At 41.6% G+C, this 72,089-nt stretch overlaps 1 protein-coding gene across 1 annotated transcript; it reads left to right on the top strand.

Moving 5' to 3' along the window:
- Window positions 1-41,226: 41,226 nt before the first annotated feature.
- SIAH2 (siah E3 ubiquitin protein ligase 2) lies at window positions 41,227-61,497 on the top strand. The gene is made up of 2 exons (XM_077160778.1): window positions 41,227-42,042; window positions 60,672-61,497. Exons 1-2 carry the CDS (start codon window positions 41,623-41,625, stop codon window positions 61,227-61,229), a joined length of 978 nt encoding a protein of 325 aa, XP_077016893.1. The 5' UTR covers window positions 41,227-41,622; the 3' UTR covers window positions 61,230-61,497.
- Window positions 61,498-72,089: the final 10,592 nt, after the last annotated feature.

Here is a 72,089-nt window from a genome sequence, read left to right as displayed (position 1 = left end):
GGAGGACAAGCGAAGCAGAGAATGGGGAAATGGGAGGAGGGGAGGGGTTGCTGACCTAAGTAACTTTGGAAATGAGTACAGTCTGTAAAAATAAAGGCAAAAGAAATCTATGCATAAGCACTGTGCTCTAGCTGATAATGTTATTTTTTCACAAGGGTATGAGTTAACAATTCTCATACTGTTGTAAACGTACTTTAGAAATGAACAAGTCAGTGAATGGACGGTGGCTGGTGGGAACGAAGTTCCTAACGATTGGAATGGGAGTACAGTTACGCAAAGGAAGAGGCTAGAATTACCTATATGGTAATGGATTAGAGTTGGAGATGTCAGTGTGAATTCATGTTTAGCTTAATGGAGTTGGAGATGGATACATATAAATATTTACACCTATGTGTATAAAGAAGGGTGGGTATACACACATATATTTCCTTGCTGTCAGCTGAGAGGACCTAGAAGCAACGAGGTCCAATAGCAGGAAACAAAATTAGCACCTAGATCTTGGTTTTGAATATTATTTCCCAATAAAAAGAACCACGGCTCCTTGGAGAAATGGCTAATTCTAGGACTGGGGCAGCAAAAATACACGATAAGCCTGGAACATCTTGTACTGCAAAAAAAGTAAGCAAGTACTCAAAGCAACCGCAGGGGGTTGATGAAAGGACACAGGAGCCAACACAAAGAGCTTCCAGTGACCAAATAGGGATTGATTTGAGCAACAAAATAAAGTAGTATTGAAAATCAAAGTATAAAATAAATATCCCTACATCCATACTGACAAAAATAAATGTTTCAATAAATAGACAACTCTCCCGTAAGAAGAATTCCAGATAATTTTTACAGCTACTCCGCTCTTAAGGAAGTAGAGCACAAAACCCCACTCCTTAAGTGTGGACTACACATAGTGACCTTCTTCCAGAAAGTACAGGATGGAAAGAGAAGGCAAAAAAAGTAACTGCACGGTAGAGAAACTGACAAACACTACCTCAAGCCATAGGATCAAGATTAACATAAAAAAAGATGTCGCACTGATAGTATAATCATGTGAAGTGATAAGAATGTCACTTTATGTCTGTGGTCTTCCTCCGCCAACCCATAAACCGCAGTTTAATCACGAGAAAAACATTCCAGCTGAAGGGCATTCCACACCGAAACCGGACTAGTGCTCCTCGAAAATGTCAAGGTCGTCAAAAACTAGGAAAGTCTGAAAAACTGTCACAACCCATAGGCACCTAACCAGACATGAATTGTAATGTGATAACCTGGATAGGATTCTGGAACAGAAAAAGAATGTTAGCTAAAAACTAAAGAAATGTGAATAAAATGAGGACTTTAATCAATCAGAATGCATCAGTGTTGGTTCATTAACTGTGACATATTTAATTACCATACTAATGTGAGATGTTAATAGGGGAAACTAGGTGTGAGGTATATGGGAACTCGATGTTCTATCTTGACAATTTTTTGGTAAATCTAAAAACATTCCACAATTAAAAGTTTATGTTTTGTTTTATTTTTTTAAGTAGGATGACCAACTCATTCTGGTTTGCCTGGGACATTCCTAGCTTTAGCACTGAAAGGACTGCATCCCCAGAAACCTTTCAGTTCTGGGTGAAATAGAACAGTTCCCAGACGACACTCAAGCCTCCCCCACCTACAGATTGCTGTGAGGTGCTAAGAATGTATGCATAGACTATCTTAGCTTTCCTGTCCTGAGGTTATTTGTTATGCAATTTTTTAGGCTAGATCACTTTCCACTTCCCATAACTAACCTAAAAAAAACCCAAACAAACAGCAAGGCACAAACAGTGGGGATTTTCCTTCAGTGGAAACATCCATGGTGAGAAAAGAAAACTTTCTCTGACATGAATAATTCAAAGTAGCACGTCAACATTTCCCATGCTCGACCCATCATGAGTAATTCATAGAAATATGGTGAGGCTAGCGCTGATGTCTTATAGCACGAGACATTATATGGGTTCCACAATGAATCACCTTCACATAGAAACCAAGTCAGGTCTATTATTTAACACCTAGGGGAGGCTCAGGCACAGTAGAGACAGCTAAACAGAGGGTGGTTCAGCTGAACAACTGTGATCTTTACTGCTGAAATACCAGAGAGATACCAAAATGTCTCTGGGAATGTAACAAGAGAGAAATAAATGGAAACTTCCAGAACTCCGGTTAGGGTGGTCACTGTACATGGTTGGAAGGAATGCAGATGCTACTTACCTCTAAACCTTTCCTTAAGGAGAAAACATTTTCCTAGACAAGGCTAGGCATCAGAGGAAAATCATCTCAACTGGTGGCATGGTGGTGGCTTTTCTAATGAATGGCTAGTTGGATTTAAACAAAAATGGATTAAGGAACAACCTTCAAACCTAAACCGTTTGTAAATAAAGAAGCAACTGCAATTTGATAAGCCACCAGGTTGGAAGGATGTGGAAACTCCCAGAGCCCCACAGAAGTATCCAATTCCAGAGGCGTTCCTATGAACTGCGTTCTCAGAAGGGGTAGGTTCAGTTAGCTTGAGGGCTTTAGTTGTGCTGAGATGATTATGCAGCTTTGGGAATACTTCTTTTCTGCCGCTCCCTACCACAGAACTCCTCTAAACAAATCCCGAGTAAATTTCAGTAGCATCCAGGTTTGAAGGATACATGAATTATTAGCCTGCCCGAAGCTTCTGTAGTTTGAGCAGGAAAGGGAGAGCCCTGTGTTGAGAGAAGAGGGTCAAGGCATTAAAGATTCTGACTTTAAATACTGCCTGGGGCACCAACAAGTTTAATAATTTTAGGCAGAATCTTGACTCTTGGAGCCCCAGGTTTCTCATCTGTAAAATAAGGACAATTTTAACCATCAGATTACCTGCAATAGTGTTTGTAAAACACTGGTAGAGTTCACTTATAATGAGGTCTGTATTCCTTCCGTAGCTTGCATTACTCAAGGAATGTCTCCTACATGCCCAAACTGTGACAGGACATCTTCCCTGACCACCAACACTGCCCTCACTCTCTGCAGATCACCCCTCCTCATTCTCAGAAAGGAAGTGGCCTGAAGGCAGCACCCCTCAGCCTCGTGCTACCACATGGGCAAGACTTCTGGTACCTATCCCAGGGCTTCCTTCCCTCCTCCTGGGCAAGGCCCATGGCTACATCAGTGCTCTGGGACCCTCTGCTCTGACCTTCTCGGGGTCTGGGCTCTACTGACTAGCCCTTCTCAATTGACTATAATCCTGCCCACTTCCCATTGGCTTTTAGATTTGTTCAGGTGTCTCATGTTTTAAAAAACAAAACAAAAAACCTTCTTTGGCCCTTCTCTAGAGCTTTCCTTTCCTGCTCAGAACAGCAACCTTCCCGCCAAGCTAAACTTCTCAAAAGCCACGTCTACCCACTCTATCTAGTCCCCCCCCACTCCTTCCCCCCTGCAGACCCCTTTCCTTCCCCACCACTTCCCTGAAACTGCTCTCCCTGCCCCAGCCTCTCAGCCTCTGACACCTCTGACCAGGCGTCCGTGGAGTTGTAGTCTCCTAGGCTGCTTAAAGCAAATACCATGAAATGGTTTGGCTTGAACCATGGGAATTTATTAGCTTACCGTTTGGAGGCTGGAAACAAGGCATCATCAGGGCAATGTTTTCTTCCAAAGGCTGGCTGTCAGCTATCCTTAGCTCCTCTGCCACACCTCAAGGCACAAGGCAGAGTCTGCTGGTCTCCTTATTTTCCAGGTTTTGTAGATTCCAGGGTCTTTCTTCCATGTCTTTCTCTTTTTGTCTGAATTTCATTCTCTTATAAAGACTCCAGTAAGAGGATTAAGATGCATTTTGACTGAGGTGGGTCACACCTTAACTGAAGTAGCCTCATCACAAGGTCCTACCTGTAATGAGTTCATACCCACAGAAATGGATTAGATTTACGAACATGTTTTCCTGGGGTACATTCAGCTTCAAACCACCACACATGGCAAGGGGTTTTCCCTCTACCTCTCTGCCCCTGAAATGCTTTCTCGGGATTCAGTCCTAAGTCCTCCTCTCTGGCACTGTGGGTGACCCCATTCTCTCATAGTTTCAATTACCTCCATATACAAAGGATTTCAAAGCTCTAGCCTCAGGCAGTCTCTGTAGATCCCTATATCCAATTGCTTATGGATATCTCCAATTAAAGAGAATTAATTAGAAGGGGAGACAAACTATTAATCCTTCTGAGGCATCTACGTGGCACAACAACTTCAGGTGTCTGTATAAGTGGCAAGGACACTTCAGCATCTACCTGTCCATCACCTCCCTTAGACCTGGTCCTCTGCCTGCAGGCCCTTCCCAGTAATCAGCGTCCCTTTGGCTCACCCCGTCGTGGTTAATCCATAAGAGGTCCTGAGAAGTTATACCTCTGAAATCATCTCACTTCTCTCCACTGCCTCTGCAACAAACTTGGTCTAAACCCCCAACACCTCGCATCTGAATTGTCACGAGGGTGTTCTCATTGGCCTCCTTCTCCCAGTCTTGCCTTCCTCTGCCCCATTCTCCACTTGGCAGTCAGAGTGAGACTCCTCAAACACAATTCTGATCCTGTTAAAATCCTGTCTAAACCCACCAGAAGCTCTCCACTTCCCTCAGAATGAAGTCTACACTTTTCAGTATGGCTTACAGGACCCGTCTGAGCCAGGCCCTGCTTACCGCTCCCACTCTAAGGAGCTCTGAATTTCTTTCAGTTCTTCAAAGACATCATTCTCTTCTGTCTGGGGCCTTTGCCTGTGTTGTTTACATTTCCCTGGACACTCTGCACGTTTCCTCTAGCCAACTCTTACTTGTTCTTAGTGCTCAGCTTAGATATCACTTCCTACAGGAAGTCTTCCCTGATCTCCCCACAGCAGCTCATGGTTTCCTGATTCTAAGCTCATCTCACTGTACTACACTCCATGTTTCGTTAGGTGTCCCCTCCATTAGACTCAAAGATCATGAGAACAGGAATCAAGTCTGTCTTTCTTATCTCCGGATGCCTAGCACTATGCCTGGAATATAATAGACACTCAGTAAATACTGAATGAGGGATGAGTGAATACAAGCATAAAATATAGCAAAAGTAATGCACTCAGTGAGAGAAGACCTGGGTCCTGGTCACAACTCTGCCACTAAATGGCTATACCACAGCATCTGTAGGCCAAAATGAATATAAGGTTGGACTAAAATCTCATCTCTCAAGGTCTCTCTTGATTCTAAACAACTATAATTTTTCATCTCTCATTCCAGGTACAATATACTGTGCCTGCATATCCAAGAAAGAGTCCTATGCCTGCTATTGATTCAGACAGAATGCCAATAGCGTGATGGAAATAAAAGGTGCAGGAAAAGGCCAGTGGAACACAGAAGTAATAGAAAAGATTGCTTGCTGACACTAAAAGTCTTCTCAATCAAGATGATTAAATAAATCATTCTTGGCAACCCAAAAACAGAGACACTGAATGAAATGACTTTTACCCTCCCCCCCCACCCCATCTTGTTTTGCTCTCTCCTCATCTGTTACTCTACTTACCGAAACTCAGAGACTTCAGTCTTAATAAATTGTGGGGGGGGGGGGGGGTAAGGGTGGGGTTCTCTTACATTAAGATGATTATGGATCAATTCCCCAAACTTCCTGTTAGCTTGAGGAGATTGTTGTCTATTTCCAGCAAGCAAAAGAAAGGCTGTTTTAAGCAATAGAAGCTCTTTCCTGGTAAAAGGGAGAAGCTGGCAATAAAGTTTAATGAAGAAGGCACGTCTAGAAAATTTTTAGTCAACCATGGAAATCAATGGGTCCATGTGCTATAAACCTGAAGAAAATCTGGCAGCCTGCCGTTCTCTTGCTTTTTTTTTTTTTACCTCTTCTTCTTCCATTAGATTTCTAAGATGCAACTCATTCTATTGTAGGCGTATAACCTGTAATATCAAAAACTAAATATGACTACAGGAGGAATGAATGTTCAAAAATGAAGAAAACTTCAGCTATCTGTTTATACATTTTCCTGATAGGAAAAGCTTAAGGTTTAGCTACAGATTTGTAAAAGTTATGTAGAAATAAAATGAAGCAGTTAAGCTCAACGCATATATATATATATGTGCATGTCTATGTATTTGCCAGGCATGCATTAAAAGGCTGTGGATACAAAGATGAATGAGATAGAGCCTTGTCCTTGAGGACCTTGACTGCTTAGCAGAAGCACTTCAATCCTGTATAGATTATTGTAATGCTTGGATATATCCTAGAGTATATTAAGCAGATAAACAAAAAGTATGGACAAAGTCCCCTGAGGGATGGGAGAAAAATATGGAACTATTAAACCTTACCATCAGGGAATCCCCTGATACTGTGTCAAACTTTAGGGACACCCAAATCAATAGGCCATGCCCTCAATCATGAGGCTTACTTTTGTGAAGCTTATGTAGGTAGTGGAGAAGCTTAGATTACCTATCGGTATGCCTAAGAGTTACTTCTGGAGGACCTCTGCTGTTGCTCAGATGTGGCCTCAGTCTCTCTAAGCCCAACTCTGCAAGGGAAATTATTGCCCTTCCCCCATGTGGGACATGACATCCAGGGGTGAACGTCTCCCTGTCCACGTGGGAGAGGACTCCCAGGGATGAATCCAGACATGGAACCATGGGATCAACAGCTCCATCCTGACCAAAAGGGGGGAAAGAAGTGTAATTAATAAAGTATCAGTCACAGAGAGAATTCAAATAAAGTCGAGACATTACTCTGGAGGTTGCCCTTACACAAGCTTCAGGTAGACCCTGCTACCTATCATAACCTACCTACCCCCAACCAGGACCATTCCAGCCAATCCTAAAGAACACCTAGGGCAATATGTAAGATTTCACAAGAGTTCCATGCACTAGAGTAACTTTCCAGAAACCTGCAAACTCCAGATGGATTCCTGGTCCAGATAAAACCTGCAACCTTGCCCAGTCTCTCCAGAACATCAGATAGCTTCATCTCCCTACCCCAAATTAGTGACAGACCCTTCCAATATGAAAAATTTAGAATTGCCATAGCCCAAACACCCCTAAAATGAGGTATGGAAAGATCAAAGGTGATAATGGAGTTATACAGAGAAGATATGATTTAACAAATGAATATGAATGCTGAATCATTTAATTGGTATCTCTTTTAGTCTCCAGTATTTTAGAGCATCTAGAAGTAAAAACCTAAAATTGTGAAATTGTAACCCATGTCAAGTTCTGAAATCCGTTCTGTAACTAATTGTGGTGCTGTGCTTTGAAATGTATAGCATATATGTTATTTTTCAAAAAAAAAGTCGATTGTGATGATTAAAAAATATTTAAGCCCTCTAGCTTCCTATATTCTGTAGCAGCTACAAGGAAAAATCTGGTAGCCCATGACAAACTCTGGGATCTGTCCTGTAACCACTTGTTGAAGAGTACTTTGGAAACTATTGCTTTTTTATTTCTTTGCTTTGTATATATATGTTATACTATACAATAAAAAAAAGCTTAAAAAGAAAAACAAACAAACCATTGGTCTGGGGGACGGCCTAGGAATGGGGATTTTTCAAACCTCCTAAGAGATTCTAATGTGCAGAGTAGTTGAGAATCACTGCCGTAGGCTGTAAAAACCATTAGTCTACAGAGAAAGAACTAAACTTGGAGTTACAACAACTGGGTTCTTCATCATGTAAACCTATGTATTTGCTTTAAAGTTGGCCACACCTCAGTTTACCTCTTTCTGTATAACTACACATGGCATCCTGCCCCGAGGTGGGGGTGGAGATGTAAAGATTAAGGTAGTCTACTACATGAAAGCATTTTATACTTTAATAATCACAAAGCAGGCATAATTAGGTGAAAGAAAATAGCAAGCATGAACAGAGATGATTTGCTTTCCTCACTGCCTTCATTATCTAGGTGCTTTTATTCAATTCCCAAGATGAAACGAATCCCTCCCTCCCAGAAAAGTTCTGTAGAACTTTGATAGCACCTTTATGGTAGCACTAACCCTGTATCAAAGTGCTCTATGTGTATGTTTGTACCTCACAGACCTTGGCTCCCGAAAGGCAGGCCATGCTTGATTCATCAACATAGGCCCGACTGTGCCTTGCACACAGTGGGCATTCAATAAACATTTGCTAAATTGGGTCGAATTGCACTATTTAACAGCATGTAAGCCTGATGCAATCAGGGGGGCTCAAACAATATTCTCCTGTCACCCACAGCCACATGACTCCGAAACTATTTATTCATTTCCATAAATAATAAGATGTATGTGCACAGAGAAAGAATGGTGGCCTAAACAACAGAGAGATGTTACAATACATAAATGGGATCACAGTCCAAAGGTCCTGCTTCTCCTGACACCCAAGCCACTCAACCATACTCCGAGTCTTTAGAAAATACTAAAGCAATGAGTTGGGCCAACCATCTCCAACACAGAAGAACTTTCACTGCTGAAATGCAAGGAGGGGCAAAAGGCACTGCTCCTTCTTATCATGTAGTGTCCTCTTAATCAAGATATTGGCTCAAAATATAAGCAGCTCAGAAAGAGCTGTCCTTCTAGACATATAAAAATACAGGGATTGTGTAACCTCATTTGGCCTTTCATAAACTCCAACCAGAAAGATTAATTTGGGAAGAGATGAGGGGAAAAGGAATTACCGCTTTTGAGGGCCTACTATGTGCTCTGCTCTGTGATAGATCCTTTATTATCTCATTACATAATCACAACAACTCTATCAATAAGAACGTATTCAGTTGCAAATAACGGAAACACTGACTTAAACTAACTTTAGTGAATAGAATTTCTTTTCTCACTTCTAAAAGTCTGGAGGTGGAGCTGCTGGCATTGGCTCTGGGACTCTTTGGGCCTGTTCTTTATGTCTATTGCCTCTTGGTCACAAGTAAGAGTTCTAGCTCCAGACATCACAGTCATGTTCAAGATAGGAGAACAGGGAAGGGTCATGCCTTCTGCATATGTTCCCTCTCCCTTTTTTTGTTGGTTTCTTTAAATTTTATTTTTTTAAACAATTTTTTTAATGATGAGATATAACATATACAGAGAAGGGATATATTTCACAGTACAGTTTAACAAGTAGTTATAAAGCAAATTTCAAAGTGTGTGAAAGTATTTACAGTTCAACAACTTCAGGTGTTTCCTTCTGGCTGTTCTAATACACTAAAAACTAAAAAGAAATAGCTAGATAATAATTTAGTAGTCATAATCATTTGTTAAATCTTAACATCTCAGTTACAGTTCCTCCATCTCATTTAATCATTCTCTCAATCTTCAGGAATATCTGGACAAAGACCCTTTTAACTTCTTCAAGAGGGTGTCAACAATACGGGTAGAGAAATGCAACCGATTTATGTTCTTGGAGAGACTGGTACCTCTAGGTTTCAGGGTTTATCTGGTATGGGAATAACAGGAGGTTTTAAGTTTCTGAAAGAATAAACTTAATAAGCAAAACTTTTATAGAGTCTTAGATAGAGCCCTGGGTATTCTTTAGGGTTTCTAGGAATACTATTGGTTGGGGCTTGGCATACTGTGGCGGTTTGCAATATCTGGTGAAGCTTGCATTAAAGGAACCTCCAGATATCAGTGGCAGAGAGAGTTGAAATAGAATTGAGAGGCTACTCTGGAGGTTGCTCTTATCCAAGCTTCAGTTAGACCTTGCTACCTAACATGACTTGCCAAACCCCAACTAGCACCATTCCAGCCAATCCTGAAGAATACCTAGGGCGATATGTAAGATTCCACAAGGATTCCATACATGGAGTAACTTTCCAGAAACCAACAACGTGCAGATGGTTGCCCAGACCAGATAAATGCTGAAACCTAGCCCAGCCTCTCCAGAACATCAGGTAGTTCCATCTCCCTACCCCAACTGATGACAGCTCCTTTCAATATGAAAAATTTAGAATTGCCATAGCCCAACACCCCTAAAGAGAGGGATAGAAAGATTAAAGGTGATGGTGGAATTATATGGAGAAGATAGGATTTAACAAATGAATATGAATACTGAATCATTAAATTGATATCTCTTTTAGTCTCCAGTATCTTTGAGCAGCTAGAAGTGAAAACTTAAAATCGTGGAATTGTAACCCATGCCAAACTCTAAAATATGTTCTACAACTAATTGTGGTGCTGTGCTTTGAAATTTATTGTTTTGTACATATGTTATTTTTGCACACAGACACAAAATGTCAATTGTGATAATTAAAAGAATTCCTATTAGTCTCCTATATTAATGAGCAACTAGAAGGAAAAATCTGAGAGGATAGTATGGTAGCCCATGATAAACTTGGATCTGTCCTGTATCTACTTGTTGAAGAGTGCTTTGAAAACTATTGCGTTTTTCTTTCTTTGCTTTGTATATATAATTAAAAAGTTTAAAAACAAAAAATTAACCTCCAGAATAAACCCTTTACTCTATTTGAAATTTCTTAGCCACTGAAGACCTATTTTGTTTCATTTTTCGCCCCTTTTGGCCAAGAAGGCATGGTCAACTCCTCAATGCCAGGGCTTGGCTCATTCCTGTGCTTCTCTCATTTTTTAATCAGGAGAGAAAATATTTCCTCAAAAAGGCACTCCTGAAGACTTCTGATTTTATCTTAGGTTGGGTTTTCTAGAGGCTGAAATGGGGATTTTTGTCCAAGTGATATATTGAGGGAGGAAGTATTTTCAGTGAAACCTGTAAGGGAGTGAAGAAAGCAGTATAAGACAAGTAAAAGTTACTAGCTCAGAAAAGATGTGGGTTCAGCCAAAATCTCATCTCAGTCTAATTCCACCAGAGTCATCCTGTATTGAAACAAGAGGTTCTGATTTTTGAATCTGTATGTCAAGCAGTCATTGGCTGCAGGCTGCAGAGATGTGTGGTATATCTAGACAAAGAGACACCCTTTGGCTAAAAGCAATTCACAGCACCGGGGGATAGGTACGTTAACCTAATAAGGGAAAGTCAGACAGGTCAACAACAGCACCTATTATCATGGTCCAAAAGTAGGTCATGTGGCTGCCTCTGGCTATAACAGATGTTGGGAACGTGGATGTTTGACTTTTCAGCCTCTACATTGGGATGCAAATGACTCTTGGGTGATCAAGCAATAGTGTCTTCCAAAACAATTCTTGAGCTAGGCTTCTTATTTGTTAAGAGAGAAATCCTTTTTCCCTACCCCCCCCCCCCCTTTTTTAAGGTGCATGGTCCGGGAATCAAACCCAGGTCTCCTGCATGAAAGGTGAGCATTCTACCACTGAACCACCCATGTATCCCCTTTATCACTACTCTCATTTCCTTCTATCTGAAAAGAGTTCCACCAGACTAGCAGTTCTCAAACATCTTTTGTGGGCAGAACCCTTTAAACTCTTAAAAATTGAGGAATCCTATATATAAGCACTGACATACATACCCTAACAATGTCAAACATTTTTTTAAATGGTCTAAACGTGAAAGCCAATATTTGGGAATCAAAATTTCCACTTCCCTCGTAATAAAATATGCCAAAAGAGCTGGTCACTAGCTAACTCAGGGGGAATTTGTTCTTTTTTTAAAATATGAATTACAGGGCGGGCCACGGTGGCTCAGCAGGTAAGAGTGCTTGCCTGCCATGCCCAAGGACCCGGGTTCGATTCCTGGTGCCTGCCCATGTTAAAAAATATATATATATGAATTATAATATATTGAAGTACGGATTTACAAATTTTCATTTCTGATTTTTTTTACTTTTTTTTTAACCTTTCTTTATTGTGTAGTATAACATATATACAAAGCAAAGTATAAGAATTGTTGGTGTCCAAGAAGGAGAAGAGAGGAGTAAAGGGCTAGGAAGAGTAGTTGAGGATATAATGGGAGAAAACTTCCCAACCCTCATAAAGGACATAAATATACAAGTCAAAGAAGCCCTATGAATTCCAAACAGAATAAATCCAAATAGGCCTTCCCCAAGACACATACTAATCAGACTGTCAAATAGTGATGAGAAGCAGAAAATCCTGAAAGTGGCAAGAGAAAAACAATCTACTACATTCAAGAGAAACAAAATAAGACTGAGTTCAGACTACCTAACTAGCACCCCGGAGTCAAGAAGGCATTGGTGAAAGGCTTCCAGCCAAGAATTCTGTACCTGGACAAATTGTCCTTCAAACTGAGGGAGAAATTAAAGTTTTCACAGACAAAGAAGCCCTGAAAGAATGTGTCAACAAGAGACCAGCCCTACAAGAAATACAAAAAGGAGTTTTGCTAGCTGAAAAAAAAGACAGGAGAGGGAAGTCTGGAAGAGGGCAGAGAATTGAAGAGTACCACTAAGGGTAATTTAAAGAATACAAAGAGAAAGAGGGAAAAGAATATATAGATCTGACAAATAAAATAAAATGATAAGATGGTGGATTCAAGAAATGCCTTTTCAGTAATAACTTTGAATGTTAACGGACTAAACTTACCAATTAAAAGATACAGATTGGCAGAATTTATTAAGAAACATAATCCAGCTATATGCTGTTTACAAGAGGTTCATCTTAGACACAAGGGTAAAAATAGATTGAAAGTGAAAGGATGGAAAAAGATTTTCCATGCAAGTTGTAACGAAAAGAAAGCAGGAGTAGCTGTACTAATATCAGACAAAATAGACTTTAAAAATAAAGACATCATAAGAGACAAAAAAGAACACTATATACCAGTTAAAAGGTCAATTCACCAAGAAAATATAACAATCATAAATGTTTATGCTCTCAATCAAGGAGCTCCAAAGTACATGAGATAGACATTGGCAAAACTGAAGGGAGCAATAGACGTTTCAACAATAATAGTAGGAGACATCAATACACCACTCTCCTCTATAGATAGAACAACCAGACAGAAGATCAACAAGGAAATAGAGAAGTTAAATAACTTGATAAATGAATTAGACCTAACAGATATATATAGGTCATTGCACCCCAAAGCACAAGGATATGCATTCCTCTCTAGTGCTCCTGGAACATTCTCCAGGATAGATCATATTCTGGGACACAAAATAGGTCTTTATAAATTTTAAAACATTGAAATTATTCAGAACATTTTCTCTGATCACAATGGGGTGAAGCAGGATCTCAATAACCACCAAAGAACAAGAACATTCACAAATATATGGAGATTAAATAGCACACTCTTAAACATCCAGAGGTCAAAGAAGAAATTGCTAGAGAAATCAGTAGCTATCTGGAGATTAATGAAAATGAGAATACAACTTATCAGAATTTATGGAATGTGATAAAGGCAGTGCTAAGAAGAAAATTTATTGTCCTAAATGCCCACATTAAAAAAAAAGAAAGAGCAAAAATCGAGGATTTAACTCACACCTGAAGCAACTTGAGAAAAAGAACAGCAAACTAACCCCAAAGCAAATAGAAGAAGAGAAACAACAAAGATTAAAACAGAGAAAAATGAATGGGAGAACAAAAGAACAATAGTAAGAATCAATAAAACCAAAAGTTGGTTCTTTGAGAAAATCATTAAAATAGATGGGCCACTAGCAAGACTGACAAAGAAAAAAAGAGAGAAGAGGCAAATAAACAGAATCAGAAATGAGAAGGGTGCATTACCACAGACCCTAAAGAAATAAAAGAAATCATAAGAAGATACTATGAACAAGTACACACCAACAAACTAGACAACTTAGGTGAAATGGACAAATTCTTGGAGACACACAAACAAGCTACACTGACTAAGGAAGAAATAGAAGATCACAACAAACCAATCACAAGTAAAGATATTCAAAACGTCATCAAAAATCTTCCTACAAAGAAAAGCCCAGGACCAGAAGGCTTCACTGGAGAATTTTATCAAACATTCCAAGGAGAACTAAAACCAATCCTGCTCAAACTTTTCTAAAAAATTTAGGTAAAAGGAACTCTACCTAATTTTATGAAGTTAATGACATTTTAATACCAAAACTGGGTAAAGATGCCATAAGAAAGGAAAACTACAGGCCAATATCCCTAAGGAACATAGATGCAAAAATTCTCAATAAAATATTAGCAAATCAAATCCAACAACACGTTAAAAGAATTATACACCATGACCTAGTGGGGTTTATAGGAATGCAAGGATGGTTCACCTCAAGAAAATCAATTAATGTAATACAGCACATTAACAAACTGAAAGGGAAAGACTGTATGATTATCTTGATCGATGCTGAAAAGTATTCAACAAAATTCAGCATCCTTTTCTGGTAAAAAGACTCCAAAAGGTAGGAATCAAATGTAACTACTTCAAAGTGATAAAGGGAATATAGGAAAAACTGATAGCCAGCATTGTACTCAATGGAGAGAGACTGAAAGCTTTCCCCCTAAAAGCAGGAACAAGACAAGGATGCCCACTGTCACCACTATTAGTCAACATTGTGCTAGAAGTTCTAGCTAAAGCAATCAGGAAGAACAAAGAAATAAAAGGCATCCAAATTGGAAAGGAAGAAGTAAATTCTCATTATTTGCAGATGATATACTATACTCGGAAGATCCTGAGAAATCTACAGCAAAGTTACTTCAGCAAATAAACAAATTCAGCAAGGTGGCAGGATATACAATTCCTGTGCAAAAATCAGTAACATTTCATACACAAGCAATGACCTAGCTGAGGGGTCAGTTAAGGAAAAAATTCCATTCAAAATAGCAACTAAAGGAATCAAGTACTTAGAAATGAACTTAAGTAGGGACGTAAAGGACTTGTACACAGAAAACTACATAACATTGCTAAAAGAAATCAAAGGAGATGTAAAACGAGTGTAAAGACATTCCCTGCTCATGGATAGAAAGGCTAAATATAGTTAAGACGTCAATTCTCCCCAAATTGACCTACAGATTCAACACAGTACCAATCAAAATTCCAACAATCTACTCTGAAGATTTGGAAAAGCTAATAACCAACTTCATCTGGAAGGGAAAGAGACCCTGAATAGCTAAAAGCATCCTAAAAAAGAACTAAGTGGGAGGATTAACATTCCCTGACTTTAAAACATATTATAAAGCCACAGTGGCCAAAACAGCATGGTATTGGCACAATGATAGAAGCATTGACAATGTAATCAAATCAAGAGTGCAGAAATAGACTACCAAATCTATGGTCAACTGATTTTTGACAAGGTCGCCAAATCCTCTGAACTGGGACAAAATAGTCTTTTCAATAATTGGGCATGGAAGAACCGGATATCGACAGCCAAAAGAATGAAAGAGGACCCCTATCTTACACCCTACACAAAAAGGAACTCAAAGTGGATCAAACACCTAAGTATAAGAATGAGCAGCATAAAGCTTCTAGAAGAACATGTAAGGAAACATCTTCAAGACCTTGTAAAAGGAGGTAGCTTCCTAAACTTTACACCCAAAGCACAAGCAACAAACAAAAAAATAGATAAATGGAACTCCTCAAAATCAAATGCTTCTGTATCTCAAAAAGACTTTGTCAAAAAGGTGAAGAGTCAACCAATTCAATGGGAGAAAATATTTGGAAATCACATATCGGACAAAGGTTTGATTTCCTGTATATACAAAGAAATCATACAACTCAATACCAAAAGAACAAACAACCCAATCACAAAATGACTAAAGATATGAATAGGCATTTTTCTGAAGAGCAAATGCAGATGGCTCAAAAGCACATGAAGAGATGCTCATTTTCATTGTCTATAAGGAAAATGCAGAACAAGACTACAATGAGATATCACTTCATGCCTATAAGAATGGCTGCTATTAAACAAACAGGAAACTAAACATTGGAGAGGATGTGAAGAAACTGGGACACTTATGCACTGCTGGAGGGAATGTATCATGGTGCAGACACTATGGAAGACTATTTGGCGGTTCCTTAGGAAACTAAATGTCGAGTTGCCCTATAACCCAGCAATAGCACTACTTGGTATATACCCAGAAGACCTGAAAGCAATGACACAAACAGACTTTTGCACGCTGATGTTCATAGCAGCATGATTCGCAATCACCAAAAGATGGTAACAAACAAAATGCCCATCAACAAACAAGGGGACCAACAAAATGTTGTATATACATACATTGAAATATTATGAAGCAGTAAGACAAAATGACATCCTGAAGCATATGACAAGATGGATGAGGCTTGAGGTCATAATGCTGAACGAAATTAACCAGACACAAGAGGACAGATACTGTATGATTCCACTTTTATGACCAGCATAAAGGTATAATCAGAGGCTTATAATATAGAATATAGGGGATTTAGAGATACATAGAAGTGAGAGATGGTGAACCATTAGCTAATGAGGTTGAACTCCAATGTAAGGGAACAGATAAGAGTGAAGGTGTTTCTCTAGTGGGTCTATAATTAATATTACCATATTGAAGGTGAACAAGATTGAAAGGGGTTGTATAAACCTATATGTCCCACTGATTAACACTAGAAAATGAATTAGTTCTCTTAAGAATTAATTCAAAGATATGATTCTTGTACAAAGACTGTTTAAGTCCAGTGTACAGGGGGAAACCGCTATTTCATGCTGTGAGCTACGTTCAAAAGGAAACCATCAGCACTACCATAGCAACAGCAGAGGTAAATAATGGGGTGAAGGACAAGAGTTAAGAGGAAGTTTAGATTTTCCATTTGGTGAGGGTGTGTTTATTGGTTTTCTTTCTCTTGGGAAAAACGAAATTATCTAAAATTGAGAATGTTGATGGACGGTGGACTTTGGGCCCTATACATGATGCCCAATGATGCAAGTGGCTGAAGGATGCACTGACAGAGAAATAGAATGGCAAGGGATGATGTATACTTATGAACAAAGGTTGTGCTGCTACAAAAATAAACAAAGTCATGAGACATGCAATGATGTGAATAAACATGTGGGACATTTGGTGAAGCAAAAATAAGCCAGAAACAAAAGAACAAGAATGTTATGGTCACCTTTAGAAATTGCTTATAAGAAAACAGGGGCCTAGAGTGTAAGCTTTTAGAGCAGACACATTAATTCTGAAGTGGTGATTATTACTTCTTCATCTTGAGAGGCTGTTTTATATATATGACCTAAGAATAAAATTGAACAGGTTGGGGTTCAAGTAATTCAGAACATAGGGGTAAGGAAGACAGTGTCTATATTTTAGAACCACGCATACTCTTTGAGACCAATGGAAGAAAGTTTTATTTGGTCTGGAATGGAAATTTTCTGTAGTGCATAATCTAATTTAACCTATCTATATAGTTCATCTTAACAATTGAAACACAGGGAGCACAGAATAAGAAAGAAGTGTTTTAATCCTGTATAGATTTTTTAATGCCTGGATACTTCCTAAAATATATCAAGCAGATAATCAAAAATATTGGCAAAGTCCCTTGGGGGATGGGAGAAAGGATATGGAACAATTAAACCCTACCATAAGGGAATCCCCTGATACTGAATCAAATCAATAGGACACTAAGATCAATAGGCCATGCCCTCGATCATGAGGCTTACTCTTTTGAAGCTTATGTAGGCAGTGGAGAAACTTTCCTATAGACATGTCTTAGAGTTACTTCTAGAGGACCTCTTTTGTTGTTCAGATGTGGCCTTACTCTCTCTAAGCCCAACTCTGCAAGGGAAATCATTGCTCTCCCCCCTACATGGGACATGACATCCAGGTGTAAAAGTCACCCTTGTGATATGGGAGATGACTCCAAGGGATGAATCCAGACCTGGCACCATGGGATCAACAATTCCATCCTGATGAAAAGGGGGAACAGAAGTGTAGCTAATAGAAAACCAGTGGCAGAGAGAGTTCAAATAGAATCAAGAGGCTACTCAGGAGTTGCTTCTTACACAAGCTTCAGTTAGACTTTGCTACCTATCATAACCTGCCAACCCCCAACCAGGACCATCCCAGTCAATCCTAAAGATCACGTAGGGCAAGATATAAGATTCCACAAAGTTTCCATGCACTAGAGTAACTTTCCAGAAACCTACAACCTCCAGATGGGTTCCTGGTCCAGATAAGTCCTGAAACCTAGCCCAGCCTCTCCAGGATAGTTTCATCTCCCTACCCCAAAACAATGATAAACCCAGTATATGTTAACATATACTGCACCCCGCAGTGCTCCTGAGGGGTGCAGGAGAGGTGGGTTGGGCAGCACTTGGGGTGGGGGTGGGGAGCAGGTACGTGCACTGGGGGCTGGTGGGGTGGGGGTGCCTGGAGTGCAGGGAATGGGAGTGGGTGGTGGTGTATGGGATGTGGGGTGAGTTGCCAGTCACAAGGCTGCACTGGTGAGGGTAGCATGCCCAAGGAATATGGCGTGGCTTATTTCCATATTAGTGACAGACCCTTCCAATATGAAAAATTTAGAATTGTCATAGCCCAAACACCCCTAAAATGAGGTATGGAAAGATCAAAGGTGATGGTGGAGTTATACAGAGAAGACAGAATTTAACAAATGAATATGCATGCTGAATCATTAAACTGGTATTTCTTTAGTCTCCTGATAGTTATTTCAGGTGTCAACTTGGTCAGGTGAAAGTGCCTAGTTCTATTTTGTCGACATGAGCCAATGGCATGTGAAGCTCATCTGTCACTGATTACATCTGCAGTCAGCTAGGAGGCATGCCTGCTGCAATGAATGATGTTTGATTTAATTGGCTGATGTTTAAATGAGAGAGCTCAACGTATCATAGCCCAAGCAGCTCAGCAGACCTCATCTGAGCACTCGCAGCTCAGCCCAGGCCTTTGGAGACGCAGAAAGGAATCACCCTGGGGAAAGTTGTTGGAACCCAGAGTCCTGGAGAGAAGGCCAGCAGAGATCGCCCTGTGCCTTCCATGTAAGAAAGAACCTTAGTTGAAAGTTAGCTGCCCTTCCTCTGAATAACTATATGTTTTTAACTAAATAAACCCCCTTTTATTAAAAGCCAATCCATCTCTGGTTTGTTGCATTCTGGCAGCTTTGGCAGACTAAAACAGGGATGTTACACTGATGTTTGTGAACATGGGTACCCAGTGGCCAGGGAGGGTGTAGCTGTGTGGATGCACCAATCTGGGGGCATAACCCTGGTGTACTTGGTCTAAGGCACTAGGCTCTTTGTATGCATGTGTAAAGCTGTGGCAGCAGGTCAGCATTATGCCTTCATGGGGGCAGATGTGACCCAGTTGTGCAGGTCAGCACTTTCTCAGAGCTGGGATATGAGGCTGAGGGCCGTGCCTCTGTGTGGTTCTAGGACTGCTGTAAACTGAGGTTCCCTGAGCTGAATGATGTGATCAGGGCCCATGTGCATGCTTGGGTCTAGGAGTGCCATAAACTGTTGCACAAAGCTCAGGAAGGGCCAGGTGAGGCTATGCCACACTATGGGCAGGGGACAGGGGTAGCCTAGGTATGGAGGTTAATGCCTGCAGCCTTTATGCACTGCCAACAGCCTACAGGGAACACGGAGGGGGAGGCAGTGCTCCTGAGGGGTGCAGGAGAGGTGGGTTGGGCAGCACTTGGGTGAGGGTGGGGGGCAGGTACGTGCACTGAGGGCTGGTGGGGTGGGGGTGCCTGGAGTGCAGGGAATGGGAGTGGGTGGTGGTGTTCGGGTGTATGGGGTGTGGGGTGAGTTGCCGGTCACGAGGCTGCACTGGTGAGGGTAGCATGCCCAAGGAATGTGGCGTGCCTTACTTCCTAGTTCCCGGCTCCCATCCATGCACTCCCGTCGGCTCCGCACGGCAGCACCAGGCTCCAGCTTTCTGCCTCTCAGTTCCTCAGCCTCTGCAACTAAGGCTGACCTATGTGGTGCAGAAGGCTCTCCCAGGTTAGTCACATTTTCAAATCACTCAGTGATTTGAGGCCTCAGTCACCCTCCTGTCCCTTCTCTAACTTTTCAGTGGAGCAGGGCTAATCTCGCACTACTCTATTTGGCCATCTTCCTGGAAGTCCTCATTTCTGATTTTAAAATCTGGTCTTACACTGCCAAATTTCTCTGGATTAGTGCCTTTGTGTCGAATTAGAAAATAAAAATAAATTCTACTATTTAGGATGAAAAAAAAATAAACCGAGTTTCCCAAAGAGCTTTTATTTAACTGGGTTATATCCATCACTAATTACCACATTAGAAGTTAAAACTGATAAATTTTAAGTACTTATTAGTTCATTTAAAAACAATGATAAACCCAGTATATGTTAACGTAAATAATATTTTATTTTGGAAAAAAACTATATTTTTGTTTTATATTTTTACATGTTATCTTTAATGTCTGACTTAATAAAAGACAGCTGGATTTTCACAGTGCGTCTACATTCAATTTGTTGCAATTGTGTTGTTTTGGTTGACGTATATGAAGAAAATCCAGCCTCACAGAGATATATATTGGAAAAGGAAGGAGTATTTTAATAGTCATTCCAGATAATTATGGATAGTCTGTTTTGAGACTATACCAAAACTCATCAAGTAGTAGTTTCTTAAATGTTGTTTGCAATGTGGAATTGGAAACTATCAATGACCTTTTTGAATCCTGTTATATCAAAATCCTCTGTTCTATCTTTCAGTCTCAATGGATCTTCTTAAGATCATGCATTGAATATTTGGCAAGTTTTGGTTTGCTGAGTTAAGAAGATCTTCCAAATGCTGGCACAGTTTCGATATACAGTATCCGAGGACACATCCATCAGTATCAACACCAATGTCAGCAGAAGTGTCTTCAAGTACTGGAAAGCTGCCAAGTCTAATGTATTGGCTACAAAGATTCCAACATTCTAATTTTTGTTTGTGAACACAAATTTTATAAGCAGCAAATGCTATCAATTGTTTAACTGGAAGTAACACTCACTTCGTTAGAGAAAATCTCTGCCAAATACCGAAGACTGAATAACCATAGTTTATTTGCCACTCTTACCTTCAATTAAAAATGGAGTTCCAAAACAGAAAGTGGCTAGTTCAGCTCAAAAATAAAATACCAGACTGCTTTTCCTCTAGACAACCATTGCATTTCTGTATACAGCAGAAGTATATTCAACAGTTAATATAATGAAATTAATAATGTCCATCAAGAACATTCTTAAGTAAAATTATTTTGTGCCTTTGTTTTTTCCCCCAAGAGTGTGTCAGTGAAGAACACAACAACTACCAATGCACTTTGATGCCTCAGGTAGTTTTACCCACGACTGTTTTTGCACCATTGATGCAAATGTCAACACAGTGGAAAAGGCAAATAATATCTTAGCATTATTATGAAAGTACTTTTGACCTCACTGACCTCTTGAAAGGATATTGGGGACCCCAGTTCTGAGGACTACATGTTAAGAACCTCTGGATTAAAATATGCTGTTAGAATCATTTCAGCCTAAATGCTGAGTGCACTCCTCTAGAAGGAAGGAAAAACGAATTCGAGTGGTTTTTGTTGTAAAAGAGAGCTGGGCATGTACAGTTTTACCCTCTCTTCCTCTTTGGAAGCCAGTTGCCAGACAGGAAGCACCTCAATGGGAAACCCATGGTGATCCAGGACTGTCTATGAATGTGTGGGAAAGTTGTCTAATTCTGAGGTTCGGTATCAGAAAACTTACCGTTAATGTACGATTAAGCTACCTTCTCGAATGTCAGCTTAATAAAGGTAATATCTTCGTATCCCAGGCTGCTATTAAATTACTAAATTACTAAACAGTAATTTATTGGCTTATGGTTTTCAGGCTAGAAGTCCAAAATGGTGGTGTCAGCTAGGCGATGCTTTCTCTCCAAAGTCTATAACATTCTAGCACTAGCTTGCCAGCAATTTTTGGTGTCCTTTGGCTGGCATCTCCACCTCATGTCACAAGCAATGTCCTCTTCTTTCTCTTCCAGGTTCCTTGTTGTCCAGCTCCCAGATCTTCCCCCTGGCTTTCTCTTTAGAATGCCTCCAGTGATCCTGATCAAGAACAAACTGTTCTAGTTTGCTAGCTGCTGGAATGCAATATACCAGAAATGGAACGACTTTTATAAAGGGTAATTTAATGAGTTGCTAGTTTACAGTTCTAAGGCCAAAAAAATGTCCCAATTAAAGCAAGTCTATGGAAATATCCAATCTAAGGCATCCAGAGAAAGATACCTTGGTTGAAGAAGGCCGATGAAGTTCAGGCTTTCTCTCCCGAGTGAGAAGGCACATGGCAAACATGGTCAATGCTTCTCTCTCAACTAGAAGGGCACATGGCGAACATGGCATCATCTGCCAGCTTTCTCTCCTGGCTTCCAGTTTCATGAAGCTCCCCAGGAGGCGTTTTCCTTCTTCATCTCCAAAGGTCACTAGCTCGTGGACTCTCTGCTTCATGGTGCTGCAACATTCTCTGCTCTCTCCAAATCTCTCATTTTCCAAAATGTTTCCTCTTTTATAGGACTCCAATAAACCAATCAAGACCCACCCAAATGGGTGGAGATATGTCGTCATCTAATCCAGTTTAACAACCACTCTTGACTAAATCATATCATCCAGGGAAATGATCTGATTACAGTTTCAAACATACAGTATTAAATAGGGATTATTCTACCTTTATGAAATGGGATTTTGATTAAAACATGGCTTTTCAGGGGGCATACTTCCTTTCAAACCAGCACACACCCTTACTCAGTTGGACCAACTTTAATCAACAATAACATCTTCAAGAGTTCTTATTTACCATAGGTTCACACCGACAGGGAAGCAGATTAAGTATGTGACTTCTGAAGGGGTAAATAATTCAATCTACCACAGGAGAAAAAAGTACCTCCTTTTTTCTGTTTCATTTAGCTCCATATTCCAGCAGAATTTGTAGACCTCCACCCCCATATATAATTGCCCATATTCCAGAGACATTAGGGCTCAGAAAAGTTAAACGTAAAATAACTTATCTAATAACCCAGAACTGACAACTGATATCCAGATTTCCACTGTACCATGGCTCCTGTGTCACTCAGCTAAGAGAAAAGACACCAACCAAGTTTCCCTGTCTCCCCCTCCCCAAATCACTACTGAGGCAGCCAGGCCAGTGAGCTTACCTGTTGATCCAAGTCAGTGCTGACATTTATCAAGACCACTGCCTAAGAAGAAGATGGTTAAAAGCATTTCCAACTGAGTCACACTTTACCCACAATAGTCCAGTAAGTTTGGGAATTCTTCCATGGACTCCCTTGCTCCGTTTTGGAGATTCCAGTGTACACTGCATATCAAAGTCTCTGAGAAGTAAAAAACCCTACTTAACTTTATTTCACTCAGAATTACTAAACTTTTTTGACCACGAAACTCTTATTTTCTCAAAGAACACTATTTCCCTAAACATAGTTTAGGAAAAGAAGATACAGTTAATCAATTAATCAGACTCTCTCTTCCCTTCTCTTTTCTTCTCTCCCTTTGAAATTTAAAGATAAATTGATATCCTTAAATGGGATTAAGAATTTTCCAATATTTGTATAAAAGGAAGGAAAACTTAGCAATGAAGGACTGGAAAAGTGGCATTATCAGATCCCAATAACAATCAGCTGTGTGGCCTTATGTGCATCACCTCACCTCTCTGGACATCAGGAGTCCCACATTGTAAATGAGAAAATTAAATTAGATGCCCTCTAGGGTTCCTACCAGTACCAAAACTTCTCTCAGTTTACTACCATTTACAAAAGCTTGTAAATGGCTTTAAAATCACTTAGCTTACCTCTTTAGAAAGTAAGCTGTTCAAAGCAGTGACCATGGACCAAGAGAGGAAGCTGACCCAATCTTAGCCAATCAGATGCGCTTTCACTGAAAATGTGACACAGGTCTGATTGAATCCTGTCCTCCCAACAGTAGAAGTTTTACTCAGAGTTTCTTGACTAACAGATCCAGGGAAGTAGTCCCTTCTGGAGCTGAGGGAAGGTCTGCTGTGCTGCAGGTGTCTCTGGGCTTCCACGTCCCTGTCTTCTGGAACCAGCATCAGGATTTGATTTTGACAGCCATCCCCATGGCAGGCCATCATGGTGGGACTGTCGATTAAAGTACTTGGAGAGATCCGAGCTAGAAAATCAGACCCTCTTTTGTAGAATCCAAACTTTGATCTGAGTGACTCTAAGGCTGAAAATGAATGATAATTCACCCTAAAAGCAACCCCAATGAGTCTTTCTGATATTTTTTGCTACCTAATCTCTAATCCTATCAAAAGACTGTGGTTTATCCACCTTTATTCCTATTCTCTGAGCTCTTCTATATCCTCTCAAAATTTGTTACGATTGCTAGCACCAAACCACCCTAATTGATATAACCCCAAAGACAAATTGCAAACTCTACCCTAGAAAGCATAAACTGTTTACAACTCCCCAGAGGACAATTTTCCAGCCTTGAAAATGTTAAGATCCACCAGGCACCCGTTATGTTTCTTTGAAACCCTGGATGTGTGACTTGTGCACATTTTCACAGCTGGTGCATTCATTTCCATACCACCTACCATCAGACCACAGTGAGAAGCCTTTCCACAGCCATTTCCTGGGGAAGCGCATACTATCTCCTGAGCCATGAGACATTACCTTTTAATTATCATTTGATAGAGGAAACACTGTTTGCTGGATTTTTCTCTCATGCACAGGGCATGCTAGGAAAATGCACATTTATACACTGGTGCCATGGCAGACTCAGGCACAGTAGGTCATATAACTATTGCGGAAAGCAACAGTCAGAGGAGTCTGTGACATGGCGTTCCTCTTGAAGTCAACAATCATCCTGATTGTACTGGCCAGTCTGTGTGCAGGTGATGACGTCTCTGTCAACTCACTGCAATCAGCAATATCAAATTCCTTATCACTGAACAGAGTTTGATGTAGCAGGGATTAGAACGCTTTCAGGGTCAGATGAATACCTAAGGGATCATGGAACAAAACTGGAAATAACAGGCTGGTGAGGCGAGAGAGCAACTGAAGAGCTCGTGACTGACACTCCATTCTACTGGAGGCAGCTCTAAAAAGTGGGTGTGGGTAGGACCTGCGGGCACCCTGTTGAAACCCCTTAGTTAAAGAGTGTCTGGAAAGCACAAACAAGTATTTATTGAACTGAATTTCAGGATAATTCGCTTGCCATGTCAAATCCCTTCTCACAACAATTCTACTAAACATGTGATAATATCCTCCTTTGTCACCTAGGAGAAAAATAAAGTTTGGATAGCTTAAATTCCTTAGTCAATGTTACATAGTTCCTATATAGTGACGCTGGGCTTTGTTCCCGGGTGTGTCTACAGCCCTTGTGTTTTCCATGATAATTCAATGACCACCTTGCACAAACAGATGTTTTGCACAGCCTACAAAGCTTGAAAAAAATTTTTAAATTCATTAGAAACACTCAACAGTAAGGAACTGTTGCTTAGAATGTTGCGACTCAAGCTTTAGGGGAAGATAAAATATTGCCGTCTCTGGCAGCTCTGGACATTATGGAATATCTGGCAACCTTGGATGCACAGTTCCCATTGGCACGTCCACAGGATCTCGTGAATGGCTTTCCCTCCTCTGATGGGGCCAGGCCTGCCCTGACATTTCCTATTGACTTACATTAACTGGCTTTATTTGTTGACCCTACTTGCCTGACTCCTGTAGTCATTTCAGTTTGTCCCATCCCTCCATCTGTTCAGCATGCGTTTTCATCCCAAACAAAGGGAAGCTGTTTACACTCTCTTGTGGCATTCCTGGGCAGTAAACCTGGGAACTGCTGTGAAATACACAGTGTCAAATGAAGTACAGTTAATTTGCCTGTGGCCTTCATTAGGCTTGTATGCCCTCACCAATGCTTAAGATTTGAATGCCACATTAATCAAGAGATCAGTATGCTCTTCCTTTTATATTCTGAACATAAAGGAATTGACATCTTTATTCATTTTAATCCAGGGCTCACAAGAGCAGGCACAAAACTAAACTGGCAGGACACATGAGGTTTTTAGCTTGAAGCTAGGATACAGATCTGCCACTGCAGTACTTGTCAATTCTGAACAAGCAAAATCAAGATCCTGCCTCCTCACTAACCACAAATTCTAAAAGTTAACAAAGCTACCTTAAATAACATCCCAAGTTTGAGTCCTAAAGTGCCAAAGATCATTTTAATCTTCACAATCCCATGGGCTTATAAGCAAATATGTGTGTGTGTGTGTACACAGGTATACCTCAGAGAGATTGTGCATTCTCTTCCAGACTACTGCACAAAAAGCAAATATTGCAATAAAGTATTTTGATTAAAAAACGTTTTTGTTTCCCACTGCATATAAAAGTTATGTTTGCACTATGCTGTAGCCTATTAAGTGTGCAATAGCATTATGACCAAAAATAACGTGCATACCTTAATTTAAAAATACTTTATTGCTAAAAAATGCTAACCATCATCTGAGTCTTCCATGAGTCACAAACTTTTTGCTGGTAGAGGGTGTTGCCTCGATGTTGATGGCTGCTGACCGATCAGGAGGATGGTTGCTGAAGGTTGGGGTGGCTGTGGCAATATTTTTAAATAAGATAACCATGACGTGTGCTACATCAGTGGACTCTTCCTTTCATGAAAAATTTCTCTGTAGCAGGCAATGCTGTTGGATAGCATGTTACCCACAGTAGAATTTCTTTCAAAACTGGAGTTTATCAAAGAAGTTAATGGACTATTCTAAATATTCACAAGCATCTTTACCCAGAGTTGATTCCATTCTCAAGAAACTAATTTCTTCACTCACCCATAAGAAGCAATTCCTCATCCATTCAAGTTTCATCATGAGATTGCAGCAATTCAGTTATATCTCTTGGCTCCACTTCTAATTCTACTTCTCTTGTCAGATCCAGCACATCTGCAGTTACTTCTTCCACTGAAGCCTTGAACCCCTCAAAGTCATCCACGAGGGTGGGAATTAAGTTCTTCCAAATTCCTATTAATGTCGATGTTTTGACCTCTTCCCATGAATCACAGAAGTTCTTAATGGCATTTAGAATGGTGAATCTTTTCCAGAAGATTTTCAATTTACTTTGCCCAGATCATCAGAGGAATCACCATCTATGGCAGCTATAGCCTAATGAAATGTATATCTTAAATAATAAGACTTGAAAGCTGAAATTACTCCTTGATCTGCATTAGAGCTCTTGGATGACCAGGCGCATTGTCAGTGAGCAGTAATATTTTGATAGGAATCTTTTTCTTCTTCTGAGCAGAGGTTCTCAACAGTGGACTTAAAATATTCAGTAAACTATCTTGTAAACAGATGTGCTGCCATCCAGTCTTTGTTGTTTCGTTTGTAGGCAAAGTAGACAGCATAATTATGAAGGGCCCTAGGATTTTTCAGAATGATAAGTGAGCACTGGCATCAACTTAAAGTCACCAGCTAGATTAGCCTCTACAAAGGAAAGTCAGCCTATCCTTCGAAGCTTTGAAGCCGGGCATTGACTTTTCCTCTCCAGCTATGAAAGTCCAAGATGGCATCTTCATTCAATGGAAGGCTGTTTCATCTACACTGAAAATCTGTTGTCTACTATAGCCATTTCATCAATTATCTTAGCTAGATCTTCTACATAACTTGCTGCAGCTTCTACGTCAGCACTTGCTGCTTTACCTGGCACTTTTATATTATGGAGACACCTTCTTTCCTTAAACCTCCTGAACCAGCCGCTGCTAGCTTCAAACTTCTGCAGCTTTCTCACTTCCCTCAGCCTTCATAGAATTGAAGAGAATTAAGGCCTTTCTCTGGATTAGGCTTTGGCTTAAGGGAATGCTATAGCTGGTTTGAGCTTCTATCCAGACCACTAAAACTTTCTCCATATCAGCAATAAGGCTGTTTTGCTTTTTTATCATTCATGTGTTCACTAGAGCAGCACTTTTAATTTCCTCCAAGGACTTTTCCTTTGCATTCACAACTTGGCTAACTGATGCAAGAGGTCTTAGCTTTTGGCCCATCTCAGCTTTTGACATGCCTTCCTCACTAAGCTTAACAATTTCTAGCTTTTATTTAAAGTGAGAGACGCGTGACTCTTCCTTTCCCTTGAACACTTCAAGGCCATTGTAGGTTTATTAACTGGCCTAATTTCAATATAGTTGTGTTGCAGGGAAGAGGGAGGTCCAGGGAGTGGGGGAGAGACAGGGAATTGGCTGGTCAGTGCAGCAGTCAGAAAATACACAACACTTATCAATCAACTTCACTGTCTTATATAGATGTGACTCGTGGCGCCCCCCCAAATTACACTAGTAACATCAAAGATCACTGATCACAGACCACCAAAACAGTTATGAAAATATTTAAAAGTTTGAAATATTGTGAGAATTACCAAAACATGACAGAGACATGATGTGACTATGTGTGGTTGGGAAAGTGACCCCAACAGACATGCTTGATACAGGGTTGCACAAAAGCTTCAATTTATTAAAAAAAAAAAAAAAAGCACTATTGGTGAAGCACAATAAAGCAAAGCACAATAAAATGAGGCATGCCTGCATACACACATATATACATATATACACACATATATACATGTAGACATATGCATCTATCAGCATATGTACACACACATAAATATTGCCATGTGAAATAATTCACTGAAACTGGCTTTGCCAAACTTCCCCAAGAAGTTTTCCTTGATTAATCTAGTCTCACATCAATAAAGTTTCTTCTAGTAGTCCATATTATTTTATAATTGTTGATATATTAGCACTTGGAATTGAATTAGAGAATTTTAGTGCTGAAGGGAAACTAAAGGATCATCTAAAACAGGGCATTCATTTTACAGATGGAAAAACTGAAACCTACAGCATTTTACTTATTTGCTTGAGGTCATGAAGACAGCTGATAAGAGGTAAACTTGACCCTCGGTTCCATGGTCTTTATACTCCCACATGCATCCATTTATTATGCATCCTTCCAAGCACACTCTGGAAATGCTGTGTCCTGGTTATGTCTGTTACTTTTAAGTACTTCAGCTCAAAATACAGTCTAGTTTCAATCTGCAGTGTAGGGACAGTTGGTTACCCTAATCAGGAATTCATAGATAGCATTGAATCAAAATGCCACACACCAGAAAGGCCTTTCATAAAGCTTCAGCTATCTTCAATCAACACCAGAGGCTTTGCTAATTAGAATAAATGATATGAATAGGCTTTCATTTGTGAAATCAGTGACTTGTTAATGAGTGTAATGGATACTATAAATGGACGTCCATTGGCGAAACTGGTGCGGTTCAAGATAAAATGTTTTAGAGACACTTCCCACCTTTTCACCTTTTCACTCTTCACCTTTGCCCATAAAGATGGCAGCCAGGAAAAAAAAAAAGACAAAAATGGCATCCAGTTCTAGATTCAGAAATGATCCCATGTTTAGCCATGATTTTAGAAGATCCTGGTTGGCTGATATAACTATATGGTTAGTTGAATCCTGCCACCAGCCAGTGGCACCTGGCTCAGATGAAACTTTCAATCAAAGTGTATTTACAGTCCCCAAAGAGAAGAGAATTATATGAATTTTCCTGAGCCTACTCACTAATACATATTTATTCAGTAAATGTATATATGTATGTAGAATTTGGCTGAAGACTCATTTTGATCATATACTAGTTACAGTTAGGTTGATGGGAAGTAGCTTCTCAGATTGGTGCATAGTGACATCTACCAGAAAGAATCTAATAGTTGTGATTGACCAAATCAGTTCAGGTCTGTTTGTAAAAGGCATTGATAATTGTTGGACTGATATATCCAGTTTCACAAGGGTTACAAATAGCTATCTACTATATAATTCCCAAGACATCTGATTTCATCACATTACATTCCTGCTTAAAAATCCACCCAGAAAACTTCACAATGGAAGGATGAGGCTGATACTACCTAGAACCAGTGCCCTCTAGTCAAAGTCTACTAGAAACATATTTGCCAAACAAAGATGGGTTTATTGTTTCTGCAACCAGGCAGAAGTCATGCCAAAAAGAGCTGTAGAGATCTCAGTAAGAGGATGTTAAATAGTAGTTATAGGAGTTGGGCTGGTGGTAGAGATTTGGGGGAGGGAAATAAGAATTTGCTCTTGATTGGATGCTGCAAAGTAAGCAAGGATGATTCTATTATTGGGTATCATAATAGTTCTCGTCTAAAAGGCAGAAAGAACAAAGTGAGGCTAAAGGTGTAATTGGTAAAGGAGCAACGTCTGCTCATAATAGCCAATAAAGGGGAGGTGTTTGTGGTTTGGACAATGTTCTTGTGCTTATATGTGCTCATTTATGCAGTGGCTTGTTTTTGTCTTACTCCATTACAGTGGCAGCGCTGTCTTGCACGATGTCAACACCAGATAGCAAAGCCTCTGGTATTGATTGAAGATAGCTGAAGCTTTATGAAAGGCCTTTCTGGTGTGTGGCATTTTGATTCAATGCTATCTATGAATTCCTGATTAGGGTAACCAACTGTCCCTACACTGCAGATTGAAACTAGACTGTATTTTGAGCTGAAGTACTTAAAAGTAACAGACATAGTTGAATCATTAGTAACAGAAATTGCTAATGCTCAGTAGCAGAACACCAAGATTTTAACTCTGAGTGCCAGGCCAGCTCCTATAAGGAGCTGCTTTTCTTTTTCCCACCACTGATCAATCTTAACATCGCTCAAAGTATAGCAACTGGATATTATGTGCCCCAGAGGGGAGACAAGAAAAAGTACACCATACACTGCAAAAGGACGTATCAAAAACATAACTGAATCTAAATCTACTTAAGCTTCTAGTCCAGCGCCTTCCAAATGGAGTATAAAACAAGCTACAGGTGTCATTTAAAATGTTCAAGGAGCCACATGAAGTAAAAATTTAATTTTAAAATTTTTTTTAATTTTTTAAATTTAAATTTACATTTAAGTAAAAAGAAAGCCAACATATTTAGCCAACATAGCCAAAATATTATCATTTTAGTATGTAATCCATATGAAAGTTATTAATAAAATGTTTTACCATCTCTTGCAATACTAATTTTTTGAAATCTGGAGTGTATTGTACATTTACAGCACATCTCAATTCAGACTAGACACGTTTCAAATACTCAATAGCCACATGTGACCAGTGGCTACCATAGGGCCAGCACGAATCTAGACATAACTGCCAGTTTAGTGGAAATATGGGAGCTAGAGGAAAATGTATCTCCATCAAAGGATACATCAGCGTAATACAGGATTTGGAAATTTCTACAGGAATGACTCAGTTTCTTCAACAACTAAATGGGAAGGGAAAACAAATAGAAGTGGAAACTTTTATATATCAAAAGATTCTCAAGAGACATATTAATCAAATGTAACCCATAGACCCGTTTGGATCTTGGATTAAGCAAACTATAAAAAGATATTTTAGTCAACTGGGGAAACTGAATACCAGAGACCATCCATTAGATGACATTAAAGAACCACTGTTAATTTTGTTGGATTTGATCACTTTATTGTGATTATATTAAAGACATATAGTGTTAAAGAAATATACTGAAATATTTTTGTATAAAATGTCAAATCTGGAATTTGCCTTAAAATATTCCAGCAACATTTTAAAAATGAGGTGGGAGGGGATGAAACAAATATCAGAATGTTGATAAAATGATGGGTGACGGGGGCCTGTGAGTTTATCATACTATATTCTCTACTACTGTGCATGCTGAATGTTTCCAAAATAGTTAAAAAAAATAAAAGGGATAAAAAGAAAAATATTTTGGTGTATTATCATAATTATGGTGAAGATTCACTGATGAATATATGCCAAAGCTTAGAAAACTGTACATTTTCAATATATGTGGCTTATTGTATGTCAATTAGATCTCAGTTAAGCTGTTTAAAGAAAAACAATTTCTCATGGAGCCACATATACTGGGACCCCAGTATATATTAGAAGATTTCATATATATTGACTCAATTGATGATGGAAACAGAACTTTTTGGTTGCATGTACAAGAATCTCAATTCTCTCTGGCTTAAGAAACAAAAATGGGAGTATGCCTATTGTCAGGTCTGGGATGTAATTTTACCCTACTTAAAGGCTAGTAAGTTAGACAGTTACTATTTCACAAATGCTGCAAAGACACAAAACTCCTGGGTCAGAGACAAGGGACTTTACTACCCATGGCACAACAAGCAGCATGAACACCTGTGTATATAAGTTGGTTCCCTTCAACCCGAGTCCCTTAGGGGATGACACAATATGGTCCAAATGGATGCTATGCACACAGTAGGTTTGCATTTCAGCTGAGAAACCCTGAGCTGGGAAAATCCATCACTTTCCTAGCACACAATAAAAAAGCCTGCTTTTTATCCTGCAGGGAGACATAACCTCATCCCTCAAAGTTGGTCACTGTAAACACAGCTCTGAGAAACAGCCACGTCAAGAGTGGTTTGACGTAACCCTAACTTACCAGTTTTCCTAGCAGAGCTTAAGTGCTGAGAAGCCAGAGGCCATGCCTCTCCTTAGAACACAGAAACTTTTGGAGCATCTGGCCAGCCCCAAATGCCCCTACTCAGAATTCTTCTCGCCACCCACAAGGATGGGCAAATGGCAGCCATATTTGTATTGCGTGACTCTTTGCCCACCTCAGCTGACTGGTTGAGGAATAGCGACCTGCCCTCACCTGGGTTGTCTGCTGTCTCCTAAGACACCTTTGAAGTTGATGTCTGTTGGTACAACGTGCCAGAAGGAAGGGAGCTTGAACAGAGGACAATAAACAAAATCTGCAGGCTGACTACATTTAAATCTGTGCTCCAGAAAGCAGTGAGAAGCAGTCTGCAGAAAGAGGGAAAAGAATTAAATAGATTTCTTCAGGACAAAGGATTGGAGAGGACAAGTTGCCCGTCTCCTGGATGCTTCCAGGCTCCTGATTCATGTCCTCAGGGTCTGCTTGCAGAGCCTGTCCTTGCTTCCTGAATTAGTCTGAAATGAGTTCTATTATTTGTATCTGCCTACAGCTGAACCAACCCAGAGCAGGCACACAGAAACACTTATTTTATACTTGATGAAGGACCAATTTAGCCAACATGCCATCTTATTACTTATTGCTGTGGTATCCACTACACAGAATCCAGCTGTTGTGTTGTCAAGGGTTATTTATGTTGGTGCTCTGGAGGCTGCAGAAGCAGGGCTGGAGCAGGGCAAGGCTGGGGAAGGGAGGCAGAGGCCCAGGTGGCTTGTTCAAGGCCTCGGAAAGGCAGGGGCAGTGGCCATGCGGTAGAGCGATGGTGGTGTGAGATGCTGAGGAGGCAGAAAGCATGTCCCAATCCAACAAACAGGGGGCAATAGCTGGATCACTCACCAGGTCCGAAGAATCAGAAGGGGAAGGAGCACGGCTGTGGATAAGTGAGGGGAACCAGGGAGAAAGCTAGTTGCACACGCTTTTTACTTTTCCTGAATTTCTATAGCATAGACAGCTAGAGCAACAAATTTTAAAAATCACCTGCCTTCTACTAAATAGTCATATCCTCCCTTTTATTACCATCTCTGTCCTAGACTCAAAGGAGAGAAATGTATTACTTGAGACCTCAAGGCTTATGTCAGTTTTGCTGGTTCTCAAGGCTCTTCCATCCTGTGTTAGGCCTGAAAGGGCTGAGGCTCTCTAGGGAATCCTCTATCAGGTCTACGGGAGGTGGACATGGGTGAGGCGAGGGAGGGAGGGTGATGATTCGGGGCTCCCTCGCCCCTCTGCCCAAAGAAAAGCCTTCCTTCATTTCTTAGCTAAGGACTAAAGCTGTTGTCTCCCTAGGACTCAAAGATCTAGGAATAAACAGTCCTGGGAGATATGACAGTGGCCTCACAATATGCAACTCTACCTCAACAGCAGTTCTACATGGAGGAGGTTAGCTCTAGATGGAAGAGTCTGCTTTGGGGGGAGAAAGCGCAGGGGTCCCCCAGGTTAGGTAAGAGTTTTGGACCCTGCATGCCCACATGCATGCTATCTTCCCTCCCTGGACTGCGTTCCGTATGCTCTTCTTGGTGTGTCGTACTATCATTCTTAATTCAAAACCTAAGTCCAATAATTCCCTTTTGCTTGCTATCTTCCTCATTCGTCCAGGCAGCATTAGCTGCACGGTCCTGTGTTTTCCCAACGCTATTAAGGAATTTGTCACACTGTATTAGAGGTGTTTTTTGTTTTAGTGGGATTTTTTTGGGGGGGCTGCACGGTCTGGGAATCGAACCTGGGTCTCCCGCATGGAAGGCGAGTATTCTGCCACTGAACCACCCTGTATTAGAGTTTAAAAAGGGTTTGTGACAGGATGCCATAAGGGTTAAGAGGACAGACACTGATGTTAAAATCCTCTCTATCCAAATCCCAATTCTGCTACTTACCAGCTGTGGGACCCGGGATTGAACTTCCAAGAGCCTTACTTTCTTCATCGTTCTATAAAATGGGGACAATCTCCCATGCCTCAGAGAATTCTTAAAAGGATCAAATGTAATGTACTTAAAAAGGGTGGCTGGTGTACAATAAAGCACTGTGTAAGAGTTAGCTATCATTAATATTATTTCCCCGCTGGACTGTTGACTCCCTAAAAAACCAAGCCTCAATTTAATTTTACCCTTGGCCTCCAAATGTGACACTGTTGACTGAACCAATCTTTGCCCTTGGCCAGCCAAGAGCTACAACTTCTTAGCTCACAGCTCCAGCCTGCCCTCCGCCCCAGGAATGAATTTCTGCTTGTCTCAGGCAGCTGCTCTTAGAGCGCCAGACTTCCCAGCCTTTTCCTTCTCTCCTAGGTCTCAAAGTCCTAATCTCATGTTGTTGTTGAGCTACTCTTATTGCAATACCAATTTTAGCATATCACCTCCTTGACCCAAAGACCTGGTTGAAGGCCCTGTACCTTCTGTGGCAGTGAAAGGCCCATCTCTTCTGGCTGGCCCTCCTTTTTCTGTATCACTCATTTCTGGCACAAATCCTACACTACCTAGCTTTGATATTAACACTTGCTTATGAATAAACTTCAGCTACCCAACCAAAGCAACCTCAGAAAGCAAAGGGAAGGATGACACATTTTTTTTTAATTACACAAGAAACGTATGAATATATTCTGATTGCAAAAAAGAAAAGAAAAATGGATAATTATCAAAATAGAGAAAATAAAAAGCAAAAGCTTCCTCTTTCATCCATTCACATTCCCTTCCCAAAGGCCATGACTGTCATCAGTTTGCTGTCTCTTTCCAGAACCTTCAATGGACTTCTAAGTATCTCTATAATGAAATAGTGGTTTTGTTTTTCATGGTTCTTTTTACCAAAATGGGATCATTTTGGGTTTTTTGGCTGCAGCTTGCTTTTTTTACCACATAATGTGCCTTAGAGATATTTTCCAAGTTGCAGAGGATTTTGTAGGATGGCTTGACCATAATTTACCCAACCATTCTTCTGTTGATGGGCAGTGAGGTTGTTTTCAAACCAAAAGCTGACTTCCTTTTAGCACATCTTCCATCACATCGAATTATCATTTTAGAAATACAAATTTAGATCAATGTAAAAAATTTAAATGATTTTTGGATTTGTTGGTATTCGATTTTAGTTTTGGTTTTTGCAGCTGTATACAATAATAATCATAAACATTTGCTCCTAGAGTTGTTTCTAAACACTTGAATAGCATTATAATAAAAATAATTTAATAGGAAAACAGTAGAAGGTCTACACTTTGCATTTCTTTTCACATGTGAGCTTTATGACCTTGGGCAAATGAATTATTTACATATTGCTGGATCACAAATAATCTCAAAATTTAGTAGCTTAAAATAGCAAACATCTATTGCCTGACTGTGGGGACTCAGCTCAGCTGGGTCCCCCGGTTCAGGGTCTCACAAGTGCAACTGTTCCTCCCAAAGGCATGTTTAAGTCCTGCGGTTGTGAACCCATTTAAAACTGGAAACTTTGAAGACGTTTTTATCAGTGAAGGTGTGAACTTAGTAGGATCTCTGAAGAGCCTTTTCAGATGTGGCCAAATCGAATTAGGGTGGGCCATGATCCATACAACCAGAGTCCTTATAGACAGAGGAAATTCAGCTGCAGCCAGCTGAAGCCACACGTCTAAGGAAGTCACAGTAAGAGAGAGAGAGGCATGGAAGAAGATGGTCATGAAACAGAGGCAGAAATGCAAGCTAAGGAACCCCAAAGACTTCTGACAGGCCAGCACCAGAACGGACAGACTCGGGGAGACAGCATGGTCTGGCAATACCCTGATGTTGGTCCTATAACCTCCAAAATCAGGATCCAATAAATCCCTGTTGTATAACCCAACCAGTTTGTGGTACTTGTCACGGCAGCACTGGCAGACTAAGGCAGAAGCCACTTAATGGCCACAGATCACAAGTAACTTTACGTCTCTGCAGCTCATTTTCTTGATCTATAAACACTTACCTCATAAGAGATTGTTGTAAGAATCAAAAGAATTAAAATATGTAAAGTGCTTAGAACAATAACTGGCACTGGGTAAGTGCTAGAGAAATATTAGCTAAGTATGCACATGACAATAATGCAAATCCGTACATCTACTCAGTGCAGCACTCAGTACTAGGTTCATGGTGGCTGTTCAAAAACACTTGAATTAAATGACCCAGAATTGTTCCAGGGAAGTTTGAGATGTGGAAATTAACCCAGAAACAGAAGTACTTTGAAAAGCTAAAAGTTCCTGCCATAAATTACCAGGGAGGGGGCCTCAGAGTCACTTCCAAATTTCCCACAAGCCTTCCCCTTATCAGAAATCTCCACATAGCAAGCTGCAGCACCTCCTGAGTCATCTCTAAACCAAAACAGTAAAAGCCGACCACAGTTTGCTCTAAAAAGGCACACCATTTGCCCAACTGCAGAAGTTGCCCAATTTGTAAAACCACACAATTTGAAAATTACGGAGGGGCAAGAGTTTGTCTGACTAGCTGGAGCACTTCTTTTTGTACTCAGCAGTTTAGGCTGAGATTAAGGGTTCACCTATGAAGTGTCTTCTTGTTGTTTTTTAAATAAGACCTGCCCTGATATTTTAAGGAAAGAAAGGTTATTAAGGACACTGTGGCTGTTTGTAAGGTTAGCATGGGGGAAGAGGTGAATAAAGGAGCAGTTTCCCATCACACAGCATTGTTGTGAGCCTTTAATTAATTAATTAATTAATTAATTGATGCAAAACATAACACAGTGAGTACTCATTAAATATTATATTATTTAGATTCCCCACAGTACCCTTGCAACAATCAGGTCTTCAGTCATATTATAGTGCCTTTCAAAAATCTAATGGGAACTACTAAATAACCAGAAACAGTACAGAACAGCTCCTGGTGCCACGTCAGTGACCGGACACAGAGCACACCCCAGTCTGGACCAGCTGGACCAGCTGCGAGCCTTCCCAGAACTGTGAGTTCCCAAAGCCACAGTGGCCGGCGCCCCTCCCCCACAGGCTGCTTCCCAGAGGAGAAAGGAAAGGAACTTTACCAGCAGCAGGGACTGAGCACAATTAAACGCCAATTGTGGAATTAATTAACAAATTCTGACTACTAAAAATAGGCCCCCAGTTTAGGTGATCCTGGTCAAAGCGGAGGTTGCTCATTTTTGCCCCGGCGCAAAAATGACCAAGAGACCAGCTCTGCAAGAAATACTAAAGGGAGCACTAGAGACAGATACGAAGACAGAAGAGAGAAGTGTGGAGAAGAGTGTGTAGAAAGGAAGACCATGAGTAAAGGTAAAAAGAAGAAAAATTAGATATGACATATAAAATCCAGAAGGCAAAATAGTAGAAGAAAGTGCTACCCATGCAGTAATAATGCTGAATGTTAATGGATTAAACTCTCCAATCAAAAGACATAGTCTGGCAGAATGGATTAAAAAACAGGACCCATCTATATGCTATCTCTACTCAAAGGATATGAGGGCAAGGACACAAATGGACATTTACACACCAATGTTTATAGCAGCATTATTAACAATTACCAAGAGATGGAAGCAGCCAAAATGTCCATCAACAGACGTTTGGCTTAACAAACTGTGGCATTTACATAAGATGGAATATTATGTAGGAGTAAGACAGAATAAAGTTATGAAGTATGTAACAACATGAATGGACCTTAAGGACATTATGCTGAGTGTGATTAGCCAGAAACAAAAGGACAAATACTGTATGGTCTCATTGATATGAACTGACATTAGTGAATAAACTTGGAATATTTCGTTGGTAACAGAGACCATCAGGAGATAGAACTAGGGTAAGATATTGGGTAATTGGAGCTGAAGGGATACAGATTGTGCAACAGGACTGAATATAAAAACTCGAAATGGACAGCATAATATTACCTAACTGTAATACAATTGTGCTAAAACACTGAATGAAGCTGCATGTGAGAATGATAGAGGGAGGAGGGCTGGGGGCACAAATGAAATCACAAAGAAAGACAGATGTTAAAGATTGAGATGGTATAATCTAGGAATGCCTAGAGTGTATAATAATAGTGACTAAATGTACAAATTTAAAAAATGTTTTTGCATGAGGAAGAACAAAAGAATGTCATTACTGCAGTGTGCTGAAAATACATGGTAATTAATATTTTAAAATTTCAACTTATGTGTGAGACTAAAGCAAAAAAATGTTTATTTGGTACAAATTTATACTTTGACTAGTGCATTTCCTAATATAACTTATGTAGATAGTTGGTTTAACACCTTAAGTACATGGAACTTTGTATAGGACATGAGATTTTGTTGGTTTGTCCAGGTGATGCCCCGATGAATCCCAGAGTGTTTTGATCAGTGAGTGGAAAAGTATTTGCAAAGTCCCCTTTGGGGAATGGTGAGAACGGGGGAAAACTCAACTTTCCCAAGTTGAATTCTTGATATTCTCACAAGCAGTGTGGGCAACCAAAGTTATAGGCTGAGCCCCCAGTCCTGGGGTTTGTTCATATGAAAGTTTACCCCACAAGGGATAGGTCAAGCCTACTTAGAATTAGGCCTAAGAGTCACCCCCAAGAAAACCTCTTTTGTTGCTCAGATGTGGCCTCTCTCTCCAGCCAACACAGCAAGCAAACTCACCACCCTGCCCCTGTCTACGTGGGACATGACTCCCAGGGTTGTGGATCTTCCTGGCAACGTGGGACAGAAATCCCAGAATGAGCTGAGATTCAGCATCAAGGGATTGAGAAAACCTTCTGGATCAAAAGGTGGAAGAGTGAAATGAGACAAAGTGTCAATGTTGAGAGACTCCAAACAGAGTCACGAGGTTATCCTGGAGGTTATTCTTACACATTAAGTAGATACCACCTTGTTATCCAAGATGTAATGGAGAGGCTGGAGAGAACTGCCTGAAAACGCAGAGCTGTGTTCCAGTAGCCATGCTTCTTGATGATTGTATAATGATATAGCTTTCACAATGTGACTGTGTGATTGTGAAAACCTTGCATCTGATGCTCCTTTTATCTACCTTGTGAACAGATGAGTAGAACATATGGAACAAAAATAAATAATAGGGGGAACAAATGTTAAAATAAATTTAGTTTGAAATGCTAGTGATCAATGAAAGGGAAGGGTAAGGGGTATGGTATATATGAATAATTTTTCTTTGTTTTTGTTTTATTTTTCTGTTGTCTTTTTATTTCTTTTTCTGAATTGATGCAAATGTTCTGGGAAATGATCATGATGATGAATATGCAACTATGTGATGATACTGTGATTTGCTGAGTGTATGTGTTGGCAATGTTTGTGTTTCTTTCTTGTAATTTTTTTTTTAATTAATAAAATTTTAAAAAAAAATCTAATGGTTGGCCATTGTCATTGAGGTAAATATTTTCTCAAGGCAAATGTACTAGCCCCACACCACCTACATTTCTCCTATATCCCCCCAAATCCCAGTGCATTCCCAAAATACAATTTTTCATTCTGGGCTTTAGCTCCTGCTCAATGTAATCCTCCACTCTGTGTCTGTTCATTGCCTTGTAGCTTCCTTACTAGAATGTAAGTTAGATGGGAGCCATTCTCTGAGCCGGACAGTACCTGGCACACAGGTGCTCAGGAAACATTTACTGAATGACTGGATGACATCCTCACCTACTCTGCCTCTCTCCCTTCCCTAAGATTCTGTTCAAATTCCATCAGTTCCATGCATGTAGTCTTACAAGCGGACGTCTTAGAAGATTCAACCTTCTATCTTCTGGGAACCACACATGTCTTGGACCAATTTCATTCACTGATACTCACTAATATTCAAATTAAACATTTGCTAACAATTTTTTAAACACTAGCTAATGTTTAAACAGTACTTATCACGGGCTAGATCCTAACAGCTTGACATAGATTAACTCTTTTAGTACTCACCACCCCATCAATCTTATCATCCCAGTTTTTACAGGTGAAGAAATTGAGACAGAAGTTAGAGAACTTGCCCAAAGTCATACAGGTGGTGAGTAGAGGGCACCAACTTTCCTTTCTCCCTGTCTTAACAGTTTTCTTACCGCTATCTCTCTTACAAAAAAAAAAGAAAAAAAAATCATTCAATTCCTATCCCAGTGTCAGCAGCTCGAACAAAGTATGCTATTGAATTTAACTCTGAACACACAGTACACACTGAATTGACTCGCAGCTGACGCCAGGCTATCATCCTCTCTCTAGAGCTCCCTCTGGGCATACAGGTTGAGCGTCTACACGGCGCGCCAAAGCTTGGATTTCCACCGGGTCTCAAAGATCAGCACGCAGTGCATATTCGGAGGGTTCTCCACTGTCTTTCTGAGACCTCACGAGCACCAACTCACGCTTCTGGCATTCCCAAAGCGATCTCAAACTCGGTTTTTTAGCCAACGCTGCTATGCACGTCAGAGGCGCCCAATTCCACGAAGTTTTTGCTGGGTCTACTGATAAAGGAGTAAAGAGGGGGTTAAACCTTCTCTTCACCCGCGGGGCAGAACCACGGAATGGCCCGACACCACTTTTAACAGCCCACGGGAATACTAGGTGCCGGGTGCCTGCTGCAAACCTGCCCCCAGCCTCTTGCCCAGCTCTCGCCCTAAGCTCCTCTCCGTGACCTCGCAGCACGCCCTCCCCCGCGCGTGGGTGACTTAACTCGGGCGACAGAACCCTCTCGGTTTTTTCCGATCTGACCAAGGGGAGACCGCGCCCTGCCGCCACTCGCCCGCGTCCTCCCCGCCTACCGTCCACACCCCCGCCCCGCCTGAAGTTGCCCTTCTGGTTCGAGCGGGAGGGACGTGCCGGCGTGGCTCCCCGGGGTGTGGCTAGAGGACCTCGGCGACGCCTCCTCGAGGGTGGCCCCCCCCCCCCCACCGTACGCGGAAAAGCCGACCGCAGGCAGCGGCGAGCCGGGCATGCTCACTGGCACCGACCCGGCTCGCGGCCCCAGCAGGAAGCGCCCGCGCTAGGCGGGTCCCTGCGCTGCCAGCTGGAGCCGGGCGGGGACCGCGCTCCAGCTCTGAGCGGCTCTGCCAGTCCCAGCGCGCCGGGGCGGCCGCACACGTGTCCAAGCGTCACGTCCGCGCGCGCCCCCGGGGCTTGCGTCAGCTGCCGCTCCGGAGCCAGGGCTCTGCGCACAGCTCGGGTTCGGGGCCCGGGACGCCGCGGGAGGAAGGTGCCGCGCGGAGTCCGGGGGCGCAGAGGGATCTTCCGAACGCCGGGCGCTGAAGCGATCGCCAGCGCGGTCCTGCCTTCCCCTGGCGGGACGCCGGTGGTCTTCGCTCTCCGGTGCGGCGCTGGGCGCCGTGGCGTTGTCTGGGAGCCCGCCGCCCGCGGGGCGCGCACCGCCTTAACCCCGGCGCCCCCGCGGCAGGCAGGCGCCCTCAGTTCCATGGTTGGCTCGGAGCGCGATGAGCCGCCCGTCCTCCACCGGCCCCAGCGCTAACAAACCCTGCAGCAAGCAGCCGCCGCCGCCGCAGTCTCAGCACGCTCCGTCCCCTGCTGCGCCCCCAGCCGCCGCCACCATCTCGGCTGCGGGCCCCGGCTCGTCCGCGGTGCCCGCCGCGGCGGCGGTGATCTCGGGCCCCGGAGGGGGTGGCGGGGCCGGTCCGGTGTCCCCGCAGCACCACGAGCTGACTTCGCTCTTCGAGTGCCCGGTCTGCTTTGACTATGTGCTGCCACCCATCTTGCAGTGCCAGGCCGGGCACCTGGTGTGCAACCAATGCCGCCAGAAGTTGAGCTGCTGCCCGACGTGCAGGGGCGCCCTGACGCCCAGTATCAGGAACCTGGCTATGGAGAAGGTGGCCTCGGCCGTCCTGTTCCCCTGCAAGGTAAGTCCAGATGCCACCCGCGCACTTCTGCCGGGCGACCTTCCGGAACTCCGGTTATCTTCCAGCCCACTGCAGGCCCTGTAAGGCAAGTAGCATTTCCCCTACTTGGGGTGGGGTGGGGGGGTGGAGGGGGCAAAAAAGATGGTTACAGTTTATCTGCCCTCCACTAAATCCGCCCATCCCCACTAGGAGTAGCTCTGGACTGACGTTTGCCGGAGCCCTGACCCCAGATTAATGGGCACCCTCTAGTTATTAGAACACGTTGCCGCTTTCACCGCGAGGGTGGCTGCGCCCTTTGCAGATGTGTAGTTGGGGGTGCTAGGTAGTAAACCTTGGACTGGTAAACTGCCTATCCATGGGGGGTTGAGGAAAGAGGAAATGGAGGCGCTAAATGCACCCTTTTACCAGCAGTCGGCTTGGTAGGATTGGTACTAGACTCCTTCTGCACTGTGCGCCCGCCCGCAGTCAGCGCACCCCTGACACGTGGGAGCTCTCCGGGGTGTAGCTATAAAAAAGGAGCCTACAGCCTGTTTTTCTCCAGCAATGAGAAAACTGTGTAAACCACGCCTTTCTCTCCCTTGGCCTTGGAAGGGCTGGGGAGTTGTGGCTGTGTTTCATGTACCAAATGGAATGAAAACGAGGGTCTATCAGGAATTTAACAGGAAAGGACCCGCGGGAGCTGTTGTTACTGTTCTTTAAAGCCTATCACTTTATTTTTCATTTAGTTTAAAAAGTTATCAGTATGCTTGCAAAAAGAGGCGGATTTCAAAGACAAGAAAAGTCAAGTGAAAGACCCAGGCAGCCCCTCCTTTCCCACCATTGTTAGGTATAGTGTGTATCTTTAGAGACTTTTTCTAACCTTATATAGATAACACACTGACCATAGAATCATAGATTCAGTGTGTGGTAAGAAGGCTTATATATGCACATGGATAGACATAAGTTTTTCTCCAAAAATGGCTTCTGCAATTGCTATTTTTAATTTCATATTATCACACATATTTTTCTATGGCTGAAACTAGCTTTCCTTCATTGTATATTAAATGGCTGCATGGTATTGCATTGTGTGGTTCCATTATAACATCTGTTTACCTACATCTATCACTTACAAATCTTAAGCAGTTTCACAGATACCTGTCTTTATTTCCTCATTAACTAATAACTAATAGTTGGAGCTATTTAGTACAACTCATTTTCTGAACTTAGAGATGGAAATAATGTCATTAATTCTTATGAGGGTTTTTTGCTTTTTTTTTTGTAAAAGTAACTGCTCTGATTCTTCGGCCATTTAAATTGTCTTGCATTTCTTATTGGTGCTGCTTATTTTATAGGGCAAGAGCTCATTTTACAATTTAAAATAATCCACCAGAGAACTGAGGCTTGGGATTCAAGTCAGTAAAATTAATGGTTTAATTTGGTGTACTGCCCTGCCACATATCACGTTTAAAATAGCATATTCAAATAAGGATTTGAATTAGTATTTGGACTGTGGGGTTCCTGTCAACCATAATAAACTTGATTTCAGTCCCTCCCCAAATAATAACTAGTTATTCACCCAGCCCAATAGGTGTTTCCTATAAAATTTAGATAAAATACTGCCATAATTATTTTTGAGTCATGAAGAAGGGGGCAGCCTAGTGATTGGAGACTTGATGATAGTTGGAATATAGTGGGTATTTGATGTTCAGATATATTGGGGTGGGGGGGGAGGTTGCCCGACAGGATTTCTGAGGAGCGATTATCTCAGCCCTTCACTTTTTCCCCAACTTTCAATGATTAATAGAAGAAATGTACTTGGTTTTTCAGGCTCTAGGTGAACTGCCGTTCGCAAACCAGCATTTGGTGTCAGTATTCCATAATTTACTCTTTTTTTTTCCTTTGGGCACATGGTCTGGAATCAAACCTGGGTCTTCCGCATGGAAGGTGAGCATTCTACCACTGAATTACCCCATAATTTACTTTTAAGAAATAATCTCATAGGCGCATCGTGACTGCTCCCAAAAGAAAGGGAGGGAAGCAGTTATAACCTGCTATATGAAGTATGAAGTTTCACTTTCAGGAGCTAGAACTTTGGCTCCTCTGGAAGCATTTGTTCTTTCCTAACATGTAACACTAGTGAAGTCATTCTTGATGAGTAGATTTCTTTGAAATCCAGGGTACTCAGCCTATCTGTACTGTACATGTCAATGATTTTCCAAGTCCTTATTCTCTAAGAGTGCAGTTGGCCAAAGTTATCATTTTGCAACCTGAAATTGAAAAGGATCAACTTTTCCCCTACAGACCAGGAACAAAGCTTAGAAAAGTTCATCTTGGGGTAACTTTTGTGTGTGTGTCTGTGGGTGAGAAGCTTTATAAACCTGTTGTATGCATGCCTCAACTTTGGTTGACCAAGAATCCAAACTATTGACAGGGCAGCTCAGCCTTTTAGTTTGGGCAAACCAAACATGGATGAATACAGAGGCCCAGCAAGCAGCTGAGATCCGTTAGTTGGGGAGGATCGGAAACAATAGGGAATGGTCAAGACGGTGTCATCCTGAAAATAAAACAGGTCTTTAGCCTGAAGTTTGAGATTCCTGGAAACCCTAGGGACTGCCTTGTCACCGAACCTACCTGCTCTTCAATCCCTCTCATGGTCTGGCTGATGGCAGAAACCCTGACTGCTGGTCCTGACACTGCCACTACTTTCCTGAGACACCACCTGTAGGGCCTAATAAGGACCCGTGGCTTCTAGCATTCCATGAAAAGAAGGGAAGCTATATGAAATAAGATACCCTCTACCCCAGAGGCACACATCCTTTATAGTTCTCCTTACCACATGTGAAGTTTGTAACCGAAATTATGCTCCAAGGCTTCAGATCATAACTTAAGGCTGACACCAGCAACCAAACCATCTGGATGGATGACTTCACCAGATGGGCCTCTGATGGGAACATCCCAACATAACGACATACGTGCTAACTATATAATTCATTGGGAAGAATTTTGTAGGGTATGTGGGGTAAGAGGATCAGAAAGCAAACCAAATATTTTGCAGGATTTCATCACGGCTCTGGGCTGGACAGGGTTGACAGAAAAACGGATATGTTGCCAAATCACTACCTTAATAGAGGTGGGGCTACTTAATTAAAGGTTAGAGTGCTGCCACGCCTTTGATAGGGAGTAATGCATGCATTATTAGCTCAGATCTGCTTTCAAAAAAAGGTTCTCTATCAAAGTATGACTCTCCTCTGTTAGTGGTATTTTTAGTTCATTCTCTGACTGTCCCACACCTGAGAAATTTTGACATCCTTGTTCCCAAATCTCAAGCCCTCTGCCTTGGTGGAGTGTGTGAATAGGGGGAAGGGCTAAAGTTAACACATTCCTGCCCTCGCTCAGAAGTGTATTTTGATAGCTGATGATTTCTCTCCCTAACTGTGGGAAAAGCTACTCCACTCCAGCCCACTTATACGATGATGCAGTTTCTCTCCACTTTTCTGTGCCTGCTCTGAAAGTTTTCTGTAGTGTATCTCTTAAATAATTACTGAACTGGAAAACCTCAGCCAGACAAGTCGTCCTTGCAGTTAAAATTGTGACGGTATTTATCTTTGCTTCTAAGGAAAACAGAGTCAAGTCAGACAACCCTATTGAAAATTTAAAAGCACCCCAGTGTAGACTCATCTAGTCCCATGGAGACAGCCCCTTAAGGCCAGCAGGGGGCTAAAGGCTAGTGCAAGGGACAGGCACTGGACATGTGGCCGCAGGGCCAGGAGCTTGCAAGGAGCAGTGGAGACAGGGAGCTGGAGAGTGTGTGTCCCCCCCCGCAGGTGGTATCCCTTGCTCAGCTCTGGCTGATTGATGGGGATGGCAAGATGAACGGAGCCATGCCAGACCTTTGAATTTTTTCAAGAAAAGCCAGAAATTTGGATTTTTTTTTAATGTTAAATATCTCGATTTGTTTGTTTAAATATTGGCCCAATTCAGATCGAAAATCAGCACTTGGAGGCTAAACCAACCATGTGTGCCGGCCAAATTCCACCTGTCAGTTTGCAACCTCTGGTCTGATTCTTTATTATTATTATTATTGTTTTTTAATTTATTTCATTTTATTATTTTTGTTTTTATTAGAGAAGGTGTAGGTTTATGTAGGTACATAAAATACAGAGATCCCCTATACCACCCTATTATTAACACCTTTCATTGATGTGGTGCCTATGTTATAATTCATAGAAGAACACTTTTATAATTGTACTATTAATTGTAGTCCATCATTTACAGTAGGGTTCGCTGTTTGTGTTATGCAGTCCTGTTGTTTTTTTTTTTGGTTTTGTTTTTTAATTTTATTCTAGTAACATATATACCACCTGAAATTCCCCCTTTTAACTAAATTCAAATATATAATTTAATGCTGTTAATTATATTTACAATGTTGCCCTGCTATCACCATCACCAAACTTTTCCATCAACCCAAATAGAAACTCTGTACAATTTAAACATTATGACCTGATTTTTTTGTTACATTTTTTATTGTGAAATGTAACATATATACAAAAAAGCAACAGATTTCAAAGTACATTTTAACAGATAGTTATAGAACACATTTCAAAGTTTGGTATGGGTTACAGTTCGACAATTTCAGGTTTTCCCTTCTAGTTGCTCCAGGACACTGGAGATTAAAAGAAATATCAGTACAGTGATTCAGCAGTCATACTCATTTGTTTGTTTCTTCTTCTTCTTTGATCCTTCTGGCAATCTCTAGAGATATTTGTGCTATGCTCATTCTAACTCTTTCATGTTGAAAAGGGCTGTTGACAATATGGGATATGGGGATGGAACTGGTTGATATTCTTGGAGAGGCCGGCCCCTCTGGGTTTCAGAAATTGTCTGGCCTAGGAACCATCCTGATCTGATTCTTTTTTTAAAAGCATCCATTGAGCCTGGAAGCTCTCATTCAACTCTTACCATACATGGACTTTGGAAGTGTGATGGGCCCCGCTGTAGGTCATTTTGTAGCTTGTTTCTTTCCAATATTCAGGAGAATATTCCATTCTATCCCTCAGGAGACCTGAACTGTCATCCTAGTGACTAAATGTTTCACTTTTTATGAGTTGACTGACTTTTTTGCACCTGAGGATCTTTCTCATCAAGAGGAGTTGGACTTAAATGATTATACCAAGGTCCTTTCTTGCCCTAAAATTTCAGAATCTAATTAGTAGTACACGGGAAAGGAGCACAAGCCAAGAGGCAGAAGAACTGGTTCTCATCCTGGCTTTGTAGGCCCTTGACAACCTCTACTTCCCTCAGCCTAGCTGGTGAGTGCTGTGGGGATCAGATAGGAAGTGTCTTAGTAGGACCCATGCTTTACATAGCAAATGGAAGCTGGGGGGTAAAAGCCTGGGGGTGGAGGAGGGGTGCTGTTAGTAGGTGGGGAATCACCTAGAAGCCTGAGGGCATAAGCTTATTTTCCAGGACTGTTTCCAAGATCTCTTCTTAACCACAAGAATTCCCCCAGGACAAAATCACTTACTTTGTAAATGGTCTCTGCTGTCCTCACTACTGGCTGACATTGACATTGACCAGCTTGGCTCCTAGAAGCTTAGGTGGAGCTGGCAGTGTTAATGCACACTCACATTGAGGCTGAGGATTTTTAAGAACAAAATCGATAATTTAGCTCTCAAGTGTAAAATTAAAGAGAAGCCCCAGAAGTCTCTGAAGGAGTACTGGAGTGAAATGCTGTTTGTAACCCAGTTGTCAAAAGGCTTTTCCTCGGGTCACTATGACCTGGAACATTGTTACTTGAACTTGATCCTTAGGACAAGCAGAATGGAGGCCTACCAAAAGGACTAGGTCTATAAAGGAGCAGCTGAAGATTAAATTTGATTTTCCAGTTCGGTGTTAGAGCAATCTTTTGAAGCCCCATACAACGTGCTATGTATACATATATCCAGTAAATAAAATATCTTAAGAGCCAGACTTCACTTATGACAAAATTTGTGAGAAATGTTGTTTCTCATTCAAACCCCTGAGGTCCTCATTCCTTGCAGGTGGCACATAGTAGGTACACATTTGATATGCTAGAGGCCAGCGAGCAGGGGCCCCTGCGTGTGGCTGGGTGAGTTGTGCAGTGTGTGATCATCTATGGAAGCCCTGCCCGCATTAGCAAATGGCTCCACTCTGCACAACGAAAAGGGAAAACCTAAGAAGAAGGCTAAAAAAAAGGTTCCCTGATCAAAACTCACCTTTATGTTAAGCTTTAGGACAATAAGCCTAAAAACGTATGGGGTTTGGAAAATTCTGGAACAGAATGTCATCCCTTTCACCCCAGCTGCTCCTCTTTCTCCATTAGTTTCTTACACATTGGGGAAACCATCATGCTCCTCATTTTCCAGTCTGGTTAAGATTTTATGTAATTATTTTCAAACTCGTCAAGATCTCTGGGACAAAAGGTTATCTTCTTCACCGTCTCTGGCCACAGACACTAACGATGAGTGGAAGATACACTTGTCTTGAACATGTGGGCCTGTGCACTATTTTTTGTTGTTTACATGGGCAGGCACCAGAAATTGAACCCGGGTTCTGGGGCATGGCAGGCAAGCACTCTTACCTGCTGAGCCACCGTGGCCCACCCGCTGAGCCACCGTGGCCCGCCCCCTGTGCACTATTTTAAAACGTTGAGTCAGCAAAGCCTGTGTCTTCCTTCACCCCTCCCTGTGGTAGCCTTTTCTCCAGTGGATTTGAGGTCAGGCCTGGGGTGTGCCCTCTGAGTCTCTGTATCTCCTCTCCCTCCCCATGGGACTGGCTGATGACCCCTCCAGGGTCAGGGGTGCTTTGCTAAATGGGGTGATGCTGGCTGGAGTGGTCTAGAGGATCTCATGAATAATAATCCATGCAAAGTGCCTAGCATGGCCTCAGCACAGAGCAAAGACTAAATAAACGTGTGCATTGAGAAGCCAGCAGAAAGCAAATGGTCAGCATCTGAGGTCAGATCTAGGCATAAGCTTTTTTTTTTTTTCTTAAATGTATAAATTATATTTTATCAGTGAATTAACGTAACTCTGGTAAACATGTAAGGTGAAACAGAACAAAACCTCTGCTGTGGGCTTGTCATTGTAAGATAACTGTCAAACTGTTTTTATTTCTGAAAGTAGCTTCTTTTAAAAATGCTTATAAGAAAATTAGGGTCCAGACTGCAAGCTCCTCTAGCAGTCACACCTACTCCTGAGCTCCAGCCCTCATCTCTTAGTTCTAAAATGACTTATACTTTGTATAACCTGGTAGTTTCCTGGAACTTTTAAGTACAGTGTGATGCCTAAGATTCAGAGTTTGTTCTCCACTCTGAAAATAAGTATTACTCTCGTAAGCAACTGTTAAAAAACTGAAGACGCCATCAGACTCTGATTGGAGATGTGACATATGCTGATCTAGTTAAAACCAAGGTTAAATCAAAATATAGGGTAAAAGATAACATTGTCCATACTTTGAAACTTTAACTTTTAGGTAAGATCAAAAGAAGAAATATCCATTCCTTCAGAATTTAAACTTTGTGGCACACTGTCCAACCCAACCCATCTAGTCAGTTCATTCAAGTAGCCTAATTCAGCTTTATTTGACATGGAACTTAGAATAAGGAACAAAGTCTTGATATTTGAAGTGAATCATACACTGATGGATTTCACAGTATCTTAGGTAAAATTAAAAAGTATTTGCAAAGCCCCCTGAGGGACTGAAAAAAATGTGTAACTACCAGATTTCCCCACCAGGCATAGACATAAGCTTTGAACAGGAAAAAAAAAAAAAAAGGACTCTTTCTTGTTTTCTTCCACAGATTTTTTCACTGAGCTTCTTTTTCCTACAGTCTGATAATATTTTCATAGAGCTGAGGTAGTTGACCTAGCATTGCTTCTCAGTGATGAAACTTTTTTTTTCCATTTCTTTAGCACTTTTAGATGGGAAAGCCTGATTAGATTAAGATGCATTTAGAAAATAATTTACACATTATAAAATAAGTTTTTAAAAAGTTATAATCAATATTTTTAAATGTGGAACTTATAGGAAAGCAAAATAAAATAAGAATCCCCCATAATCCCCTCCACCTAGAAATAGCCACTTATACATTTTGCCTCTGTCTTTCCAAACTTACCTTACATCAATCAAGTTTTTTCATTCCAAAAAAAAGATAAAAAAGCAGGTGAAGTGGCAATCTTATTGTACATGCTGTTTCATAGCTTGTTTTCTTTTTTCCATCTAAGACATCATGATTGTTTTTCCACATTGATAAATATGCTTTAAGGTCATTTTTTAGTGGCTGTATCATATTGCAACTCTAAGACAGTGCCAAAGCTAATTAACCATTTTGTCACTGAAGTAGTTTTGTTCCTTACTATGAAAAAAAAGAACAAGTATTGCTATGAATCCTTGTACATAAGAAAGTAATCATTCCCTAAGGATAAGTTCCCTGAAGTTGGGTGGTAGGGCAGTAGGATATATGCAGAAATCTAGTTTTTGATAGTGGAGCCAAACTGCTTTCTCACTTGGAATTGGTTGCAGTTGAGTACCCATTTCTCCCCATCCTCACCAACACTGGGTGTTATCATCCTGTGGTTTCTTTAATGTTGCTGCCTGTTTTTTCTCCTTAATCTCAGGCAGATTTGGCTGCTCCTGGTTATCTACTAACTTTGATTCTTCCCACCTTCGCCCTGAAATCTACTCCTGCAATCCCAGGCCCTCTCCTTTCCACAGCTCATCTGCCATTGCCTCCTCTCACTTTATTTAATAACTGGAGGGGAATGTGGGGCTGACTCTCTGGCCTTATCCTTTGGAAATTCTGCATTTAGTGGTGGAATCAGAAGTGTCAGCAGAGCAGCAGAGACCTTGTAAAGTGCTGGGAGCAGAGGAGTGTCAAGAGACCGCAGTGAGGTAGTGTGTCCAAGCTACATCTTGAAGGATGAGTAGCAGTTTGCCCAGTGAAGAAGAAAAGGCTGGGGGTATATGGAGGGACCAGTGGAGTCTTATGGAAGGCATCACTTACCTTGCAAAGAGATTGCCTGAACTAGGTATATGATCTCATGTTATCCTCCTAATCACCTTGTAAAGGAAACAGGATGAGCTTTGGATCCTTCTGTGGTAGTTTGGAACTGCAGGTGCCCCAGAAACACATCCTCTTAAATCTAACCCATTCCTGTGGGTGTGGACCCACTGTAAGTAGGACCTTTGGATGAAGCTGCTTCAGTTAAGGTGTGACCCACCTCAATCAGGATGGGTCTTAATTCTATTATCAGAGTCCTTTCTAAGAGAATTCAGACAAAGAGAAAGAAAGACGCAGAAGCAAGGAGCTGAAAGCAGTGAAGCCTGCAAGAGAAAGAAGAGACCAGCAGACACCACCATGTGCCTTGCCATGTGGCACATGACCCAAGGATTGCTGGCAGCCAGTCTTGGGAAAGAAAGCATCGCCTTGATGATGTCTTGATTTGGATATTTTCATGGCCCCAAACTGTAAGCTAATAAATTCCCTTTGTTTAAACCAACCCATTGCATGGTATCTGCTTTAAACAGGCTGGGAAACTAAAACATCCCCTTTAAGAAATTTGTAAGTTTGGGGAACAAAAATTCCAGGCTGGTTCTGTAATTACACATACATTGTGTTTTCCATCTTATCCTCTCCTTTCTCTGCTGACCACTGCACCCTGCTGAGCCACAGTTATCCCCTTCCTAGTCTAGACGTCTGTAGTGGCTTTCAGAAGGATGGTAGCTATACCAAGGGACCCTCTTAAAAGGATACAATACAAGGTGCTCAGTTAAATTTGAATTTCAGATAAACAACAGATTTTTTGTGTGTGTAAGTATATTCCAGATATTGCATGGAACATACTGGGCGTCTGTATTTTTATTTGCTAGATCTGGCAACTCTATCACCTAAATCTTCTGGTGAATTTGTTTTAGCCAAGAAATAAAGACTCCTGAGGGAAGTAGCACTGTTTGAAGAGTTATCAGACAGTTAACGTCATTGCGCAGGTGAGAGCCTGGCATAAAAGAATAAGAGCTATTAAGGATGGGGGATGATCTAGTCCATGGCATTAGAGCGTTTAACTCTGGGTCTTCCTTTAAGATGCTTTTATTTGCTTGAACATGCACTCTGAAGGGACCTTACAAAACTGGTTCTCCAAATCAATGTGTGGTTGCCTGCTGACTGGCTATGGACCGATGAAAAACATACATGGTCAAAAGTCAACTTTTGTTTAAAGTTTCTAAGATTAAAAATAAACCACTGCCAGCTCAGTGAGTCTTTGTAAGGCCAAATGCTCCCCTCCCCCTTCTAGAAGGATGTTCTCAAATTTCTGTGATCACATTTCCCCCAAACACTTCTACTAAGACACCTTTTAGTAAGAAAGCTTTCCAAAACGTGGCTTGTCAGCTCTCTCTTGCGCAAAAAGGAGGAATTTTTGATTCCAAGAATCTTAATTAGAACTGCCTTCCCTGGAAGAGAGCTTGAAAAAGTTCACTGTAATTGTTTGCTCCGTCTTGCCACTGTTGGAAAGTTCTGGGACTGCGTAATATTGTCTTCTCTTATTATTATCTGTGAAACTGTTAGTACACTGTGAGTTGATTATTATCTCTTCACACCACATCAGAATCAGGGGGAGGAATTTACCATTTGAGTAGAGTAAAAATATTCTATAAAGTTTTTAGAGGAAGTTTGCTAGGCAGATGCAGATGGAGTATTAGAATTGAGTCACAAGTGAAGATTTCACTTGCTCCTGCTGCCTGAATCTGAATGTGGTTACTGTGAGGGGCCCACAACTCCTCTTCTGTTAATAATAGTCAAAGGGTGAGTTGCAAACAGTTTTATAGACACCTGTGAGGTGACACGGGAGGCTCAAGATCACACAGGACACAAGGTACTTGAGTTCTAATCATAGTCCCCCACCATGATTGTGAACACACTTAGAGCAAGAGGGGTTCACAGCCTTCAAAATGACAGCCGTGCTGTTGTTTCCTAACCTGCAAACTCTCAGAAGAGCTTATAAACAACTCCCCAATGATTTATGTAAATAAAATACGTGAAACATCTTTATCAAAGACGACACAAGCCCACAGGGAACCAAGTCTAAACTAAAAATATGCCTGTTTCCTTACATCATCTCAAAAGGTCTGAAAGTTCCACAATGAGACCTTGAAGTAAAATTAGTGTGGAGGAGAACAGTCTAACTTTGCAAAGAAACCTCATGACATTTATTCATTTATCAACAAATATTGGGTGGCCAGGAAGCAGGCGGTAAATCAGGAAAGAAAATTAGTAGACCCATAAATTAACCTGTGATTGTTCAGTGATTGGGGAGGGGGTGGCAGGAGGAGTAGATAAACATTTTTTATTACTAGGAGCTAGCTTAAATTGCTAAAAGTCCTTTAAAAAAAATGGACTGCATTTTTTTTGTATTTGAAATCCTGTTCTTTTATTCGACCAATCTACAGATATGTATTTGGGCTATTACCCAGATAAAGGCATAGATTTAGGAATTAAAGTTTAACTTCAAGTTAAAATTAAGTTTTACCATTTTGCTCAGTGAACACTTGGTTTCGCTGCAACTCTGGTCTGAAAAAGTCTAAAGAATGACAAAAAGATAGGGGCCTCAACCGATAGCCCCCTAATTATCTGCTATTAACAATAGATAATAAATTATGCTGCCAAGAATTCATCCTTTGAATTAGCACCTCCCCAGTGCTAAGAGGGGTTTACCTGCTAAAGGGGAGACTGAATGAGTTTCATTCCTTCAGACCCAGCCTAGAATCCAGTTGGAGTTAACCTTGGACTGCTGAGAGTGCTGGATAAAGAAACTGCTGTAGCTCAAAACTATACTCCAGGACCAAAGACATGTCTGGTCCCCATAAACTTTTAGAAGGATCAAAGGAACAATGGAAAATGCTGTGTCTTCTACAAAAGTGAAAGAAATATTGGTTATTGTGCCAACAATTAATGCCTTCGTTGTGGATTTCTATTGGTTCACTAGAATGAGTCCCAAAGAGACTCTAATAAAAGAAAAACTTTTAACTTAGTTTCATTTACATGTAGATACATAGTTAAAAGTAGATTTCTTTTTTAAAAAACACTATTATGTTAAAATTTACTTTATTCAACCACTTCTTTTCTCTAACTGGTTTGAAATCATGAGATTTCTGCTGCCTCTGAACAGCATCCATCCCCTAAAGGGTAAATAAGCTAAGTCAGTCCTGGATTCTTCAGTATGCTTTTGGGGAGTAACTTTCTATTTTCAGATTTATACAGAAGTTGCAATAATAGTACAAAAAAATCCAATATACTCTATCCAGAGTCACCAGTTGTTTGATTTTTGCCCTATTTGATTTCTCATTTGTGCAGTCTTCATATATATATACATTTTTTAATCATTTGAATATAAATTGCAGGCATCCTGCTCCTTTACCCCAAAATACATTTCGTGTATTTTTCTCCCCAAAACAAGGGCATTTCCTTATATAATTATGGTAACTTAGCTAAAATAGTAGATACTATTATCTAATCTATAATCCATTATCTCTTCTATATTCAGATTTCAACTCATGCCCCAGTAATGTAATGTCCTTTATAGCAATTTTTGTTTCCCAGTGCAGGACCATGCACTGCCTTTAGCTGTCGTATGCATTTTATGATCAGATTTCAGCTTATATAAATTGAAGGAATGTTCAGTTCACCTTTGCTTACTCCAAGGCAAGGTCATTTCGTGGATTTAATTCAAACGTTTATGAGCATCAACAACAAAGTATCCATTGTCTTTTGTTTTTCTTGAGACAGCCTCATTTGAGGCATCACTCAGCCACCCAACGCCTGGCAGATGTTTTGCTAATAAATTTCAGCTGTTTCCTAGGAGGTAAGCAGGCCAACGCAGGGTGCTGATGTAACAGCCCCAAGAGGGATGTGCTTCTGCTGGGAAGCTCAGGGCGCCTCCATCGTTGTAGGTTGTTGATTGTTGGAGCTCAGTAAACCATTCCTGAATTGCATGGAATCAAATTTAATTGAATAAATTAAATGACTCTTTCCAAACCAGTCACAGGATCCATGACCTTCACTAGGGCTCCGGCTAAGAAGGGGTTTATATACCCATTTCATAAATAAATATAACATGACTGTGTTTATTAGGTAAATAACAGGTGTAGTCTTTGACAATGTTTCTGGCATTTCTCGTGTGTGTGTGCGCGCGCGCGCGCGAGAGAGAGAGAGAGAGAGAGAGAGAGAGAGAGAGAGAAGGTATTTCTTTGCAGAAAATGGAAAAACTCTGTCTAAATTCCACCTTAAACACAACCTTCAATTTCCACGTGGAGGGAAATAATGGGCACTGTTTACTGCTTTCTACAGAGATGAGGCACCAGCTCACAGGCTGCCTTTCAGGGCAGGACACTGTTTGCAGAAGACTATGGAGCCGTTGGCTGCACGAGAAGTTTCTAGAGAGAAGACAGAAATGTTATTTCAACATTTCTTTGCTTTTCATTCTGCTGTGGAGCAACTTCTACCTCCTTATCTTCGCCTTTATCTTTGGGTTTCTGTGTTTTGTGGGCTTTTTTTTCTTGGTTTGGTCCCCTTTGCCCCACCCCACCCGCCTTAGAGAGTTTTACTTAATACGAATTCTCCCCGGGAGAAATGAGCTGATATTCCCTAAGGAGAAATCTCTTTTATAGCTGTGGGCAGGTCCCATGACACACTTTCAGCCCTTGGAGAAGCAGCCCAGGGGCTTTCTCTCAGGAACCAGAACCAAAAACTAAAAACTGGTTTAAAGAAAAGCCCCTACCCCACCCCCTACCCCCCAGCCCAAACACAGGCATTTTTTGAACCTTCCTAAATGCTTAGACATTGGATGGGGCAAGCCCTAGCCTGAATGTGAAAATAAAAACCTAAGGACTTTCTTGCGTGGTGCCAGAGAAAGCTGGAAGGGCCTAATTACTAGTTATTTATCTGTGAGATAATGCTGCCCCTTTCCTCAGGGAGGAGAGCTTTCAGGGCTGTTTTTCTCCTTGCAACCCAGGGAAGAAGTTAATATTAGGACCTGCTTTCAAAAGCAGCTTGTCCGTGGACTCTGGTTTTTGTGTTTGAAGGTGGGGGAGGTGAAGGCAGATGGATGTAAATAATTTCTGGCCCTGTTTTCTCAGATCGCTTCTTCACTGACTCCCAAACTTGTGTGCAACGTGAGAAGAGCAGGGGAATGACCCAGTGACCCTGACATGACCTGGACGTCAGTCTGTTCACTCTGGGAGTCTCCAGTTTCTAGTCTGTGAAATGGGTAGAACCGGCTCCCTCACCTGTCAGCACCCATGAGGGAGGGCAGTGACCATCCTGGCATGCTGGCTGGCATGGCCCTGCTTTTCAACTAGGATGTGGCTGTTCAAAGCTGGGTTTTGTCATTCAGCTAAGTCAATGGGTCACAACCAGGGGCAGTTTTGCCTCCCAGGGGACATTTGGTGTCATGCCTGGAGATGTTTTGTGGTTGTCACACGGAGGTGGTGTGGATGGGGGCTGCTGCTGGCCAGGGTTACTGCTGAGTTATCTTACAGTGCACAGGACAGACTTCCCCCACCCCCACCCCATAATGAAGAATTATCTGGGCGGGCCACAATGGCTCAGTGGCAGAGTTCTCACCGGCCATGCCAGAGACCCAGGTTCGATTCCCGGTGCCTGCCCATTTAAAAAAATAAAAGAATTATCTGGCCCAAATGACAGTAATGCTAAGTTTGAGAAACCCTGAAATAAACTGACTTATCAGTAAAGTCCTTACAGAAGCTGGACCTGCTGTCTCCGTTAGCTTCACCCCCCACTGTCCCCTCCAGGCAGCCTGTGCTAGACCAAATGGGACTGCTCTGTCCACAGTCCACTTCCAGGGCAAAGCTCTCTCTTAACCCGCAGTCTAGAAACTGCCTGTCCCCTCCAGGTCCTCCTTTGCATGATTATCTGTTGCGTCCGTGCAGTTGCAGTGTGGTCCATTTTGACTGGGACCGCACAAGGGTGGGGTCCACAGCTGGTTCCCTCTGGGTGCTCTGAGATAGAGGTTCCAGGCCCAGAAACCCTTGGGGCTTTGCAAGAAAACACTTGGCCAGGAGCTGGTGAGATTCAGGTTTGCAGTTCAGAGGCAAAATGTTTACACACAGTTGAGGGAATTCACAGGCCCCACCCCCACCCCAAGCCCTCCCTCTGATGGCTGCACAACTTCCCCTGGTCTGGGTGGCAGAAATATCAGGCACACTCTGGAATGTCGTTCCAGAAAGATGCCGAGACGGTTTCCAGCGTGACGTGTGACATGAGAGTACATGCACACGTGTGTGTGTTTCAAGTTTAGATCTTTTCTTTTTAGAGATCGTCTATAACCCAGACATAAAAGTGGCACTGGGGGTCAGGAAGGCTCACCCTCACCCATGAAGGAAAAGAGAAGGAATAGTTGAGCTTTAACATTTCAGCTAATTTAGAAAGAACCAAGTAAGCGCCCAAGGCTTTAAATATGTATGTGTTCAATTAATAGAGGCTGCAGCAAGATCTTTTTACATTAAGGTCACTGTCAACACACATGCCCAGTATTCCTTTTTCTATTTGTGCAGTTTGGGGAGGTTCCCTGTTCTCTATCTTTGGGTTGAAGGAAGAGTTGAATGTGTGACTTGTAAGGCAAACCAAATAATTCAGAATATAAATATGCCTGCTCGAGAAAAAGATCTAAAATGGTTGCTAGATGATAAATATTTGTTGTAAATTTTTGAGTGTGTGAACGTGGAGTGGTTTGGGGCTTTGGGTCGGGGGAAGGGACAGACAGTACTTTCCCGTACATTGTTTGCCAAAAGTCGCTTCGTTCCTGGGATTATTCCTGGGCATCTGGGGTAAACAGTTCACTTTGAAATGTCTTCAGGACCCAGAGATTGAGAGCCTTCTTCCAGCCAGAGAATCTGCCAGGCTCCGGGCTAATTCTTGCTATTTTTACTGCATGTGTGTGTTTGTTTTTTAAACTCTGGGGAAAAAATGTCTCACCCATCACACGTAGGAAACATCAGGAGACTGTGTATTCCTAGCCGCACCCTAGATTTAAAGCACAGTTAATAGGGATGTGTTTCTTAGGGCCTTGTGAAGTTAGAAATATGAAGTGTAAATATGTGCAGATAAGTAAATTTTTTTCTCTCTGATTATTATTATGATTATTAATATTTTTACACCCAGGATCTTAAAATTAGCCCATGGTTAATAAAAGGTGAACAAGCAATTCCTAAGGACAAAGTAAATACTGTGAAATATTTCTGCCCATTTCTAGTGAAGTTTATACTCTGCCTTAAGAAGATGGGGGAGGAACCAAGCTGCATTTCTTTCTTTAAGCCACCCTCTTCATTCTGATTAGGGGAAATTAGTCTCTCTAAGACAGAAGACTGTCTTCTTTACTTCTTTTATCCTCTCAGTAACTGCAGCTTAGCGTCTTATAAGGAGAAGGTGCTTAGTACCTGCTTGTTGCTAGTGATTGATTCATCTGAAATATTAGAATTTGGCTATTTAAGGTTTATAAGGGGTTTATTTATAATGGGTAGGGAGAAGCAAAAACAGCTGTTTGATGTTTTTTCTTTCCCCTGCAATTGGATACAATATTTGAGAAAAAAGCCCTGGCCCTGCCCTTATTTGGTGCCCTTCATGTCTTAAAGGAGGGAGCAGAAATCTAAGTGAAGTGCAACGGGCAGTTTACCTGTTCCTCTCTGCTCAAGGAGCGTTAAGGCTGATGCCTAGTTTCACATGAAAAAGTGATTCCGGTCTCTTCATTCTTTCCAGGACAACAGCATGGAGGTCTGGGCAAGTGTCTGCTTGTGGACTCATTCTCCATCTGGTATCTAGGAATTAGCACTGTCATTCCTGGGAGGGCTGTGAGCAGAAACCTCATTCCTCTCAGTGTGGTCTTTCCCCCGTGGTGGGTGTGATTAATCTACCGGGAATGTCATCCCCAGTGCAAGGGAGAGGTAGGTTTTGTTCCTACCCTATTAGGCAGTGTTTTGAGGGACAGCCTGCCCATGTCAGAAAACTGGTCTAGGACCAGCGCCCACCCTGGGATCCACGTTAGTTCTCCCTCTTCCTAGGCCTGTCATGAGGACCCGCCATTCCTCATTCATGGTCCTGAACAGACCATGAACTTGAGGAAGAGGTCTGGGGAAAGTCCAGTGGGCTGAGAGAGAAGCATCTGGCCCTTTTCATTTTAACCTCCACGGTCTGATCTGGAGCTGTGTGATTGGAACCAAGCACCGACAGGCCATTTTCCAAGTTAGTTACACTTGGACATGATTTCTTTCCACCCAAAAAGCATTTCCAAAGTCCCCAGGAGAAAGGTTAGAAGGGCGAGAAGATGAGGTAGTATCTCTAGCAGTCTGAGGGGTCTTCAGTCCCCCTTGTGTCCTGGACTGGTCACTCCAGCAGGTAAGAGCAGGGAGCCAAAGAGCAGCTTTCCCCATGGCTGGCCTGCCTGCTGGTCACCAAACTAATCCAGAAAGGGGTAGAGCAGGGTAACACCAGAATTCTGCCAATTCGTAAAACTGTCTTAATGTGAAAACTAATTCAGAGATATTATATATATTCTTTGCCCAGCCTTACCCACAACCATTGTGTGTGCATGTGTGTGTATGTGTATGTGTAAAACCTGGCAATTTCTGATGGCAGTGGTCTTGTTACTGTCACTTTAAGTGGTCTCACACTTTTGATCTGATTTTTCCATACCTTTCAGCAGGTAACTGCCAGTAACTTGTAGTACTGTTTAAACCCCAGTGGTGGAATATGACTTCTTCAGAAATGTGGACGATGCCTTCTCTCACCAGCTGTTTCAGGGAACTGTGATAAGGGGTCATGAGTTCTGCTGACAGGTGGAAACTATATCTGGCAGTGAGGAAAAGTGTCTTTTATCTCGTGAGAATTTGCAAGTAAAATGTGGTACATAAATATGTGTAGTGTGTGTGTATGTTTGGCTCCTGGTGGACAATCTAAGGTAACAAAATAAAAAATTATTCTAATCCTTGTAATTACTGTGCCATCCCTTAATTGAATGAAGTATCCTTTCTTTACGTTTAAGATTAAGGTACTTTAGAAGTATATGTCTCAGTAACTTCTTCTGACTTTACATTTTCACTCTATACCCATTCAGCAAGAATTCCTTCCTCCCTGCCCTCCCCCGCCACCATCTCCATCCCATGGTAACCTCTAATGTACTTCCTGTCTCTTCAAATTTGCTATTTCCAGATATTGCATATGACATCATACAGTACTTGTATTCCCCTAAGCAATTTAAAATTCTTTAAAAAACAGGTGCACAGAAAATACGGGGAAGCCAAGTTGTACAAGGCTGGCTCAACAGTTTTGTTTGAGATGTTCATAGTAGGAGAATTTTAGTTCTCAGGCTTTCAACAAGGGTAGAATGGGGAGTGTGGAAACGAGTACATTCCTGGTTCAGGATATGCCCCTGGTTTCATGCAAGACAATATCAGTGGTAAATAGGAACTGAGACTTTTAGTCTTAAATATGGAACTCACTTGAGCAAAAGTAGTTGAAATAAGCATACAGCATGCACCCAGGAAAACTGAGTAAGTACCCTTAGAGGTGCACAGTTTTTTTGATGGCATTTGGCTTAGTGTGCTTCTCTCCACCTTTGCAGTATGCCACCACGGGCTGTTCCCTGACTCTGCACCACACGGAGAAGCCAGAACACGAGGACATCTGTGAATACCGTCCCTACTCCTGCCCCTGTCCTGGTGCTTCCTGCAAGTGGCAGGGGTCGCTGGAAGCCGTGATGTCCCATCTCATGCACGCTCACAAGAGCATCACCACCCTCCAGGGAGAAGACATCGTCTTTCTGGCTACAGACATCAACCTACCTGGGGCTGTGGACTGGGTGATGATGCAGTCGTGCTTTGGCCATCACTTCATGCTGGTGCTGGAGAAGCAAGAGAAGTACGAAGGCCACCAGCAGTTCTTCGCCATCGTTCTGCTCATCGGCACCCGCAAGCAAGCCGAGAACTTTGCCTACAGACTGGAGTTGAACGGGAACCGGCGGAGACTGACCTGGGAGGCCACGCCCCGGTCCATCCACGACGGGGTGGCCGCGGCCATCATGAACAGCGACTGCCTTGTTTTTGACACAGCCATAGCACATCTTTTTGCAGATAATGGGAACCTTGGAATCAATGTGACTATTTCTACGTGCTGTCCATGATGCATTGTGTGGAGCTGCTCATAAACTGTTGGAATCATTTGGGCACAGTGCTCTATGTTTAATAAAGGTTTTTATAGCTGTTTTATTCAGTATGTCTTCACAAGTGAGGATCCACAGTTACCCCATGTTTTGTTTAAATGGCAGCTTTCCATCTCACACACACAACCGAATTGGCCTTGACCCAACAAACTTTATTAGACTGGGATGAATGGCCTGTTAACAATTTAGAGGCTGTTCTGGGATCTGAAATAAACTTGATTAAATTTTATTTACTTCCTGAACAAGACTTGACTGGTTGCTCAAGGCTCCTGTAGACCATAATGTTGAAATATGAACCTCCTTCCCATCTGCCTTCGTATACTGATCCCTCCACACTGACAAAAGCACAGTGACTGTCAACAGATTCCTTAACTCTACTTTCAACTTGTTCTTAGGGGGTAGGGGTTGTTTTAATGCATTTGAGCAGTTTCTCTCAAATTGGATGGCTGACATGGTACATAGAGTCGCCTGGAGTCCTCCTCTTAAAAATGCACATTTGGGGCACCTATGAATTTAACAGGCTCATCAGGTGATTCTTCTCCACCTTACAGTTTGAGAATTAATTACTGGGTTAAATTTGTGGAAAAGTTTCCAGATTTTAAAGGTGCTTTGAGATAGCCCTCTACTGATATTGTCTGTCCTTCTGTTTTGCCCCCTACTCCACCCCAAATTAAACTAGAACTTTATATCCACATGAACACACCTCTGAGATTGGGTCACGCTTGTGTTTTGATGGATTGCTTAGGAAAGCGAGTAGGATGGCCAATGACAGTGCCCACGTGGTTAGCACCTTTTTTTTTTTTTCCAGCATGGGCAGGGTCTGGGAATGGAACCCGGGTCTCCGGCATGGCAGGCAAGAACTCTGCCACTGAGCCACCATTGCACTGCCCACGTGATTAATTTTTGCTCACCACTAGTATAGATGGCCTGTTCACACTTGGCTTCCCTCAGAAGCCCTCCTGTAGATGGTGTGAAAGACGAAATCAGTAGAGTTGGAAAAACTTCATAACCAGTGTCATGTTCTTGCTATTTAAAGGTGGGGATTTTTTTGGGGGGGAGGGGGTGTTTTTGTTTGGTTTTTGCCACATTCACTTTAGTTTTTTAATAAATATTTTCAAAAAAGTAATAGTGCCATTTATTTTCCTGTTTGAATAATGTATACTATATATATATTGAGCACCTACTACGTTGCAGTTGCATTGACACTTCGCTATTCCCTTTGGGAATGGTGCTATCACTATTTTCACAGGGGGAAATAGTAATTCGTCCCAGGTCATGGCATAGGTGTGGCAGCACTGAGATCCAAACTCACTTCCCTGAACAGCTGACCACCCTCGGTATTGCAGTTCCCTCTCCGGGGACTGTGCCTTTTGTCTAACTGTGCCTCAGCTTGCGGAAGAAGAAAATTTCTCTTGCTTTTCAGAGTCAGAAGAAAGAGGATCCAGTAGTGCTAGTGTCACTTCCCTCATCCCAACCCAAGACTCAAGAGTTAATTCAGACTGTTGGCCCCAGGTATGCAGTGAGGATTGAAAGCTGCCCCAGGTGTGCAGTGAGCATTGAAAGCTGCTTACCTTCAGTGGCCTGATGCCATTAGAGCTGCACCAAGAGGCAGTGATGGCTTGAGAGTTAATTTTGGTATTGTTTTTGAAGGGAGATTCAATGGTGAGTTTTTAGGCAGCCTAGAGTTCTGGTATTTAAGGAATTGCTAAAATAGCTTCTAGACTATTCAAATAAATGTGAAAAACAGTGCCCTGAACAAAAGTAGGTGCTTATAACATCATTTTGAATGAATGAAAACCGCAACCCTTGTCAACAATTTAAACATGAAATCTACATTCAAGCCTGTGCAGAGCAGAATCTGTGGAGGTGGGACGAGGTTCTATGAGCAGGTAGATTCCAACTCTCTTGGGGTCAGAGCTGGTCCAGAAACAAGCTACTCAGAGCATGGAAGGCACCCTGGCAATGCACTTAAACTAGGCTAGCTTGTCAACAGTGCTTCGTGTCCACCTCTTACCTGTACTGTTAAAGGTGAAGGAGGAAATCAGGCCAGATTAGTCACAGCATAAAACTGAAATGTTCCAAACAAAAGACCATGGAGGGGTGCAAGGGTAGTTCAGTGGTAGAATTTCCACCTGCCATGTGGGAGGCCCAGGTTGGATTTCTGGTCCATGCACTTCCCAAAAACAAACAAATAACCAAAACAAACAAACAAAAATTCAACAAATGGTGTTGCGATAATGGGATACGCACATGGAAAAATAATGAAGTGTGGCCCCGCCATACAGCATGCACGCACACAAAAAGACCGTGGGGGTGGAGATAATGGAATCGATTTATTCCAAAAGCACAGGCTGTTAGATCTTCAGCCCAAAAAGGTCAAGTGATAGGCCAGTGGCAGACTGTGTTAGTGGCAGGGCTGATTCTAGAATCCCAGCTTTGTGACCAATTCAAATGTATCTAGAACTTGACAAATGAAAAGTTTTAGGGAACAACACTGAACTTCCTTCCCAAAGTTATGCAGCTCTCTTAAATCTGTCACTAATATCTATAAGCTGAATCTTTAATAACTGTCTTGAAGCAACATTTTTGCCACCCAAAAAGAAAAAAAAAAGCCCCCAGGTTATTCCCTGTTTTAAGAGGAAGTGAAAAATAGCAAAAAAAGATTATGTAAATGGAAATACCTTCTAAATAGTTCAAATTGCTTTTAAAATATAATAGGCATTTGTCAAAATTCATCACATGGTCTACTTAACTGCCATTTTTAAAAGAAACAGAATGAGAATTTTTTTCTCTTTCCTGTCCTAGTTCATTATTCTAATTTGGTAAAAATGTAGCTGATCAAACAAGATGGTAGATTTAGCCTGTGTCTTACGATGCCCGAGCCATTCTTAGAATTAACAGCTCAACAACTTCCTACAAGATTATTAATTCTAGGTGTCACAAAACTGGGTGCATGTTACATTATTATCTCCATTACTCTGTATTTTAAATTTTATTTAAAAACCAATCTACCTGGGGCAGTGCACTGGTGTCTTAGTGGCAGAATTCTCACCTGCTGTACCAGAGACCCAGGTTCGATTCCTGGAGCCTACCCATGCCCAACAAAACAAAAAAAATTACAAAAAGCAATCTACCTTGAGATCAGTGATTCCTAACCTTTCTGTGAGGAGCAGCTGATCTTGATTTCCCTGAATCCTCAAAATTAAGAGAACTTAGAGGGTTGTTTCTCATGATGAAGTGTCCAGTAGGAATTATGGGAAACTTCAAAGGACAGGCCACTGAGGCATCTACCATGTTGGAAATCTCCAGAGTATAGCCTCAAAACTCTACCAACAGAGCCAATCCTGTGGCTGAGTGTATCTGTTTCAGCAGCAGAACCATGCAACTCCCCTTCAATACCATTCCAAGGTAATTTTTCTGAGCAAGTTTTTCCAGTACCCAACTTCATATTCTTGGAACTGACCAAAGTAGCTGGGCCACTAATCAGCTGTTTGACCAGGGGTTGATTCATCGACCTCTCTGGTCCTAAATGCCTAACCTGCAACATTTGAAGGTTTGTTTCCTCAGTGTTAAATGCTTTTACTGTAGTATTAATTTCTGTGAAACAATGGAGCTATTTAATTTTAACGTTAAGGTATGTATAGCATTCCAGTCAGCCTTTGCTGAAGAAGTTCACAGATAATTTTGACCCCATGTGTGTCCATCGGGTGTTGGCAGATGAATCATGCTCCAGCTGTCTCTCAGATTCCCACGGTTCAAGGCTTGGAATGGTGCCTGGGCATACAGACCAGTTTTGCTTTGTAGCTTGACTTGGGAAATCTGTGGCCTTGATCCTTCCTGATTCACCCAATCTGTGCTAAGAAATATGATTATAAGTTCACTGACCTTTGCTGGCCTGGAAGAAAGGGAGTCAAGAGTTCTGAAAGAATGGGAAATCTAATTTTCTGTATTTTCAAATCTGCTGCTCCTCATTTGAAGCTTAACATTTTTTTGCTTATTTGTCAATACTTTTCATTTGTCTTTGAGTTCCCAAATGACAGAGCACTTAAGAACTTTAGACCCCATTGAGATAACACCCCATCATCACCACCACCATTTTACAGGGGGACAGAAAAGAGGGGAAGTCACTGGCCTAAAACCACACAATTGTTTAGATGCCGTGGTCTCTCCTGTATGCAGTAAAAGAGGGGAAAAAATTACAAAACTATTAAACTACAAGCCAATGTTTTACCAAAGTTCAGGCAAATGAAAGGAACTTGCTCCCAATTTGCCATTTCACCAACTTCCCATCTTCAGTGCCACCACCTGGCCTAATCACTGTAGGAGCTCCAACTGCTTTCCCTCCTTCCTCTAGCCCTGCTCCATTTCATCCTATACATAGGCAACCAAAAAGCTCTTTCAAAATGAAAATCAGATGGTGTCATAAGTTCTTCAAAGTTCTTTTCCATGACACCCTGTTCTTTTCCACATTCCATAGCACTTACCATAATCGCAATTCTATATTTGTTCAACATCTGCCTCACCATGGTAAACTGAGATGTTAGAGATAAGGACATTTTTGTTCGTCTCTGTATCCCTGGCACCTATGTACCCAATTAATATCTGGTTGAATAAATTACTATTAACAGGTTAGTCTGATAGATTGAAGTCAACATTTGAAGAGTTCGCGTTCTCTGCTTTGATTACCGAACACCATTAAGAAGTTGCCAAGCAGGCAGGGATGGAAGATGGGGAGATAACCTAACAATCCAGAAAAGGGAGGAAACAGTGTTTCTCTGACCCTGTAATTCTCTGAGCAAGGACAGAAAAGCTGGCTAGAAGTCTCTGTGCCTTGACATTTCTTACATCATTGCGTCATATGGCATTCAGATCAAAGGCAGACTCTGCTCTTGTGTTTGATGATCCTTAAAGATGACACAAATCAAGATTCCTTTGACCGGCAGGGGATCAGATTACAAGAGTAGATCAGTTCACAAAATCCACCACAAGAACAGCCGTTGCAATTTACTGGACATCTACTATGTGCAATATCCCAATGAGATAGGAACTCATTATCCCCATTTCAGAGTTGAGGAAATTAAAGCTCAGACGGGTTAAGTAATCTGCTTACGCTCACACAGCTGGTAAGTAACAGAACTAGGACTGGAACCCATGGCAGAGGCCATGCCCTTTCTACCACACCACATGATCTATCATTATCATTATTTGGCTTTCTCATGTTTTGACCACTAACTACTTAATTTGTAACAAAGATGTACAAGATCTAGGGGTGCAGGATGCTTGGTGGATACAGAACAAAACTCCTATTCTTTAGAACTGCATTCTCCACTATTGTAGCATGTTAGCACCAGACAGAAACCTAGAAATCATCCTGACCCTTACTACTCCAAGTATGGTCCATGGACCAGTAGCATCAGCAACCCGAGGGAGCTTGTTAGAAATTAGCTTCTTAGGCCACTCCCCAGACCCACTGAATCAGAATCTGCATTAACACAATCCCTAGGTGATTTGGATGCATGTTCAAGTTCGAGAACAGGGGTTCTCAACCCACTTACACTTCATAATCACCTGAGGGGAATTTTTAAAGTATATCAAGGCCTAAGTTAGAATCCTTCATGGAATGCCTGAGCTTCTGTGTGGTTTTTTTTTTTTCCCAAGCTCCTAGAAGAGTCCATCGGGGCTAAGAACCACTGATCTACTTGTTGGTTTGTATAGGTTAGTCTGATGCCCTGATATATCCCAGAGTAATTTGGGCAGAGAATAAAAAAGTATTTGCAAAGTCCCCATGGGAGACTGGGGAGAAAGAAGAAAATATTCAGCTTGTCCATCTGGGGAGTCCCTGATATTCTCATAAGCAGTGGGGACAACCAATTCAATAGGCTGGACCCTCAATCTTGGGGCTCCCCCCTTGAAGCTTATTTCTGCAAAGGAGAATCTAAGCCTATCGATAATTATGTCTAAGAGTCACCTCCAGAGAACTTCTTTTGTCATTCAGATGTGGCCTCTCTCTCTACGCCATCTTGGCAGGTGAACTCACTGCCCCACCCTTCACGTGGGACATAACTCCCAGGGGTGTCAATCTCCCTGGCAACATGGGGGAGAACTCTAAGGATTTGCCAGAACTTGGCATCATAGGATTGAGAAAGTCTTCTTGACCAAAAGGCGGAAGAGAGAAGTGAAACAAAATAAAGTCTCAGTGGCTGAGAGATTTCAAACAGAGTGAAGAGGTTATCCTGGAGTGTATTCTTACACATCATATAGATATCCCTTTTTACTTTATGGTGTATTCAAGCGGCTGGAGGGAGGTACCTGAAACGGTTGAGCTGTGTTCCAGTAGCCTTGATTCTTGAAGATGACCATATAACAATATAGCTTTTACAGTGTGACTGTGTGATTTGTGAAAACCTTGTGTTTTTATCCAGGGTATGGACAGATGAGTAAAAACATAATAAAAAGGACAATAAATAAATAAATAATAGAGGGAGATAAAAGGTAAAATTGGGTAGACTGAAATGTTGGACAGATGAGTAAAAACATAATAAAAAGGATAAAAAATAAGTAAATAATAGAGGAAGATAAAAGGTAAAATTGGGTAGATTGAAATATTGGACAGATGAGTAAAAACATAATAAAAAGGATAAAAAATAAGTAAATAATGGAGATAAAAGGTAAAATTTGGGTAGATTGAAATATTGTGGGTCAATGAGAGGGTGGGGTAAGGGATATGGGATGTATGAGCTCTTTTTATTTTTTCTTTTTATTTCTTTTTCTGGAGTGATGCAAAAGTTCTGAAAATGATCATGATGAAGAATACACAACTATGTGATGATACTGGGAGCCACTGATTATATAATATGGTTGGACTGGATGTGTGTGGCTATTCCTCAATAAAAATATTGAAATAAAAAAAAGAGCCACTGAGCTAGCCCAACTCCAATGCTTTATTTTATTTTTCTCTTGCTTTATCCTGCGGTTAAAACAAGTGACATGACCTGTCAGAGGATCAGCAGGTGTAATGAAAAGAGTGGGGACTTCGGTGATAGATCAGGATTCAGACCCTGGCTCCACTACTAACAGTGAAGCTTTAGGGACGTCACTAACCTCACTGTTCTTGGGCCATAGGTTGAAGTTCTAGGTACCCAGAAAAGGTCCTGCTCTTTTCATTCATTCCTGTGGGGACAGACCTCTATTATATGTGGGAACTTTTGATGAGGTTATTTCAATTGAGATATAACCCATCTCATTCAAGGTAGGTCTTCATCCTTCTACTGAAGTCCTTTATAAGAAAGGTGAAATTAGGAGAAGCTCATAAAAAAGAACACCAGAGAGGCTGAGCGAGGGAGCCACTGAAGCCAGAAGCTGAAAGCCACAAAACCCAGGAGAGAAGGACGGGCAGACACCGACCATGTGCCTTCCCAGGTGACAGAGGTGTCACAGGTCCAGCAGCCTGACTTCAGAGCTCAGGTATTGTCCTGCTGATGCCTTGAGGTGGACAGTGCCATGGCCTAAGAATTCTAAGTTGTAAATTAATTAATCCACATGGTAAAAGCCAACCTATTTCTGGTATATTGCATTCTAGCAGCGCTACCAAACCAAAACAGCCCCAGCTTCCACATTTATAAAAAGGGAGATAATAACAACCACCTAGGAGGCTTGCTTTGAAAAGCACACGCAAACCACCAAGGAGAGCATGTTACTGAACAGTAGGACCCTGATACATGGTAGTTTCTCTGACTGCCTAAGCAGATAGCTGTAGAAGGAGATGAAAACTGGAGTTTCACCATTCCTTCCTCTGAAATATTCTCCAACTATGGAGCCATTTCAACAAGTTTCTAGAGTTTAATCTGTTGAAACAACTATTGTTAAGACTGTAATGGAAAGATGCCAGAACTGACTGACAGTGAGGCCTGGTGGTCCACAGAGAAGAAAGTCAAAGGTGGGGGAGGGCTGTCTCCTTTTCCAAGTACTCCCTCTGTCCCCCTTTCTTCCAGCCCCCCTCTGCCTCACCCTTCCCAGCTTGTCACCCTGATGATGGAACCAGTTGTGCCAATGGTACAAGATCTATGTATACTCATCAAGTTATTAATTTTTAAATATACGAACAACTCTTTCCATACTGTATTTTGATCTGTATTTACTAGAACAGCAGCATTAACACAGGCAGAAATAGCCTCTTTGGAGAAACGCAGCTATTATGACTGAAACTCATTAAGGAAAACGAGGAAACCTGACTTTGGGATCTTTAGTTGAGAAAGTCCAGGCCTCAAAGGGTGCAGGGAAGAAAATAGGTGCCCTCACTCTCCATTTAGAAGTTTTATTCTTATACTCCTTCCTTCCCTTTTCTTCTTTCACAGGCCCACATATCTGCATACACAGAATATTCATAAAGTCTTTGTGGCTCTGAAACTTTTCACATTTAAATTTAGAAAGGATCTGAAAGAGGGCCCATGGGTAACACCATTTTCTTCCCACCGGAAAGAAATTTAGTTGGTGAGTAACAATCATGTGTCAGGTGCTTTCACACCCTGCATTCATAACAACTTGTAAAGTACATGATGCAACTTCCATTCTTTACAGATGAGGAAACTGAAGTTCAAGGAGGTAAAGCAGCTTGTATGCCGTCCTTCTCTCAGAAAGGGAAAGGACTAAAATGAGAATTTACACCTATGGCTGCCAGATCCCAAAGGCCATGCTCTCTCTCTTTTTTTTTTTTTTAACTAAAAAAACTTTTTTTATTGTAGAAGTAATATATGGTTACTTTTAAAAAGAAATGTTTAATACAGGGTGGCAACAGTAGCTCAGTGGCAGAGTTCTGGCCTGCCATGCCAGAGACCTGGGTTCAATTTTTGGTGCCTGACCATGAAAAAAAAAATGTTTAATACAGAAAATATAAAGAAGAAAGTGAAAATCACCCACAAACCTCTCTCTCAGAAATGATCACTTTGAGTTCTTGTTCTTTTCCTTCATTTACATGTTCCAGTACATTTAACAAGGTGCCCTACTGAAAGCGGGACAGGACCAGTAGGTGTAGACGTCTGCCACAAAGAACTTCCTTGTTTTTTTCTCTATATATACTTTTTTGGTTTGAATCTTTTACAACAAAATGTATTCACATATGATTTGTATAGTAAAAGAATAGAAAATAATTGGAAATGGGATTCAGAAAAAGAAAAAGGATGTGTTGATCAAAAGGAGAACTGTCAAGCATAGAAGAAACATTGAAAAAGGAGAGTCCAAGAGGCAAGGAATGTCTATCAGAGATTGGCTTCCCATAACCACGAATTCTTTAAGGCAGAGCATAAGGCTCAACCTGGCAGGCATGTTTCTAATACAGAGACAGATGCATCAGGCTTTCAAAGCAGCTTATCAACAAGCCTTTCAGTCCTCTAGTCAGCTCCTCATACTGTGGGGACTGCTTCCATGCGAGCCAAGAAACTTTCTGAATATAATTTGACTTCCCAGGCACTTTGCTTACAGGCTGAGAATGCCCGTGGCAGGCTAATGTAAGTGACCCAACTATCTTATGGTTGTAAATTTTACTGCAAATTCAATTAATTGGCTTTTCAGATCTTTCTTCTTTCACTGAAAGCTCTGTTGGTCAGTCAGTGTCACTAAATTATGTCAACCCATAACATTGTCAATATGAACTTTTCCAAACCTGTAAAACTGGACTCTGTATTGTGTCATGGGATGGGGGAATGAGGAAGAGGAGGCAGGAGCTACAGACAACACTTTCAAGAAACTATGCTCAGAAGGAGTAGGGAAATGAAGCCGAAGCTACAGGAGAATAGTAGGGTCAAGGGACAAATTTTTATTTTGCAGTTTTTAAAGTTGCAGCCACTAGAACATAGTATTATGCTGATGGAAATGATACAGAAGAGAGAGAAATGGGTGATGCGGGAGAAAGAAGTAATAAAAGCACGAACGAAATCCTTATGAAGACAAGAGTTTTCAGAGCCACTCATTTGTACAATTAAAATGGTCAGGAATCAGCCACTCTTAAAATAACTAAGGAAAAGGAGAGAAACTATACTTATAAGCAAGGGTTGAAGCGAATGATAGAAAGTCCTGGTGATTCTGTGCATATCCAGCCCTGTCCAAGAGAAAGGCTCAGTCTAGAGCATTCCAGGCACCAGGCAGGTGAACTCCTCAGCAAGATGGGTGTTTTTCTAGGCTCCCCTAAAGCCTGGTGGAATATTCATGAGGTCTGTCCGACTACCCCTGAGAGGCACGCTCTAAGTACTGTTCTAGTTACTGGTTCCCTTCTGTCATGGTCAGGTTCATGTGTCACCTTGGCCAAGTGGTGGTACCTGTTTATCTGGTTAGGCAAGTGCTGGCCTGTCTGTTGTGATGAGGATATTTCATACAATTAAATCATGATCACGTCAGCTGCATCCACAGCTGATTCCATTTGTAATCAGCCAAGGGCAGTGTCTTCTTTAATGAGTGATGCTCAATCTAATCACTTAAGCCTTTTAAGTAGGATTCAGAAGAGACAGGCTCTCTTCCTGCTTTAGTGGGGGAACCTCTCTTGTGGAGTTTGTCCAGACCCTCCATCGGAATCGTTGACTTCACAGCCTGCCCTGTGGATTTTGGACTCTGCGTTCCCACAGTCACGTGAGACACTTTTATAAATTTTATATTTATGAGTATTTCCTGTTGATTCTGTTTCTCTAGAGAACCCTAACTAATACACCATCCCTGGTGCAGTATTATCAAGTAAAGGGCATGCTGCAGCTCAGAATGCAGAGTTTTCATTACACTGGTTGAGGGTGTGGCGACCTGAGTTCCAGAATTACAGTGGCTTCTGCTTTGATGACA

Source organism: Tamandua tetradactyla, chromosome 5 (genome assembly GCF_023851605.1).
Source record: "Tamandua tetradactyla isolate mTamTet1 chromosome 5, mTamTet1.pri, whole genome shotgun sequence".
Classification (NCBI taxonomy): Eukaryota; Metazoa; Chordata; class Mammalia; order Pilosa; family Myrmecophagidae; genus Tamandua; species Tamandua tetradactyla.
This window is presented reverse-complemented; position numbering and strand designations above follow the sequence as displayed.

What these genes read in the sequence shown, in the direction of transcription:
- SIAH2 (XM_077160778.1), top strand. Translation starts at nt 41,623, where the DNA reads ATGAGCCGCCCGTCCTCCACCGGCCCCAGCGCTAACAAACCCTGCAGC. An exon ending in CCGTCCTGTTCCCCTGCAAG is followed by an intron (nt 42,043 to 60,671) that starts GTAAGTCCAGAT and finishes CCACCTTTGCAG; the next exon opens with TATGCCACCACGGGCTGTTC.